Here is a 53620-nt window from a genome sequence, read left to right as displayed (position 1 = left end):
GGGGAGAGGGGGGTGGTCGGGGCCCGGGGCCCCCCTCACTGTGCCCCGGAGAGATGGGGGTGGTGGGGAAGGTTGGTATCTCCCCCTGTCCTGGGATGGGGTGTTTGTGGGGTGTGGGGGCAGCCCAGCACTGTGGTGAAGATCGGGTGAGCTCCACCCTGACCCATCTCGGAGAGTGGTGACGAGGACAGTTCTGTGCTGTGACTGCGGAGCAGGAGGCCACTCAGCCCCACTTCCCTGCCTCTCCCCATAACCCATTAGTTTAACGTCGGTCAGTTCCTACCTTGAATGTGTTCAATCACTTCTGTAGCTTTCTGCTTAAGAGAATGCCAAGATATTCACAAAGAAGAAATCCCTCTTATCTGTGATCTAACGTGTTGAAACCCTCTCTATATGCCAATTTACATCCAGGAATCAACCCTGTGATCCTTCTTGCAATGGTTCCTATACAAATATGTCCTTCGTCAAATATAGAGACCAAGACTGCAGTGCAGTCTCAGTGCTCCCTGTAAAGTTGCATCAAACCTTTCTTCCTTTATACTCCATGGGCCAACATTGCATTAGCCTTCCTATTTCCTTGCTGTTGTGAACATGCTAAACTGTTGTATTTTAGGTACTAGGACCCATAGACCCCTTGAGTTGCAACATTTTGTGGTCTCTGTTTAAATAATTACTTTATCATTGACAAATTTGGCTCCAGAATGCTCAATCTCTTCATCTAATCCTCCAAATGAATTATATAATTAGTTGTGACTCCAGGCCTGATCCTTGTGACACCTCTCTAAGTTACTGATTGCCAATTCAAAATTGACCCATTTGCCCAACTTCATTTTTCTGTTGGTTCTCTGCTTCTCTATCAATACTAATATAATATCCTAACCCTGTGCTAATATCTTGTGCTGTAACTTTTTATGTGACACCTGATCCAATACCTTGTGGAAATCCAAGTATCCTACATCTACTGTTCCTCGCTTTCCACCCCGTTTGTTACATCTTCAAAGAATGCTATCAAACTTCTCAAACATGGTTTCCTTTTTATAAAACTATATTGAGTCTGCTTAATTGTCTAATGCTTTTTCAAAAGTCCTGGCTTTCTTCCTTAATTATGGATCAAGTATTCTCCTGGGACAGATGTTAAGCTAACTGGCTTTAATTTACTGCTTCTACCTTGATTAGCCCTGTTACATTGATGCTTTTTCTATACATCTGGGACCCCTCCAGAAGCCAGGGAATTTTGGTAGATTGCAACCAACATATCCACTATCCTTTGTAGACTTTAAGACCTCCTATTGGTTAGTTTGTTTCTGGTCATGCATGGCACGTGTGGCTATAATGTTGGTCCTAATCCATTGATTTTCCAGGGCAGGTTAAGTTCAAGGATAATATAGGAAAACCTTATGGTGCAGTGTTAATGGTCTTTGGTTAAACGTACTTGGCAGATCATTTTATGAGACATTCTCAATGTAAAAATCTTTTTTTAAAAATAAATTACAAGATAGAATGTATTTCTGTGAGTCTGTACATAAAGTAATTCCTTCAGAAAATCTCCTCAGTCTTATTGTTCTGACTTCATTCAGTGACTATTTATTTTCTCCATGGCAACCAGCCAGTTATCTAATACAAATTTCTTTTTCCCTTTCAAAAGTACTAATCATGATATAATGGCTCAATTCAGGTGTGAGGCTCTTTTGGATGAACCCCTACCTGGAATGGCAGCTACATATGTCTGCACAAACACTTAGTTATTACAAGACTCGGGAATAATGAGCAATTTATATATTTAAAAAAAATCATATTGGGGTGTGGTCAGGACATTTATTGCCTATCCGCTGTTACTCTCGAGAATGCGTTGATTAAACTGCCTTCAACTGTCAGTCTCCATCAATCTGACTGAACTCTTTGAGGAGGTAACAGAACGCATTGTTGACAGCCGTGTGATTGATGTAGTTTTAGAAGGATTTCGGTAAGGCCTTTGACAAGGTCCCACATAGGAAACTGGTCCAGAGGGTTAGACCTTTTGGGATTCAAGTTAAGTTGGTAAAGTTGATTTAAGTGGCTTGGTAATGGGAGGTAGAGGTGATAGTGTACGGTTGTTTCTGTGATTTTTGTCCCTAGCACCTTATTGTTTGTTATAGACATTAAAGGTTTGGATGGTAATGAGGTATGACTGGTGAGTTCACAGATGGCATAGAAACTGGTGGGGTTGTTGATGATGAGGATGGTAGTTCTAGTTTATAGGATGATATTAATTAGTTGGTAAGTGGGGCAAAGCAATGACAGATGGAATTTAATCCTGCTGAGTGTGAAGTGATACACTTTTAGGGGTCACATAGGTAGGATGTACACCATAAATGGTGGGGCTGTAGGGAGTACTGAGGAACAAAGGGAATTTGGTGTACATCCAATGATCCCCGAAGGTGGCAGTACAAGTAGATAAGGTGGTGAAGAAAGCATACAGGGTGCTTACCTACATCATCTGGGGTGTAAAATATAAGAGCTGGGAAGTTATGGGGCAACTTTATGAAACATTGGTTCAGCTGCAGTCAGAGTACTGAGTCACCAATTATGGGAAGGATGTGGTTACACTGGAGTGGGTGCAGAGGAGATTCCCCGGAATGTTGCCTGGGATGGAGTATTTCAGATATGATGAGAGGGTGATAGACTGGGTCTGTTTACTTGGAGTAGAGGAGGCTGAGGGGGAATCTGATGGAGGGATACAAAATTGTGAGGGGTAGTGAGCAACTTTTCCCCATGATGGAGCTGTTTGAAACTAGAGGGCATGGGTTTAGGATAAAGGATAAAAGATTTAGAGGGGATTTGAGGAAGAATTTTTCACACTGTGGTTGAAATCTGGAACACTGGCTGAGCAGATGGTGGGAACATTTAAGTGTCCAGATGTGGGTACAGATGGGGTAGTCTGCAGGAAATGTTCCCTATGTTAGAAGTAGAGAAAACTAGATATAGATTTAGGGTGAGGGGTGAGCAGAATAGCTAACAACATTGAGGTATCTAGCCAAGTGCAAATCACGTTGGCACAGAAGGCTATGGCCCAAGTGCTGGAAGGTGGGATAAATACAGATTGGTGCCCACTGGTTGGCATGGATGTGGTGGGACAAATGGCCTGTTTTCATGCTGTACGCCAGGAGTGTGTTGATCTTGTGTACATCTGTAATGTTTTTGCTTCAATACAGTAATGTAGACTTGTTCATTCAGTTCTACTTTGAATGATTAATAATTTTGTTTAGATGGGAAGGTGGCAGAGGACTCCCCCACCCCACTAATGGCACTTCCCTTGCCACGACAGGTGAATCAACTTGGCCTTTCAACTCTTCCCTTCCCACCATCCAGAGACCCATGCGAAGCAGTGATTCACCTGCACTACTTCCAATCCAGTGTACGGCATTTGGTATTCACAATGTGGTCTCTTCAATGTATAGGATATTACACAGGCAACTCTGAGCTTCCTGCTGCCTGTCACTGATTCCTCATCCCAATCTCACTCTGACCTCCCTTACTGTGCAAGCTTGAAGAACAGTACCTCATTTTCTGTCATGGCATGTTGAGTCCAGAGGGCTACAACTTCAGGTACTGAGTTCTCGGTCTGCATGTTAGCGGATTTTATCTTTCCTTCCTTTGTTTCTCTCTGGCTGTGGAGGACGTGACTGATCTGACTGGATGGGCTTGTCCTCCTCTGCATTTTGCAACTCCCACATTTTGTTTATGTTCTTGCTCTCTAATTGCTCCCATTCACTCACTGACCAGATAAGTGTTTACAGCTCATCTCCATGGTCGCCACCTGTCAGAGACATTTCCCCCCCACCATCCCTGCAGCTTCACCAGTTCTTGTCTCCTTTTCAGCACCTACGAAGGGTCTCAGACCTGGACCCATTGACTCTGTCTCTTCCACAGATGTGGCCTGAGCTGCTGAGTATTTCCAGAAATTTTGTTTTAGATTTTCAGCATCTACAGTTTTGGTTTTAATGAGTAGGCACCATTATTATTACAGCTTTGGGCACTGGTTTTTAAGATGTGCATTCCAAAGACATGCCCATTCTTGCACGTCTAGGGTAACGGGAAGAAATGCATTGTAAATAGGTAGCTTGGAAAAACTAGCATTAGCACAGATAAACAACAAAAGTCTCTGGGTGTTAGGAATTTGAAATAAAAGCAGAAAAACTGAAAATGCTTAGCAGGTCAATAGCATCTTGAGGAAAAAAAACAAAGGTTCAGGTTAATAACATTTCATCACAACGGGATAATTGGAGATACAGAGCTTAAAATGTAAAGAGTTTAGGGGTATGAGCAAAGAACAAAAGGGATTAAGCGACTAATGGGGAAGGTGCTGTGGTAATGGGCTATGTGAAGGAACAGAAGGTCTGTCTGGAGGAGGAGTGAGTGGAAGATGTGGAATTACCCTGAAATAGTAAAAGGGAAATAGGGAATATTGGAAGTGTTGGTTGTCTGAAATGTTTGCAGCCTTATAGACTCAATAGAGCCAATGTACCTATTCCGAAGCTGAGATGCTGTTCCTTGAGCATGAGTTGAGCCTTATTGAGAGAGCAGAGACAGAACTCAGTATAGGAATGGCATAGAGAAATAGAGATGGGCACTGGGAAATGGGGGGTCTATGTTTGCAACTAGGCAGTAGTCTTAAGCATCATTCACTCTCTACAGATGCAACTTGACCTGGATTTCCCAGTATTTTGTCTTTTCTAATAGATTTAAGTGTTCATGATCTGTAGCATCTTGGAAGGAGGTCATGATGAGTTTTCCGAGTTTAGACTGTACCTGTCTCTGTTGGATAGGAGGTTGTTCTGCTGAAGTAGAACCTAATGCTGTAGATAAGATATCTTTATTAGTTGCATGTACATCGAAACAGTGAAATGCATCTTTTGTGTACAGTGTTCTGGGGGCAGCCTGCAAGTGTCGCCACGCTTCCAGGGCCAACATAGCATGCCCACAACTTCCTAACCTGTAAGTCTTTGGAATGCGGGAGGAAACCCACGCAGGCACAGGGAGAATGTACAAACTCCTTACAGACAGTGGCCAGAATTGAACCTGGGTCTCTGGCACTGTAAAGTGTTATGCTAACCACTACACTACTGCTACCTGCCCTAAATAGTACAACAATAATATTCTACAAGGATCAAATATCCATGCAATATTTCGAATTGTCTGTGATGCATAATTCTGATTTTGGTTTACAGATATTAACCTGTGAAGATTGCTGTATCCTTTATCACTGAAGGGACAAATTGGGAGATTCTTAGGCTTGTGGTTCCTGTTTTGCAGTTCTCCTGTGGTGATGGCAGAAGTAAGTTTGTTTACTTAAAGCATTGTTGGTACATTGAAAGGAACAGAAGGACTTGAGTTCAAATATTTCCTTATCTTTGTCAACAGTCCAAAATTCTAACAGCTTACTAAATATCTTCAGGGAAGCAGCCGTGCTTGCACCAGTGCTAGACGATGTGATTGATTCTTAATACCTGGAGCACAACTGAAAATGTAATAATGCTGCCTTTCAAGTGTCATCCTGCAGAGTAGTCTCCTTGGATATGATTAACAATTGATGCTGTTCCTTCTCTGCTTAAAGTGTAACCTGTCACATCTTTGCCTTTTGGCATAGACATGGTGTAATGCTTGGGTTGCCATACTTTTAATATATGGAGGCTGTAGTTGGCACTATGGCATTCTGCTTCTCATAAATTCATGGAGCATCTCACAAGATGGTTTATTTGCAGATGGATGTGGAGTAGCCACCATTGACAGATGCTGAACAAGTTTCCCCTGAACAACAACTGTTTCATTACACTGGGGAAACCTCCATCCCAGCTTTCATTGAATGAAAAGGGAAAAGTCAAACCCACATCTCTTCCTATTCCTATGCAATCATTTTTATGCCCACATTCATTTTCCCTATCCATCCAAATTGCACTTGCATTGATGGAACATTAGAACATAGAAACCCTACAGCACAATTCAGGCCCTTCGGCCCACAAAGCTGTGCCGAACACGTCCCTACCTTAGACATTACTAGGCTTACCCATAGCCCTCTATTTTTCTCAGCTCCATGTACCTATCCAAAAGTCTCTTAAAAGACCCTATCGTATCCTCCGCCACCACTGTTGCCGGCAGCCCATTCACGCACTCACCACTCTCTGAGTAAAAAAACTTACCCCTGACATATCCTCTGTACCTACTCCCCAGCCACCTTAAACCTGTGTCCTCTTGTGGCAACCATTTCAGCCCTGGGAAAAAGCCTCTGACCATCTACCCAATCAATACCTCTCATCATCTTATACGCCTCTATCAGGTCCCCCCTCATCCTCCGTCGCTCCAAGGAGAAAAGGCCGAGTTCCCTCAACCTGCTTTCATAAGGCATGCTCTGCATTCCAGGCCAGCATCCTTGTAAATCTCCTCTGCCACCCTTTCTATGGCTTCCACATCCTTCCTGTAGTGAGGTGACCAGAACTGAGCACAGTACTCCAAGTGGGTGTCTGACCAGGGTCCTATATAGCTGCAACACTACCTCTCGGCTCCTAATTCAATTCCCCAATGATGAAGGACAATACACCGTATGCTTTCTTAACCACAGAGTCAACTCGTGCAGCTGCTATGGACTTTGACTCCAAGATCCCTCTGATCCTCCACACAGCCAAGAGTCCTACCATTAATATTATATTCCGCCAACATATTTGACCTACCAAAATGGACCACTTCCACACTATCTGGGTTGAACAGCATCTGCCACTTCTCAGCCCAACTTTGCATCCTATCTATGTCCCTCTGTAACCTCTGACAGCTCTACAAACTATCCACCAACACCCCCAACTTCGTGTCATCCGCAAACTTACTAACCCACCCGCACTTCCTCATCCAGGTCGTTTATAAAAATCACAAAGAGCAAGGGTCCCAGTACAGATCCCTGAGGTACACCACTGGTCACTGACGTCCATGCAGAATACGACCCTCAACAACCACTCTTTGCCTTCTATGGGCAGTCAGTTCTGGATCCACATTGCAATGTCCCCTTGGATCTCATGCCTCCTTTACTTTCTCAATAAGCCTTGCATGGGGTACCTTATCAATTGCCTTGCTGAAATCCATATACACTACATCTACTGCTCTTCCTTCATTGATGTGTTTAGTCACATCCTCAAAACAAAAATTCAATCAGGCTCGTAAGGCAAGGACCTGCCCTTGATAAAGCCATGCTGACTATTCCCAATCATGTTATACCTCTCCAAATGTTCATTAAATCCTGCCCCTCAGGATCCCCTCCATCAGCTTACCAACCATTGAAGTAAGACTCACTGGTCTATAATTTCCTGGGTTATCTCTACTCCCTTTCTTGAATAAGGAACAACATCTGCAACCCTCCAATCCTCTGGAACCTCTCTCGTCTCCATTGATGATGTAAAGATCATCGTCAAAGGCTCCGCAATCTCCTCCCTTGCCTCCCACAGCAGCCTGGGTACATCTCATCCAGTCCCGGCGACTTATCCAACTTGATACTTTCCAAAAGTTCCAGTGCCACCTCTAATATCTACTTGCTCAAGCTTTTCAGCCTGCTGCAAGTCCCCACTACAATCACCAAGATCTTTTTCCGTAGTGAATACTGACTGTAAAGTATTCATTAAGTACCTCTGCTTTTTCTTCTGGATCCATACACATTTTCCCACTTGCACTTGATAGGTCATATTCTTTCGCATCTTATCCTCTTGCCCTTCACATACTTGTAGAATGCCTTGGGGTTTTCCTTAATTATGCCCACCAAGGCCTTCTCATGTCCCCTTCTGCCTCTAATTTCCTTCTTAAGCTCCTCCTGTTAGCCTTGTACTCAGCCAGATCTCTAACATTACCTAGCTCTCTGAACCTTTTGTAAGCTTTTTTTCCTTTTGACTAGATTTATTATAGCCTTTGTACACCACAGTTCCTGTATCTTATCGTAAGTTCCCTGTCTCATTGGAACATGCCTATGCAGAACTCCAATCAATATCCCCTGAATATTTGCCACATTTCTTCTGTACTTTTCCCAATTTAAGCTTCCAATTTCCTGCCTGAGAGCCTCATAATTCCCTTTTACCCAACTAAAAGCCTTTTCTAGTCTCTGTTCCTATCCCTCTCCAGTGCTATCGTAGAGAGTGATCATAATTCTATCTCCAAAATGCTCTCCCACTGAGAGATCTGACACCTGACCAGGTTCATTTCCCAATACCAAATCAAGCACAGCCTCTCTTCTTGTAGGTTTATCTACATATTATGTCAAGAATCCTTCCTAAACACACTCCACCCCATCTAAACCCCTCACTGTATGGAGATACCAATCAATATTTGGGAAATTAAAATCTCCCATCACAACAACTCTGTTATTATCACAACTTTCTAGGATCTGCTTCCCTATCTGCTCCTCAATATCCCTGTTACTATTGGGCAGCCTATATAAAAAAACACCCAATAAAGTTATTGACCCCTTCCTGTTCCTAACCTCCACCCACAGAGACTCCGTACGACAGCCCCTCCATGACGTCCACCTTTTCTGTAGCCGTGACACTATCCTCTGATCAACAGTGCCACTCCCCCACCTCTTTTGCCTCCCTCCCTATCCTTTCTGAAACATCTAAAACCCGGCACTTGAAGTAACCATCCTGTCCCTGAGCCATCCAAGTCTCTGTAATGGCGACCACATCATAGCTCCAAGTATCGATCCAAGCTCACCCGCCTTGTCACAATACTCCTTGCGTTAAAATAGACACATCTCAAACGGTCTGAGCACATCCCTTCTCACCTGCCTGTCCCCCCTCTCATACCGACTACTAGCTTTCTCTATTTGAGAGCCAAACACCTCTTCTCCAGTTCAGATCCCACCCCCCCAACAATTCTAGCTTAAACTCCCCCAGTAGCCTTAGCAAACCTCCCCGCCAGGATATTGGTCCCCTGGGATTCAAATGCAACCTGTCCTTTTGTACAGGTCATATCTGCCCCAAAAGAGGCCCCAGTGATCCAGAAATCTGAATCCCTGCCCCTTACTCCAATCCCTCAGCCACCCATTTAACCTCCACCTCATTCTATTCCTATACTCACTGTTGCATGGCACAGGCAGTAATCCTGAAGTTACTACCTTTGAGGTCCTGCTTCTCAACTTCCTTCCTAACTCCCTATAGTTTTTTCAGGACCTCATCCCCTTTTCCTACCTATGTCGTTGGTACCAATATGTACCATGACCTCTGGCTGTTTCTCCCTCCCTCTGCAGTATATCTTGGACGCGATCTGAAACATCCCAGACCCTGGCACCTGGGAGGCAAACTACCATCTGAGTTTCCTTCCTGTGTCCACAGAATCGTTTGTCTGACCCCCAACTATAGAGTCCCCTATCACTAGTGCCCTCCTCTCTCCTTCCCTACCCCCTGATATTGCAATATGGATTGTCAACAAGTGTCTGCATGTCCTCCCTCTTATCATTCCAAGGCTTCCCAGAGGAATCCTGTTCTGATCTTGCCTGGAGTCTTACAGCTAGTAATCTGACACTGGAAAATCAAAATCCTTTCTAAAAGGGACACCATGACAAAACTTGTCAGAGAATGGATTAAATCATCACTCTGACAGGAATGAATTTTTGGCTGAGTCAGAAAGACTAAGCAATATTGATTCCAGAATGCCTCAAAGATGCAAATTTCAATATTTTCAGCTTGGGGATTGTCCTTCGTGCAGTAGCATGGTGCAGTTGCATATACTACTCATTTCTATTGACCAGGAAGAGGGACATGGAAGATAGCGAGTTCAGGGAGGGTTATGTGGATAGTCTGCTCAGGTCAGTGTTATGGAGGAGGTATTGGATATCATGGGGCGCATAAGGGTTGATAGATCTCATCCAGCTCTGGGGATTTATCTTGGGTTGCTCTGGAAGCAAGGAGATAGCTGGGTCCTGACAGATTTTTACTTTGTTAGCTGCAGGTGAGGTGCCAGAAGATTTGGACAATAGCAAATGTATTCCTTTATTTATGAAAGATGATAGGATAAGCCAGGGAACCAAAGGCCAGCAAGCCTTGCGTCAGTGGTAGGGAAATTATTACAGAAAATTCTATGGGATAGGATTTGTGTGCATTTAGAAAATCTGTCAGGAATAGTCAAGCTTTGTGCAGGGCAAATGCTGCCTATCTTTTGAGGAGATAACCAAGAAGATTGAACATTGTCAAATGCCTTAAAGTCTATATAGGCAGGGTGCAGCATGGTAGGCTGGTCCGGAAGGTTAAGGCACATAGGATCCAAAGAGCTGGCTAATTGTATCCAAAATTTCTTTGATAGGAAGCAGAGAGTAGTGATGGAAGGATATTTTTCTGTCTGGAAGGCAAGTGGTGTAGCGCAGGTATTGGTGCTGGGACCCTTGCTGTTTGTGATAAATTAATGACTTGGATGTGAATGTAGGAGGAATGCCATAGTAAGTTTATGGATGACGTGAAAATTGATGGTGTGTAGATAGTGAGGAAGGTTGTCTTGGACTACAGTAAGATGTATATCAGATAGCTGGAAGGAGCATTGGTAGATGAAATTTAATCCTGGCATGTGTGAGGTGATGTATTTTGGGAAGTCAAGTAGGGGTAGGACATAAACAGTAAATGGTAGGGTGCTATGTAATGTTGATAAACCAAGGGACCTTTGAGTCCAAGTCCATTGTTCACTGAAAATGGCAACACAAGTAGATGGGGCAGTAAAGAAGGCATACGGCGTGCCTGCCTTCATAGTTTGGGGCATAGAATATAAAAGTTGGGATGTTATGTGGAAACTTTACAAAACATTGATTAGACTGCTCTGAGCATTGTGCAAAGTTCTGGCCAGCACACTGTAGGAAGGTTGTGGTTGTGCTGGAGAGAGTGCACGGGAGATTTGCCAGGATGTTCTCTGGATTGAAGGACTTTAGTTGTGGGGAAAGAATGGATAGGCTGGGTTTGTTTTCCCTGGAGCGGAGGAGGCTCAGTGGTGACCTGAGAGGTTAATATGATTATAAGAAGCATGGATGGGGTAGATAGTTGGAATCTTTTACCCATGTTAGGGGTATCAGTAATGACGGCAAAGCTTAATGTGAAAGGAAAGAGGTTTAAAGGGGATCTGAAGAGAAAGTTCTTTGCACAGAGTGGTTGATATCTGGAACATGCTGCTACAGGAGGTGGTGGAGTTTGATACAGTCACTGCAGTTATAGTGTTGGAGTTGTACAGCATGGAAATGGGCCTTTTGGCCCAACTGGTCCATGCTGATCAAGATGGTCTTCTAATCTAGTCCCATTTGCTCGCATTTGTCCCAAATCCATCAAGCTTTCCTATCCATGCATCTATCCAAATGTCTTAAATCTTGTAATTGTACCCATCCCTACAGCTTCCTCTAGCTGCTCCTGCCATATACAGACCACCCCTGGGTGAAAAAGGTTGCCCCTTGGGTTCCCATTCTCTCCCTTACTTTAAACCTATAAGAGACATTGAGACAGGCACCTGAATAGGCAAGGCATAGAAGGATGTGGACCTGGTGCCAGCAAGTAGGATTGGTGTAGATGGAAGTGGTGAGTTGAAGGGCCTGTTTCCTTGTTGTACAACAGTATGAATGGACCAGCAACCCAGTGCTCTGGAGTGTGACAAATTCAAAGCCCGGCAGCTGGCAAATTAAATTCAGCGAATTAAATAATCGGGAATACAGACTTTATCAATAGTGGCAACCTGAAACTCCTGGATTGCTGTAAAATTCCTCCTTCCCTTCCTCAGGGAAGGCTATCTGCTATCCGTACCTGGTCTGGCTTGTAGGTCATTCTAAGCACTCATTTATGGAGAATAGGGAATGGGCAGTAAGTGCTGGATTTTCATGCTGTTTTGTGCCCCATAACTCAATTAAAAAAAAGTCTTTAGGATCTGAAAGCATAAGCACACCTGCAACCTGCAAGGTGCCACTTTACTGCATTTGGACAAGTCCCAGAACAGGTTTTTTGTTGGAATTAACATCCCAGTGGAGCAGATTTTCGATGTGCTTTGCTCAAATTGCTCTCCCTCAGGGGAAACTTTTCAGCCCATGAACAAGTTTAAATTATTGAACAAGTCATTCGGATGCTACAGCTAATGATCGAGGGGTCCCAAGTTTAAAAATTCATTGAAGGCAGATGGGAGGTTCAAATTCAGTTAAATAATCAATGATTTAAGAAGCTATTATCGATAGTAGTGACTCACGTGGTTCAATAATGTACTTCAGGAAAGGAAACCTGTTCATTCCCATTCTAAGACTCCAAATCTATACAATGTACAGTAAACTCTGATAATCTGGCACCATTGGGACTGTGGTGCTGGGTGAGCAGATCTTCTGGACTACTGGATGTTTTTTTATACATGTTACAAATGGTACAATAAAATTTCCATTGAAACTGGAGTTTAAATGGAGAAGGATTTGTACAAGCACTCCAGACCCTGCTTCAGTGCAAACCTACCTACGTACATGGAGGGTACATGGAGCTTGGAAAATAGAAGGCTATGGGTAAGCCTAGTAATTTCTAAGGTAGGGACATGTTGGGAACAGCTTTGTGGACCAAAGGACCTGAATTGTGTTGTAGGTTTTCTATGTTCTCTAATCCAGGCAGCATCCTGGTAAATCTCCTCCGCACCCTCTAAAGCTTCCTCACGCTTATTATGAGGTGACCAGAACTGAAATCAAGACTGTGTGGTCCTAACCAGAGTTCTATAGAACTGTAACGTTTCCTCATGGCTCTTAAACTCAATCACCTGACTAATGAAGGCCAGCACACTGCACACCCTATCAACTTGTGCAGCAACTTTGAGGATCTAGGGACTTGGACCCCAAGATCCCTCTGTTCTCCCACACTGCTAAGAATCCTGTCATTAACCTTGTACTCCACCTTTGGGTTCATTCTTCCAAAGTGTATCACTTCACACTTTTTCTGGATTAGAACTCCTTCTGCCACTTCTCTGCCCAGCTCTGCATCCTTTCTATATCCTGTTGTAACCTACGACAACCTTCTACACTATTCACAACACCACCAACCTGCCTGTCATCTGCAAACTTAATTCCACTACCTCATCCAAGTCACTTATTTAAAAAAAAATCAGTAGGGGTCCCAGAACAGATCCCTGTGGAACACTACTAGTCACTGACCCTCCAGGCAGAATATACTCCATCTACTACCACCCTCTGCCTTCTGTGGGCAAGCCAATTTGGAATCCATGCTGCCAAGTTTCCATGGATGTCATGCCTCATGACTTTCTGGATAAGTCTACCATAAGGAACCTTATCAAACACCTTACTAAAGTCCATATACACCACATCCACTGCTCTACCTTCAATCTGTTTTGTCACCAGCACAAAAAAAACTCAATTAGGCTTGAGGCATGACCTGCTCCTCACAAAGCCATGCTGATTATCCCTGATAAGACTATGCTTCTCCAAATGCTCATAAATCCTATTCCTAAGAATCCTCTCCAATAGCTTGCCCACCACTGATGTAAGACTCACTGGTGTATGATTCCCAGGATTATCCCCATTACCTTTCTTGAACAAGGGAACAACATCTGCCATCCTCCAATCCTCTGGTACCACTCCTGTGGCCAGGGAGGATGCAAAGATCATCGTCACTGGCCCTGCAATCTCTTCCCTCGCTTCCCATCGTAGCCTGGGGTGTATCCCGTCTGGCCCCAGGGACTTATCCAACTAAATGTCTTTTTTTTTAACATTACCACTTTCTTAACCTTGACGTGCTCCAGCACATTAGCCTGTTCTACGCTGACCTCTCATTCATCAAAGTCCCTCTCCCTAGTGAAAACTAAAGCAAAGTATTCATTAAGGACTCCCCTACCTCCTCTGCCTCCAGGCACACGTTTCCCACTTTATCCCTGAACAGTCCTCCTCTCACCCTAGTCATCCTGTTCTTGGGGGTAGAACGCCTTGGGGTTTTCCTTAATTCTACTCATCAAAGCCTTCTCATGTCCCTTTGAGGTCTACTAAGTCCTTTCTTAAGCTCCTTCCTGGCTACCTTATAACTCTCAAGAACCCTGCATGATTTTTGCTTCCTCCTTTTATCTTGACTAAAAGTTCCACCTCTCTTCTCAACCCTGATTCCTTCACCCACCATCCTTTCCCTGTCTCAGTGGGACAAACCTATCCAGACCCCATGCAAGTGGTCCTTAAACAAGCTCCACATTTCTGCTGCGCATTTCCCCTGAGAAACCTATGTTCCAATTTACACTCCCAAGTTCCTGTCTAATACCATTGTAATTAGCCTCGCCCAATTAAATACTTTCGCATAGCATCTTCTCCTATCCCTGTCCATGGCTCTGCTAAAGGTCAGGGAGTTGTGGTCGCTATCTCCAAAATGCTCACCCACTGAGAGTCTGTCATCTGACAGATTCATTGCCTAGTACTAGATACAGTATGGCATCTCCTCTAAGTGGCCTGTCCACATACTGTCTGGAATCCTTCCTGGGCACACTAACAAATTCTGCCTCCATCTAAACCTTGTGCACTAAGGAGGTGCCAGTTAATATTGGGGAAGTTGAAGTCACTTGTGACAACAACCCTGTTATTTTTGCACCTTTCCAAGATCTGCCTACTTATCTGCTCCTCAGTGTATCGGGGGGGGGGGGGGAGCTATAGAATACTCCCGATAGAGTGATTGCTCCCTTTCTGATTCTGACTCCCACCCACACTGACAGTAGACAGTCCCTCCCCAATGTGCTCTCTTTCTACAGCTGTGATACTATCCCTGATTAGCAATGCCACTCTTTTTTCTCCTCCCCCCCCCCCCCTCCCTCCCCCCCCCCCCCCCCCCCCCCCCCCCCCCCCCCCCCCCCCCCCCCCAAACTCCCAACTTTACCTCCCTCCCTATTCCTTTTGGAAACATCCAACCTGGAACCTCAACCAGCCACTCCTGCCCTTGCAACAGCCAGCTCTATGTAATGGCCACAACATCATAATTCCACGTACTGATCCGTGCTCTGAGTTCATCAGCCTTATTCTAACACTTCTCGCATTAAAGTAAAACACATTTCAACTCATCCAACTGACTGCATTTATGACTTATCCTTCCTCAGTCTCTCTGCATAATGCATCTACGTTTACACCAACTGCTCCATCATCTGACCTAACACCCTGGTTCCCATCCCCCTGCCAGCCTAGTTTAAACCCTCCCCAACAGCTCTAGCAAATCTTCCCACAAGGACATTGGTCCCTCTTGAGTTCAGGTGTAACCCATCCCTTTGTACAGGTCATACCTTCCCCAGAAGAGATCCCAATGATCCACAAATCTGAAACCTGCCCTCTGCACCAATTCTTCAGCCACACATTCATCTACCATATCTTCCTATTCTTACCCTCACTGGCACATGGCACAAGCAGCAATCCAGAAATTACTATCCTTGAGGTCCTGCTTTTTAGCTTCGTTCCTAATTGCCTATATTTCGCTCTTCAGGACCTCATCACTTATCCTAACTTTTTTGTTGATAAGCAATATGTACCATGACTTCTGGCTGCTCTCCCTCCTCCTTAAGACCACTGGACTCTATCCGAGACGTCTCTGACACTGGCACCTGGGAGACAATGTACCATCCACAAGTCTCATTCTTGCTGACAATCTTGTGTCTGTTCCCCTAACCAATAAATCCCCTATCAACTACTGCTCTCCTCTTCTCCTCCCTTCTCTTCTCCTCCCTTCCCTTCTGCACCACACAACCAGGCTTGGGCTCAGTGCAGCTTTCCCCTGTTAGGTCTCTTCCCACGCCCCCCCCCCCCCCCCCCCCACAGTATTCAAAGTGGTATACTTGTTATTGAGGGAAATGGCCACAGGGGTACCCTGCACTAACTGCCTATTCCCTTTCACTCTCATCACCCAGCTACCTGCATCCTGAGGGCATCCTGCAGCCTCAATGTCACTGCCTCCCTGGAAGTCCTGTCTATCAACCCCCAGCTTCCTGAATGATCTGGAGTTCATCGAGCTCCAGTTCCCTAACGCAGTTGCAAGGAGCTGCAGCCAGATACACTTGCCAATGTAGTCGTTAGGGGCACTGGTCAGAGGTCTTTCTGACTTCCCACATCCTGTTAGAGTTGTGGGAAATAGCATTACTTGAATTTGCTTGGGTACCCCAGAAATGACTTGGTAGCTGATATTTTACTGATCATAGATTAACAATGGATTTTACATATTCACCTGAAGACTAACAAATCAAAACACAAATTGTTGGTTTTTCTACATTACAGCAGTGACTACAGTTCAGAATTACTTCTTGGCTACAAAGTGTTTTGGGACATTCTGAAAAGAGTCAGAGTGTACATATTGATTCAGTTGAAGACTTGAGCTAGTCAGGCATCATATGGGAAGCTGACACCGAAGATTTGAGGCCAGGCTTGATGGACCTGCTCCCATTTTGTTGTGTTCTTGTGTGAATCCACTCTTTGGTTCCTTAAAGCTGCTTTGATTAAGTTCTTTGGTCCTCTGCCTTTAACACCCCCTTGTATGGTTCAGTGTCAGATGTGCGTCCTGAAAGGCTGGAAGCTATTTCCAACCTGCAAAATTTCCAACCTACAACAATAAAGCACTGCACTTGGATAATAATTTGAATTTAATTATTCTTAAAGGACATTCTCCATTGTGTTTGTATATTTAAAAAAAAGAATTAGTCACTATAACCCTCATGTACTCAACTGCTTGCTGAGAACAGCATTGTGCACTTTGGCTTTAAATTTCTTTTTTATGGGCTATTTAGAAACTGAATTATATTAATCACTCCAAAAATAAAGTGATATAATGAAATAAATTGCAATTTTACTCATCAACATTCTGTTTCCAGGGTATCAATGGAACTTCATCAATGCCCAGCCTTTGTTCCGCACACAGGAACTGCAACAGTTAGGGTGCTGGAGTTTGGACATCCTGGTTTGCTAAATCCTAATCCGGTTGTTAAAGATGAAACTGGTCTTCTTATTGAAGAATATCTTTCTCCCTCCAAATTGGTGAGATATTACAAGTAAATATTGTGGAAGGAGTTCTTTACAAGGGTTTGCTAAGTCAATAAATTAAATTATAAATATCTTAAAGTATGTGTTGGACCTGTCAAATGTTCTGGAAGTTGCTGTACTAGGTGTGAAAACATGGAGATGTGCAGTGAAAAATACTATTGTAACCCAAGACTAGTAGGCCTTGTCCAGGTAGCTTGATACGATGTACACTTCGTGGTCACGCTTTGGTTCTGCTCTGAACTTCTTGAGTTTGCATGATATTGACACATTTTTGCCTTATTTTTGGGTAAATACTGAGCCAGAACATTCATAAATTGGTGTAGGTGGCCAGTTTGAGTCATCAACAATAGATTGGGGACTAATTATTTTTGTGTGGCTCAAAAGACTGGGCCAGATTGGGTCTCAGATTTAAAGAAATTGCTAAAAGAGTTAGTAATGCAGGAAGAAATTTAAGCAGAGATGTCTTGTAATCTGGAATGTGATGTTTAAAACCGACAGGAATAGATCCAGTAGTAACTTTGCAGAGGAACTGGATAAATAAGCAGGGTTATGAGGAAAGGGTAGAGGACCTACTGGAAAGGAGGAGAAGTAGACCATTCTTTTACCCCAGTGCCAGTTTCCTGCACTATCCCATACTCTATAACTCCCTTGTTATTTAAAAATCTATTGATCTGTCTCAAATATACCCAGAAATTGAGCCTTACCAGCTCTCTTGGGTAGAAAATTCCAAAGGTTCACCACTACTTGGGTGAAGAAATTTATTCTCATCTGTCCGGAATGGCCACCCTTTATTTTGAGACACTAAGCCCTGGTTCTTGACACGTCAGTGAGGGGAAAACAACTCAGGATCTACCCTGTCAAGCCGGTAAGGAATTTGTACACTTCAATGAGATCACCTCTCATTCTTTTGAACTAGTGTTGCAGCTGGTAGTGCAGCTGCCTCACAGCACCAGAGACATGGAACATAAAACTTCAAACAGGCCTTCAGCTTGCCATGTCTGTGCCAAACACTATGCCAAATTAAACTAAATCCCTTCTGCCTGCACATGATCCATATCACTCCATTCCCTGCATATTCATGCATAAAAGCCTCTTAAACACCACTGCCATCCATATCTGCTTCCACCACCACTGCGGGCAGCACATTCCAGGCACCCACCACTGTTTTAAAAGAAACTTTTCCCCGTGCATCTCCTTTAAACATTCCCCCTCTCACCTTGGATGCATGTCCCCCAGTATTTGACCTTTCTACCCTGGGGAAAACTTCTGTCTACCTTATCTATGCTTCTCATAATCTTAAACTTTTCTATTGGATCTCCCATTTTCCTCCACTCCAGAGGAAACATCCCAAGTTTGTCCAACCTCTTCATTAGTCAGGGCGTTGAGTATAGGAGTTGGGATGTCATCTTGTAGTTGTACAAGACATTGGTGAGGTCGCATTTGGAGTACTGTGTTCAGTTTTGGTCACCCTGCTATTGGAAAGCCGTCATTAAGCTGGAGAGAGTGCAGAGGGAGGTTTAATAGGATGTTGCCTGGACTTGGGGGGGCGGGGGGGGGAGGAGGAGGAGGTGAGGAGGGTGGTAGGGGAGAGAGGAGTGCCGAGTTATAGAGAGAAGTTGAGCTGCTTGGGACTTGAGAAGATTTAATAAGAACCTGAGGGGTAACAATTCACCCAGAGAGTAGTCAGTATATGGAATGAGCCTCCAGAGGAAATAGTTGAAGCAGGTACATTAACAACATTTAAAAGATACTTGGACAGGTACATGGATAGGAAAGCTTTAGAGGGATATGGGCCAAACGCAGGCAAATGGGACTGGCTTAGATGGGAATCTTGGTCAGCATGGACCATTTGAGCTGAAGAGCCTGTTTCCGTGCTGTGTGACTCTCCTTATGGCTCATATCCTCTTAATCCAGGCAGCATCCTGGTAAAGCTCTTCTGTATCCTTTCCAAAACCTCCACGTCCTTCCTGTAATGGGCCATTTTCTACATTGTATTTCTTCTCCCAAGTCCCTGCCCATTTATGTAGCTGACCTATACCCCTGGAGACCCTCTGCATCCTTCCCTCAGCCCACTCTGCCACCTAGTTTTAGGTCAGCAAACTAGGGCAAATTACATTTATGCCCCTTATCCAAATCATTGATACAGCTTGGGGCCCCAGCACTAAAACCTGCAGCATCCCATTAGCCTTCACTTCCTGGCCTGAAATTGACCCATCTTATTCCTACTGTTTTCTGTCTATTAACCAGGTCTCAATCCATCCCAATACCATGTACTGTAATTTTACTCTTTAATCTCTTGTGTGGCACCTTTAGAAAGGCCTCAAAGTCTGATTACATCACATCAGCTGTTTGTCCTTGCAGAAATCAGTCAGCACAAGCACGATTCTACCACAAAGAATTATAGGGAAAATAAGTGAAGAATATATATGCTGAAGGAATGAGTTCTCTGATACAGACCATTGAAGGAGGATCCACACATTTATTGATTTGGTGGGAAGTGTATGAAGGATAAGGGGGAGTGAGCAGGATTGTAGTGGGAACAAAGCAGATGTGATGGCTCACGAGTTCTGATCACGTGATATGCTCTACAACAGTAACAACTCTTTGCATTTATGTAGTAAAACATGGGATAGCATTTCAGAAGGATGCTGCTGAACACAATTTGACACTGAGCCAGAAAGATAAGGGCAGCTCACCAAAATCTTGGTCAGAGTTGAGTTTGGAGAGCTGGAGATGCAGAGAGGTTTAAGGCAAACCTAGGGTCTAGATATTTCACCCTATGTTTATAGGGTCTATATCTATCTAAGGGTGTAGGGACGGGAAGATATTTAATTTGGGGAAAGGCAAATTATGAGGTTACGAGGCAAGAACTTGGGAGTGTAAATTGGGATGACATTTTTGAAGGGAAATGTACTATAGAGATGTGGTCGATGTTCAGGGATCTCTTGCAGGATGATAGGGATGAATTTGTCCAGGTGAGGCAGAGAAGGAATGGCAGGGTGAAGGAACCATGGGTGACAAGAGGTGGAACAACTAGTTAGGAAGAAGAAGGCAGCATACATAAAGTGTAAGCAGCAAGGATCAGACAGGGCTCATGAGGAATATAGAGTAGCAAGGAAGGTACTTAAGAAGGGGCTGAGGAGAGCGAGAAGAGGACATGAAAAGGCTTTGGCGAGTAGGGTTAAGGAGAATCCCAAGGCTTTTTACTCATACGTGAAGAGCAGAAGGATGGCCAGACTAAAGGTAGGTCTGATTAAAGACAAAGGTGGGAAGATGTACCTGGAAGCTGTGGAAGTAGGTGAGGTTCTCAATGGATACTTCTCTTCAGTATTCACCAAGGAGAGGGGTCTTGATGATGCTGAGGACAGTGTTGGTAAGAGTAATGTTCTCGAGTATGTAGATATCAAGAGAGGGGATGTGTTGGAGCTGTTAGAAAATATTAGGACAGATAAGTCCCCAGGGCCTAACGGAATATTCCCCAGGCTGCTTCGTGAGGCGAGGGAGATTGCTGAACAATTGGTTAGGATCTTTGAGTCCTCGTCCACGGGGATGGTACCGGAGGATTGGAGGGTGGCGACTGTTGTCCCCTTATTCAAAAAAGGTAGTAGGGATAGTCCAGGGAATTACAGACCAGTGAGCCTTGTCTGTGGTGGGTAAGCTGCTAGGAAGGGTTCTAAGAGATGGGATCTATGATCATTTAAAGAATCATAGACTGATTAGGGACAGCCAGCATGGCTTTGTGAAGGGAAGATCTTGCCTCACTAGCCTGATAGGGTTCTTTGAGGAGGTGACCAGGAAGATTGATGAGGGTAGTGCAGTAGATGTGGTCTACATGGATTTTAGTAGGGTGTTTGACAAGGTTCCACATGGTACACTTCTTCAGAAGGTCAGAGGCCAAGGGATCCAGGGAGGCTTAGCCGTGTGGATTCAGAATTGGCTTGCCTGTAGAAAGCAGAGGGTTGTGGTGGAGGGAGTGCATTTGGATTGGAGGGCTGTGACTTGTGTCCCACAGGGATTGGTTCTGGGACCTCTACTTTTTGTGATATTTATTAACGACTTAGATGAGGGGATGGAAGGGTGGGTTAGCAAGCTTGCAGATGACACAAAGATTGGTGGTGTTGTGGATAGTGTGGAGGGCTGTCGAAGCTTACAGAGGGATATTGATAGGATGCAGAGCTGGGCTGACAAGTGGCAGATGGATTTCAATCCAGAGAAGTGTGAGGTGGTACACTTTGGAAGAACAAATTCCAAGGCGGAGTACAAGGTAAAGGGCAGGATTCTGGGCAGTGTAGAGGAGCAGAGGGATCTGGGGGTTCATATCCACAGATCAAAGTTGCCTTGCAGGTGGATAGGGTAGTTAAGAAAGCTTATGGGATGTTAGCTTTCATAAGTCGTGGGATCAGGTTTAAGAGCCGTGAAGTAATGATGCAGCTTTACAAAACTCTGGTTAGGCCACACTTGGAATACTGTGTCCAGTTCTGGTTGCCTCATTATAGGAAGGATGTGGAGGTGTTGGAAAGGGTGCAGAGGAGAGTTACCAGGATGCTGCCTGGATTAGAGAGTATGGATTATGAGGAAAGACTAAGGGAGCTAGGGCTTTACTCTTTGGAGAGAAGGAGGATGAGAGGAGACATGATAGAGGTATACAAAATATTGAGAGGAATAGATAGCGTGGACAGCCAGCGCCTCTTTCCCAGGGCACCAATGCTCAAAACACGAGGGCATGGCTTTGGTAATGGGTGGGAAATTCAAGGGAGACGTCAGAGGGAGGTTTTTCATCCAGAGAGTGGTTGGTGCATGGAATGCACTGCCTGGGGTGGTGGTGGAGGCTGACACATTGGTCAAGTTCAAGAGATTGCTAGATAAGCATATGGAGGAATTTAAAACAGAGGGATATGTGGGAGGAAGGGGTTAGATAGTCTTAGGAGTGGTTTGAAGGTCAGCACAACATGGTGGGCTGAAGGGCCTGTATTGTGCTGTACTGTTCTATGGTATAACTGAGGTAAAAACACTATTGCCAGTGAAAGAGTTGGGGGCTCGGGATCTAAGTTTGTCATGGGAAGCGAATACAATAGCTCTCGTCTTCCCAGTATTTAGCCTTCATCCAAAAGTAGATGTTGGACTGCAGTGTAACAAACCTGACACGTTGGAGAGGTGAGATGGCTGGTGGTGAGGTAGGGTACACCATGAAATTTTGGAACCCAATGTTATTTAGATAATGATAATTGGATGATATGCCTCTTCTTAAACCCAATAATCATCAGCTGTTTATTCCTACTGTTTCCTGCCTTTTAACCAATGTCTATAGCAATACATTATCCCTGATCACATGATCCCTGTATGCAGTAACCTTTTGTGTGGAATGTTACTGAATGGATCTGGAAGTCCAAATGCGCTGTACACTTATCTATCCTGTTAGCTGCAAGCTCAAAAATGAACTTTTGGCTTTGTTAAACACAAGTTCCCTTTTCATAAGTCCATGTTGACTTTGCCCAATTATCTAATTTTGTAAGTACCCTGTTATTGTGTTACTAATAACTCAACATAAGGCCAGTACAGAAATGTTAGTGGTTCTGGGAAAAGTAATGCAGATTTGGGAGATAACTACTCACTGAAGTTCTTTAAAGAAGATGACATGCAATGTGGGAGAATTCCATTATGATCGCTTTGAAATTTCAAATTTCTGGTGTGAAGTATTGAAAACGGTCCAACTGATGACAGCTAGCTCTTCAAAGTAATTAATGCTTCTATATTGCAAATGCATATATACTGTACAGCATCAAATGTGATGGACACAGCCATCTATGACAGCATAATACCATGACAGATAAAAATAGTAAATTGTTCGCAAAACTGATATCAAGGTGTCATTGTTTTTCTCCTACTCCAACAAATTGCATTGTTTTGCAGTGCAGAATTGGGAAATGTGGGTCAGTTTGTCCTCCACTTCATCTCTGCTCCATTAGCCTCTCCTTCTAATCCTTTCATTCTCACACATGCCAAACTCCCCCTGAACTGGAACCATTCTGTACTCCAGCCTCTCCCTATGGGAGGGTATAACACGTTCTCTCCTCTCTAGCTAAGAATTTTATATTAGATTTTATTGGTGACTGTCCAATGTACATTTGATTTCTCTAGTCTTGAACTCATCAGTCCACCCAATCAAAACTCTGTTATCTCTTTACCTGGAAAAAGTCCCAGGCTATTTGATCTTCTGGAGGTATAACCTCTCAGTCTGGTATCATCCTTGTGGATCAATTTTGCATCTCCAGCATCCTGATGATCTTCTGTTTGTCTTGGAATGATTCTGTAGACAAGTGGTTATTGGTTTATTATTGTCACATGTACTGAGATAGTGAAAAGCCATCCAGACAGATCATTCCATCTGTAACTACATTGGAGTAGTGCAAAAGGGAAATAAAAACAATGGAGAATATGGGGTGCTTCTGTTCTTGCCTTGCAAAGTTCTCCTGTATACTTTAGTCTGTTTCTTTGTGATCAGCACCTGTGCAACCAGTGAAAAATACAACTGATGCAATCTCCCTTGCCTAGCACCCACAACAAAAACATGACTGGTATATCTGCCAAGCAGCTGTTTATCTATGGGTTCAATCATTCCCTAGGATTTAGTCTGGAATGATTGTATAAAGCAGGTTACTGTAAATGTTAAATGATCACGTAGTTTTAAGACAGGAAGAATACTATATTCCTCACCCCAACTTCCACTGCCCCAAAATTATTGTGATTCCTGGGTTTTTGCTTCAGCATTCTATGCCATAGTGCAGTCCAACCTTTGGTCGCTCTCTGAAACTTCTGGTTGACTCTTCCATTTGTCTTTTCTAAATGTGACTGTGGTATGATTCTGTTGTACTCTTAAAGTGGTAGTCCAAATTAACTCTTGTCCTACCAGTTAATGTTTTCTTCTGCTGGGAGATGTCATCACAGACTCCTTTTATTCCAAGCTGAAAACCCAAGTATTTTTTTCTAAGTTCAGGCTCTTGAACATAGAACAATACAGCACAGTACAGGCCCTTCAGCCCAAGATGTTGTGCTGACATTTTACCCTGCTCTAAGATCTATCTGACCCCTCTCTTCCACATAGGCCTCCATTTCGCTATCATTCGTGTGGCTATCTTAGAGTCTCTTAAATATCCCTAATGTATCTGCCTCTACCACCTCTGCTGGCAGTACGTTCCACGCACCTGCCACTTTTTTTTAAAAAAGAAAACAACTTGCCTCTGACATCTCCTACCCACCCACCCCCCCCCCCCCCGTCCCAAATACTTTCCTCCAATCACATTAATTATGTCCCCTCATGTTAGCCGTTGTCACCCTGGGAAAAAGTCTCTAACTGTCCACTTGATCTATGCCTCTTATCATCTTGTACACCTCTATCAAGTCACCTCTCATCCTCCTCCTCTCCAAAGAGAAAAGCCCTAGCTCACTCAACCTACCCTCAGGACGTGCTCTCCAATCCAGGCAGCATCCTGGTAAATCTCCTCTGCACCCTCTCCAAAGGTTCCACATCCTTCCTATAATGAGGTGACCAGAACTGAACACAATACTGCAAATATAGTCTAACCAGAGTTCTATAGAGCAGCAACCTTACCTCATGGTTCTTGAAAATACCCCGAATAATGAAGGCCAGCACACCATCTTAACAACCCTATTGACCTGCGTGACAACCTTGAGGGATCAGTGGACGTGGACCCCAAGATCCCTCTGTTCCTCCACACTGCTAAGAGTCCTGCCATTAACCTTGTATTCTGCCTTCAAATTCAATCTCCTGAAGTATATCACTTCACACTTTTCTGGGTTGAAGTCAATCTACCACCACCCTCTGTCTTCTATGGGTGAACCAATTCGGAATCCACGCAGCCAAGTTTCCCTGGATCCCATGCCAGGGAATGAGCCTTCCATGAGGAACCTTATCAAACACCTTACTAAAATCCATGTACACCACATCTGCTGCTCTGCCTTCATCAATGTGCTTTGTCACATACTCAAATAATTCAATCAGGCTCATAAGGCATGACCTGCCCCTCACAAAACCCTACTGACTGTCCCTAATCAGCCTATGCTTCTCCAAATATCCATAAATCCTGTGTCTAAGAATCTTCTCCAGGAACTTGCCCACTGCTGAAGTAAGACTCACTGGCTTGTAATTCCCAGGGTTATCCCTACTCCCTTTCTTAAACAAAGGAACAACATTTGCCACCCTCCAGTCATCTGGCACTACTCCTTTGATCAGTGAGGATGCAAAGATCATTGCCAAAGATGCAGCAATCTCTTCTCTAGCTTCCTGTAATAACCTTGGATATATCCTGTCCAGCCCCAGTGTCTTATCTATCCTAACATTTTTCAAAAGTTCCAGCACATCCTCTTTCCTTGCATCGATATGTCCTAGCGTATCAGCCTGTGTACGCCATCCAGGCAAACGTCAAGGTCTCTCTCACCGGTGAATACTGAAGCAAAGTATTCATTAAGGACCTCGCCTACCTCTTCCAACTCCAGGCACATGTTTCCTCTTTTATCCCTAATCAGTCCCACCCTCACTCTAGTCATCCTCTAATTCTTCACATGCACGTAGAACACCTTGGGGTTTTCCCTAACTCTACTTGCCAAGGACTTCTCAGGCCACCTTCTACCTCTCCTAAGTTCATTCTTAAGCTCCCTCCTGGCTACCTTGTAACACTCCAGATCTCTGTCTAATCAGTGCTTCCTAAGCCTCGGGTAAGCTTTTTTCTTCCTCTTGACAAGATATTCTACGTCAACCACGGTTCCTTCACTCTACCATCCTTACCTTGCCTCAATGGGACAAACCTATCCAGAAGCCTGTGCAAGTATTCCTTAAACAACCTCCACATTTCCATTGTGCACTTCCCCAAGAACATCTGTTCCCAATTTACGCTCCTAAGTTCCTGCCTAATAGCATCATAATTCCCCCTCCCACAATTAAATACTTTCCCATATTGTCTGCTCCTGTCCCTCTCCAAGGCTGTAGTAAAGGTCAAGAAGTTATGGTCACTGTCTCCAAAATGCTCTCCCGCTGAGAGATCTGAAACCTGATTAGGCTCATTGCCTAGTACCAGGTCCAGAATGGCCTCTCCTCTAGTCGGCCTGGACACACCTAACAAACTCTGCCCCATCTATCCCCTTTACACTAAGGAGGTACCAATCAATATTAGGAAAGTTGAAGTCACCCATGACAACAACCATGTTATTTTTGCACCTTTCCAAAACCTGCCTCCCAATCTGCTTCTCAGCGTTTCTGCTGCTGTTTGGGGGGTGGGGAAATCTATAGAATACTCCCAATAGAGTGATTACTCCCTTCCTGTTTCTGACTTCCACCTACACTGATTCAGTAGACAATCCCTCCAGGATGTCCTCTCTTTCTACAGCTGTGACACTGTCCCTGATCAGCAAAGCCACTCCCCCACCTCTTTTACCTCCGTCCCTGTCCCTTTTGAAACATCTAAACCCTGGAATATCCAGAACCATTCCTGCCCTTGTGACAGCCAAGTCTCTGTAATGATCACAACGTCGTAGTTCCATGTACTTACCCACGCTCATCACCCTTGTTCCTGATACTTCTCGCTTTAAAATAGACACACTTCAGCTCATCCAACTGACTGCAATTTTGCCCTTTCAACTGTCTATCCTTCCTCAGTCTTTACATGCTGCATCTACTTGTACACTAAATGAACCAACCTCTGGGTTCTCATCCCCCAGCTGAACTAGTTTAAACCCTCCCCAACAGCTCTAGCAAACCTGCCTGCAAGAATATTGGTCCCCCTCCAGTTCAGGTGTAACCTGTCCCTTTTGTACAGGTCATACCTTCCCCAGAAGAGATTCCAATGATCAACAAATCTGAAACCCTGCCCCCTGCACCAACTCCTCAGCCACGCATTCATCTGCCAAATCATCCTATTCTTACCCTCACTAGCACGTGGCACAGGCAGTAATCCAGAGATTACTACCCTTGAGGTCCTGCTTTTCAGCTTCCTACCTAGCTCTCTATATTCCCTCTTCAGGACCTCATCTCTTTTCCTACCTATGTCATTGGTACCAATATGTACCATGATCTCTGGCTGTTCACCCTTCTCTTTCAGAATGCTGTGGACCTGATCTGAGACATCCCTGACCCTGGCACCAGGGAGGCAACATACCATCCAGGAGTCTCTTTCACATCCACAGAATCTCCTGTCTGCCCCCCCTTACTATTGGAATCCCCTATCACTACCGCTCTCCTCTTCTCCCCCCTTCCCTTCTGCACCACACAACCAGGCTCAGTGCCAACCTGGTCACTGAAGCTTTTCTCTGGTAGGTCATTCCCTCCCCCTGCCCCCACCCAACAGTATCCAAAGCGGTATGCCTGTTATTGAGGGGAACGGCCACAGGGGTACTCTGCACTACCTGCCATTCTCCTTCCTTCTCCTGACAGCCACCCAGCTACCTGCCTCCTGCAGCTTAGGAGTGACTGTTTCCCTGTAGCTCTTAACTATGAACTCCTTGTTCTCCTGTAGGAGCCGAAGGCCATCCAGCTACATCTCCAGTTCCCTAACATGGTCTGTAAGGAGCTGCAGCTGGATGCACCTCATGCAGATGTAGCAATCAGGCAGACTGGAGGTCTCCCAGAACTCCCACATCTCACAGGATGAAAACACCGCTGAGGCTGGAGCCATTCTAACTACTCTAGCCTGGCACTAAAGGAAACACCAAAGCAAGAAAGAAACTTACCAGAGACTTACCTTAGCCTCTGCCTCCTCTCACCGAAGCCTCAGCCTCCCACTCTAACACTGGTCCACTCACACAATGGCTGCTCCTTGCTATTAGAGATTGGACTGGTAATCATTGCCACACTGCCCCCAGCACCTGAATACCTACCTAGGGCTCTGACAGTACTCATTGCGGGGGGGGGGGGGGGAATGCAGGTTCTGAAAATCTGAAATAAATTGCTTGAAATACTCAGCAGGTAAGGCAGCATCTGCAGAAGAAATAGGGTTAATGTTTTAGTTTGAAGTTTGTCAGAACTGATAGTCTGATCATTTTACTGCACTGCTCTGGACATCTAATTTGGCATTGTTGTGGACTTATTCATTGCTGATCTGGTGGTGATTGGACATTTGATTTTACTAAAGCCCTTCAACTTCATCCATAGTTGTACAGCATAGAAACAGACCCTTCGGCCCATTGTGTCATTGCTGACTCCATGTCTATCTACACTAACCCCACCTGCCCGTATTGATTCCATATCCCACTGTGCCCTGCTTTTTCAAGCACCTGTCCTGATGCCTCTTGTTGTTACTGTTCCTGCCTCCAATACCTCTTCTGGCAGCTCACTCCCAATACCCACTACCCTGTGTACCCCTCAGACCCCCCTTTAAACCTCCTCCCTCTCACCTTTAACCTTTGCTCTCTAGTTTTAGACTCCCCTAATACAGGAAACAGACACTGCCTATCTACGCCTCTCATTTTATATACCTCTATCACATCGCCTCACGGAAGACAGACCCAGCCTACTTAATCTCTCCTTGTAACTCAAGCCTTCCAATCCAGGCAACATTCTTGTGAATCTTTTCTGCACCCTCTAGATTATATCCTTCCTATAGCGTGGTGACCAGAACTGCACACATTACTCCCAAGTGCAGCCTGACTAATGTTTTGTACAACTGTAACGTGATGTCCCTACTCTCATACTCTACCTCAGCCAATGAAGCCAAGCATGCCATAGCCTTCCTCACTACCCTGTCTACCTGTGTTGTCACTTTCAGATATCTGGGTACTTGTACCCCAAATCTCCGTTCAACAACATTTCCCAGGGCCCTTCCATTCACTGTGTATGTCCAGCCCTGGTTTAACTTACCTTCAGCCTCTGCCTATGCCATTACAATAATTGAGGATGAGATCCAAGTCATAGAACACTACAGCACAGTACAGGCCCTTCGGCCCACAATGTTGGGCCAACATCTTATCCTGCTCGAAGATCTATCTAACCCTTCCCTCCCATATAGCTCCCCATTTCTCTATCATTCATGTATCTAATAATCTCTTAAATGCCCCTAATGTATCTGCCCCCACAACCTCTGCAGGCAGTGCGTTCCATGCTAATTTGTTGATGGAACATTTGAGACGATGGGCCTTGCATTCAATGCAAAACAAAGGTCCTGTAGTAACTTGTCCCTGTTGTACATCACTGCTCTCTGACAAAGGTTTATGGTGACACCTTCAAAAATGTGGACCACTTCCCATACCTTGGGAGCCACTTCTCAATGAAGGGAGATATCAATGATGGGGAAAAAACCACCAATGCCATCTCTGCCAAATCCGCTGGCAGGATAAGCAAACCAAAGTCAGTGTCCTCTCCAAGGCCAACATCCCCAGCATTGAGGCCCTAGTTACCCTCAGCAGGGCAAGCCACCTTGTTCATTTGGAGTGGCTCTGAGAACCTTAAGCCAATGCTTTGGGAGCACAGAGAAGCCCATCAAAAATGGTGGAAGGAAATCACCAGCTTGCAAACTACCCAGCTGCCTGCCACATCAGGCATCTCCTGACCAATCTGTGGAAGAATCTAGGGCTACCACGTTGGCCCTATCAGTCATGTCAGAATCCACAAAACTGGAGTTGAAATAAGGTATCCTCAACTTTGAGGGACCTCCTAACAAAGACACTCATTCATGGAATGCACCTGTCATCCATTAAATTCTGGTGAGTTTAAAGAATTCTCAACGTTGATTTAGATTGTTTATGTTTGGAATGGAAAGATGTTTTACCCCATCAAAGACTCTTGTCTTGGAATTATGCCAGTAAAATGTATTTAAATGCAGTATGTTCTTACTGAGGAACCGATAGTTTTTGAGGATATCCCTCCATTGTTCTTTGCTGCAAATTCACTTCTTGCTGAGACAGCAGCTGTTCTTTATGTAAGTTTATATAAGAGGAAAAGAGAGAGCCGTTCTGTCTTTGGAAGTGTACAAGTAACGTAAATGATCCATGGAAACTTCTGTTCTTTGGCAGCACTTCCTACTGAATGCTGAAGAACCAATAGTTTTAATAAGGTACTGAAAAATAGCAGCTGTGGGAAGCAACCAAACCTCATCTTTACCATAGAATCTCCCAGTTCAGGAGGTGGCCACTTGCCCTATTTATGTCCATGAGTCCCTCTGCTTTGCTATTTTCTCCATTATCCATGTTATTCAAGGGTATATATAATTAAATAAAAGCCATTAGTGAATCTGTAGATCATGTTTTGCTTTTTTTTTATATGGAATAAGTACTCTTTGTCATCTTAACCAGTTTATCTACCTGTACCAATTGATGATGGGTAGAGGGCTGATGGCTGAGACTTGCTTTTGGGGTTGTAAGCCTGTGGTGAGTGGTGTACTACAAGGATCGGTGCTGGGACCCTTGCTGTTTGTTATGTGCATTAATGATCTGGATGTTTAATGTGGGAATTACGAGCAGTGTAGTTAACACAACTTGGTGGTGGTGGTGGGCAGTCTTCAGTTACAGAACAGTATTGATGAATTGGTGAGGTGGGCAGAGCAATGGCAGATAGAATTTAACATGGAAAGTGTGAGGTGATGTGTTGTGGGAGGACTAATCAGGCTAGGATGTATAAAATGAATGGAGGGAACCTAGGAACATTAAGCAACAAAATCCAAGGGTCTCTGAAAGCAACACCACAAGTAGTTAAGAAAGCATAAGGGATAGTTGCCTTCATTAGCAGGAGTGTATAATACAAGACCAGAGAGCTTATGGCACAGCTATAGAACTTAAACTACAGATATAAATCATTAGTTAGGCCACAGATGGAGTACTGTGTACAGTTTGGTCACCACACTATGGGAAGTGGTTGCATTGTGGGAGGTGCAGAGGAGATTCGCCTGGGATGGAGCGTTTTGGTTATGAGGAGATACTGGTTTCTTTTCCTTGGAGCAGAGAAGGGTGAAGGGGGACCTGAATGACGTGTACAAATTATGAGGGATAAAGGTAGGTAAATAGCAAAAAACATTTCCCCTTAGCAGAGGTGTCCATGACCAGAGGGTAAGGTAAGCGGGTAGGAGATTCAGAGGATTTGAGGAAGATCTTTTTTTCATTCAGAGAGTGGTTGAAGTCAGGAATGTATTGCCAGAGTGTGTGGTGAAGGTAGGTACACAAACATTTACATGTTAATGCCATGGCATAGAAGGCACAGGCAAAATGGTGGGAAATGGGATCACTGTAGATAGATGCCCAATAATTGGCATGTGCATACTGAGAGCTGCTATTATTTACTTCACTGGCTGGAAGCACACCTCACTCAGAAAGGTGGTTGTGTTTGGAGGCCATTATCCCAGTTCATCCCTGCTGGAGTTCATAGCTTCATTGATGGCCTGCCTTCCATCACTGGGTCAGATGTGGGGGTGTTTGCTGATCGCACAATGCTCAGGTACATCGCAACATGGAGTGGCAAATGTCATCTGTGCCCTCTATAACGAGAGAGTAACCAACTGCTCACTACTCTTGACATTCAATAACATTGCCATCACTGGCCCCTGACTATGAGCATTCAGGAGAGTTGGATCACAAATGAACTGGAGCATACACCCAAAAACTGAGCTTTGTTCAAATTTAATGCTGAGAAACAGCAGCAAAGATGCACCTGCAATGGAGGATGTGTGGCAGGGGGAATGTATCCTGCCAAAATGAAAACCATCAGCTACAAAGCTCAAAATAAAACTGCAAACGAAAAGTCGATGGTCAGTAAAACTACCGGTTACCGAGGAGACAAAGCAATCACATCATTGATGTTTTTTTTAAATGCTTGTGGCTGCCATCTTGAATTGTCACTGGTTAATTAATTAAAACTGGAAAAATCTTGGGCATAAGAATGAAATTTTCAGAGGAAGCACCAAACTTTGATATTATGTTTGAATGCACGTTGCAAATTTTGTTGGAGGTTTGGTTTGGGATTAAATCAATGTTTATTATTGTATATTACTTTCTTACAATAGAGGAGGCCATTTGGCTCATTGACCCTATGCCAGCTCAGCATTCCCATTAACCCTTATCCCCCAGTTATTTCCCTGTAACCTATTCTCTCTCGCATGCCATCAACTCCCTAGTTCTTCTGTCACCCACTTACAATAGGGGCAATTACAGTAGTCAATTAACCTACCAGCATGTTTTTGGAATGTGGGATGAAACTGGAGCACCTGGGGACAACCCATGCAAGCTCGTCAGGATCGAAGCTAGGTCACTGGAGTTGTGTGGAGGCAGTACTATCTGCTGCCCAAACTTTTAAATAATTTGGAATATTCTTTCCAAAGATATTAATCAGCAAAAGGGCCCCCTCCACAATTAAGCACATATCCATCATTCCAGTTTGGTGAAGGTGGTAGCCAACTTTGTGCACAGCAAGATAAATGACAGGGTGATCTGTTTTGGTTGAGGGATATACTGTATACAGGCCTGGACATCAAGAGGTTTCCGCTGCTTTTTGAATGGTTCCCTGGGACTTTGCACCCCTGCCTCAGAGCATGGATGGGTCTTGGATTCACTCCTTACCCAAAAGATGGCAACTCCAACAGTGCAGTACTTAATTAGTATTGCCTTGAAATAATGGCTTAAACATGTGGAAACTTCCAGCATAATTCCTGATGTGTAGTCTGTGTTAAAATGTGAGGAAAGCTGTGTTATAGCTGTGACTGAAGGGAGGCATGGAAGCTATTTTGGTAAAAGCGGCCCTGAAGAGGAAGGAAGTGTTTGAAGATGTGCAGCACTGCTAGCACAATGGAAAAGAGAACACAGGAAAATACAGGAGAAGTTGTAAGAGGGTCACAGAAAGAGGACAGATGTGTTACCCTCCAAGTTCTCAGTCCGAAATAAATCCAGCATGTTGTACAAAGGCAAAGTAGAACTCAGAGACGTGTTTTATAAAAATCCAGATTTCCTTTTTCCTTGATAACATCAAAGTAGTTATTTGTTGCTTGTTCTAGTAGCTGGGCTCAGCCCTTCAATATTGGCTCAAAATTAAAGTTTTCATGAAATCAGTTTTTTTTTAAAAAAATGAAAATGACTTCCTTTTGGAAAGTGAGTTTCATGATTTTGGATGTCACAAAACATTTTAGTCAAGTGCTGAAGTTTAGGTAATTTTGTACTGAAGAATGTGGAATGTATGCTGATTATGAATCCCCTAAACATTTCCTCACTTATGCAGGTTGAAACAGGCCACTTGAAGGCTTTTTACCAACTGGAATTGTCACTTCATGGTTAAACAATTCCAGCGTTGTGAAAAAGCAATTCCTACGACCAGACCAAAAGGGACCTCCACTTTGGAGTAAATCATCAATGAATGTTGTCACTGTTTATATAATTGGAAGTCAAAACAGGGACCTGGAGTGATTCCATGCTTTCAGACCATAATTTCCCACCACAAGCATCTAATCAGGAGAGTCTGGGCAAAATGCCATTGAGAGATGCTGCTGCATTGTTTTGTATTCGGGGTCAGTCCTGAGGGTTTCCCTGGGCTGATGTGGTATAAATGGGCTTTGTATGGACAGAAGAAATCCAGGCAGGAGTAGGTTGTTTGGCCCCTTGTGCCTGTGCTGCCAATCAATAAGATCATGGCTGATCTTTTACCTTAATTAATCCTGGATCCCTTGACTCCCTTCATATCCAAAAAAACAAATCTATCGACCTCTGTCTGAATGTACTTAGCAACTGAGCCACCACGACCGTTAGGTAGAAAATTCACCACCCTCTCGGTGAAGGCATTTCTTCTCATCTCAGTCCTGAATAGCTGACCCCTGACTTTGAGACTGTGATTCCTGGTTCTAGACACCAGCCAGGGGAAAAGTTGCAAGAATTGTCCATATTTCATTGGAATCACTTGAGTTTGAATACATTGTGACCCATACCATTGCACTTTTAATTGATTTCAATGAAAACTGTTTGGTCATATTTTTAGATCAAGAAAATTAATTGAATTTATTGCTTGTTGTTCTAATGGTATTGCTTGATTGGAAAATTAGATTTATAACCCTCCAATGTTTTAACTTGATGTTTATTAACTAAATAAAAGGAGGTATCAAACTTTACTGTGGTGACTGAAAAGCTAACCAGGGTTGATACTGGGGTCATGGTGTGCTGGTGAAGGTCAGCAGGCAGTTGTGGAAGTCCAATTCTCCTTTTGTTCTGTATTTTTTTTCTAAAAGTACTAATTAATTTGTTAACATTTTACTGTCTGATTTGGTCATGAAAAATGTTAGGGCCATAAAATTAGCAAGCATGGGACTGATGTGGAAGGGTTATTTTGGATCTGGGTATTGCTGGCAAGACTAGGATTTATTGCCCATCCTAACTGCTCTTGAAGATGGGAGTGAGCCACCATCTTGACCAGTTGCAGTCCTTCAGCCATGGTCATAGTGCTGGTAAAGGACCAATGATAGGTTGTGCTGTTCCCCTGTGCCTTGGTGGCAGAGGTTGTGGGTTTGTGAGGTGCTGTTTTAGTAACCTGAGTGAGTAATGGCAGTGCTGTTTGAAGCCACTGTGCCAGTAGCAGAGGGAATGAATGTTTAGGGGTGCCAGTCAACTGGGTTGCATTGTTGTGGATGGTGTTGAGCATCTTGAAGGTTGTTGGCAGTGTGGAGCACTGTTTGGGAGGTAATTAACCAATGGGATTTGTCCTGCTTTTTTGAACAGGTAATATCCATCACATGTGACTTGTGCCTTCTGATGGTAGAAAGTTTTGTGACTCGCTTGCTGCAAGACACCCAGCCTCTGACCTGCTCCTGTAGCCAAGATATTTATGTGATTGGTGCAATTGAGTTTCTGGTCAGTGGTGACCAGGCTTGTTGAGGGGTGGTGGGATGGGGTGGAGGGAGAACTTGCTGATAGTTATGCCATTGAATATTGAGGATAGGTGGTTAAATTCTCTCTCGTTGGAGATGTCATTGCCTGGCACTATTGTGGTGCAAATGTTACTTGTCACTTACCAGCTCATGACTGACTGACTGTCTAGATGTTGCTGCATGCAAGCATGGACTGCTTCCTTGCCCAAGGACTTGTGAATGGAATTGAACATTCCTACCTCTGACTTTATGATGGAAGGAAGGTCATTGATCAAGCATCTGAAGATGTTTGGGCCTAGGACGCTGTCCTAAAGTACTCCAGCAGTCAAGTTCTAGGCCTGGGACGATTGATCTCCAATAACCACAACCATCTCCCTATGTATGGGGTATGATTGCAGCCCTTGGTGCTTGGCCTTTGATGCCTATTGGTCAATTTTACGATGATTTATTGATGACGCATTTGATCAACTCACCTTTGGAATTCAGCCCCTCGGTAACGTTTGGACCAAGGTTCTGTTGAGGTCTGGGGCAAAGTGTATTGTAGCATAACCCGAACTGGGCAGAGGTGAGTAGGTATGTACCACTTGACGGCTCTGTTGATGACAGCTTCTTGCTGATGAACAAGGGTAGATTTTTTGGGCAGTTATTAACCCGATGGGATTTGTCCTGCTCTTTAGAACAGTTAATATCTAGGCAATTTCTCACATTGTCAAGTAGATGCCAATGTTATAATGTACTGGAACAGCTGGGCTAGAGGCACAGCTAGTTCTGGAATGCAGATGTTCGATATGAGAGCTGGGCTGTTGTCTGGTCCAGTGGCCTTTGCTGTATCCATTGACGTCAGCCATTCCGTGATATCATGTGGAGTACATGGAATTGGCAGGGTACTGGTGCATGTGATGGTGGGGATCTGAGGAAAGCCAAGATGGATCATGTGATCATCACTTCTGATGGGATATGGTTACGAATGTTTCAGCCTTTCCTTTGGTACTCATGTGCTAGGTCCTGCTGTTACTAAGAATGGGGCAGTTCTTGGAGCTGCCTTCCCCCCGCTAGCTGTTTAATTGTCCACCACCACTCACCAGTACATGTGGTCGGACTGCAGAGTGTTTCTGTTGTTTAGCACACAGTCCTGTGTCGCAATTTCCCTGGGCCATGCCCAACTTTTAGGTAAACCTGCTGCTGCTCCCAGCATACCCTTCTGCACTCATTGAAACAGAGTTCATCATGGCTTGTCAGTAACACAGTGAGGCATGTCCCAAACCGTGAGGTTACAGATTGTGGTGGTGTACAGTCTCCCGGCTTGTCAGTAACAGTGAGGCGTGTCCCAAACCATGGGCTTACAGATTGGGTTGGTGTACACTCTGCTACTGCTGATGGTCCAGAGTATCTCATTGATGCCCAGTTTCGTGAACTGGATCTATTCTGAATCTATCCCATCCAGTGCCTCACAATGTGAGGGAGGCCGCACTCCATGTGAAGGGCAGAATCAACGTGGAATTATGAATAGGAAATCATGTATGTCAACTGTGTTTGAAAGTTTTTTGAAGTTGTGTCTGGCAGAATAGATGATAGTAAACTGGTTGATGTTGTGTATTTTGATTTTCAGAAGACCTTCAATAAAGTACCACAGAAGAGATTATTAAACAAAATTAGAGTGCATGGTACCGGGAGTGATATACTGGTATGGATTGAGTATTGATTAGTGGACGTAAGCAGCATTTTTGGGTGGAGGGCTATGTCGATGCAGCAGGGATCAGTGCTGGGACCCCAGCTGTTAATTACCTGTGTCTGCTGATAACATGAAGTTAGGTGGCAATGTGTGCTGTAGAAGGAGAACACATGGGGGGCTTCGTGAATGGATATAGATTGGCTCTGTATAGGCAAGGACATGGCATGTGGAAAGATGTGAGTTTATCTACTGTGGTAGTAAAACTAAAATGGTGAAGCAGGGATGAGAGGTTGAATGGCTTTTTCCTGTTTTCTTACACAAAGGAAGATGGTGCCTGTAAAATCCTTTCCAAACAAACCTGCTTTAGTTTAACATGTCATCCAAAGATGGCCCCTCCAGCAGTTTGTGAGGCGGGTCATGGGCTCAAATCTGTGGAGCAGGAACTGAACCCACATTGTGAACCTGAAGAATTTGCAGATTTGAGTCTGCTTGTGAATCAAGTCACTGACCATACATGTTTCCAAAGTACAGATGTGTACATTGTTCCTTGCACAAATCAAGAATGGACGTTAACCAATTAAATAACCTGCTTCAATGTACATCTTACCATGATTAGTTAATTTTCGTGATATACTTTTGACTGAAATGTATAGGATGTGGATTAAAATGAATGCTACTCTATTGATTTGAACTTTGTACTACCTGTATACTGAGAGAGTTTCCTGCCTCACTGTTCCTTTTACTCCCTCATCTTTAATATACCACAGTTACCTACTGGTTGTACATCTGTTCTTATTTACCTTACAGCGAGCCCTGACTGCAACCGAGGACTTGCAACAGGTGAAGGTTCTGGAGATGTGCGTAGACACACAGGATAACAGTCTGGGAAACTTTGGTGAGGAACCTGTCTATAGTGAGGTAGTATTTACTTGCAGCACTTTATTCAAAGGGTCTTCTGGATTAACATCTTGTCTTCACTGTATTTTGACATGTGAGTTGCCAGAGATTATTTTAAGATGTTAAAAATAAGTTATAAAGGACTTTACTAGTACTTGTGAATGTTTCAATACACACAATTTTTACGTGAAATTGATTTTATTATTTAATCCTAATAGGGACCACAGGAACATTACAAACTGAGTATAACTGAGCTGAAGAATATCTGACATCCGAGTGACATTGGACTGGTGTTCATTTAAATTCTGCCGTCTGTATCCCAACCCTTATCCCATCCCATTCATCTGTTCTTGTTAGCCTAAGTTGGCTCCCAGGTTTAGAGTGATTCAGGTTTCAAACATTTTATCCAAGTTTTCAAATCCCTCCATGGTGATACACCTCCCTGTCTCTGTAATCTGCTCCAGCTCGCCAACCTTTGAGATCCCTCTAGTTCTTGTCTCTTGTTTAACCCCACTTTTCTTCAACCTCTCATTGGTGGCCACATCTCATCCAGAGTTCTGGCGTTCTCTCCCCAAACCCTTTTGCTTCTCCACCTTTCTGTCCCTTTTTGACCACCTGAAAGAGAGAGATTTTCGACAAGTTTTGACTGCTGGTCCTGATATCTCCTTTTTCAGCTCCCAGTCAGTGATATCAAGCAGCTGTTAGGTTCCCCAATGTGGGAAGGATGATACAAAAGTGAACCACATCGTCATAGACAAATTGACCTCTTCAGGATGCTTAGGACATGAGGGAAGGTGCGTCAGTTGGATTTGTAAGGCTTTGTTTCACCTTCCCTTAGTGCTGACCCATCCTCGTGTTTAGGAAGAATGAAACAAGTAGCCTTTGCTGTTCTTCACCAGTATGTGGGCCATTATGGTCCTGGGCTGCTTAGAATTGTACAGCATGGAAACAGGCCCTTCGGCCCAACGTGTTCATGCAACCAAAATGCCCATCTAAACTAGTCCCATTTGCCCACATTTGGCCCACATCCCTCTAAACCTTTCCTGTCCATGTACATGTACCTGTCTGAATATCTTTCAAATCTTGTTGTGGTACCTATCTCAACCACTTCCTCTGGCAGCACCTTCCATATATGCACCACCCTCTGTGTGAAGAAGTTGCCCTTCAGATCTCTTTTAAATCTTCCCCTCTCAACTTAAACCTATGTCCTATAGGTTTTCATTCCCTTTCCCTGGGAAAAAGACTTTGTGTATTCACCCTACCTTTGCCCCTCATGAGTTTGTACACCTTTGGGACTATCTGCTCTTAAAACTGTCTCTGGCCTGAGTGTTTTTCTGGACATGTATGTTGGGTGTACTGTCTATCAGACATGGGTAAGGGGGTGAGTTGGGACTACCTTGTCGAAGCTGTACTGGCAGGCTAATGAATATCCTTAGCTTTGGGCTACTTCCCCTTTCCACCATGCTTCTTGAATCTGCCCCACCTCCCCCCCACTATGTCAGTTTTCTCGTATTTGTATTCCCTGCCTCAGTGATCCTCCCCCTCTCAACTTGTTTATTTTTTCTTCTTTATTTCTGTTTTCCTTTTGTCTTCTCTCTCTCTTGCTTTTGCCTTCTAAATATTTTCTGTCCCCTTCCAGGGCACTTGACTGGTTGGTCTATTTCCTGTTCTGGCTGGCTGCTTGTATATACTTTCTCCCGTTCCTTTTCCTGCTCTTTCCAAATGCCATTCATCTGAATAATTTCCACTCCGGCATTAATTATCTTGCCCCTGACCTGCTTTACAGTTTTTATTTCAGTTTTTTACCTTTTTGTTCTAAACTTTTTTAAAGCAAAACTACCAAATAGAAGATTACATTCCCAGCAAAGTGATTTGTTGTGACCTTGAGTTTCATTCCATGCCTTGATACTTGGTACTCCAGACTTGGGAACCTGAGAGCTACTCCATTCTTCCAGTGGAGAGACAAGCTCCCAAGGCCAGGTAGTCAGTGCTGTAGCATATTGGCAGATGTATTTGAGTGGCAGTCCTTTTGAACAAAGCCTGCCTGTGGTGCTGGACCCTAGCTTTTAATCATTAACAAAATTGAGGCTCAAAACAGCTACTTGAAGCACTCTAGGTTTCCTATTTCAGAATAAATGCCAAATATATTTTCTTTTCAAAATTCAAGAAATGACAGGATTTGTTCAGATTATAGAAGTTATTTGCTATATGTATTTTTATTTGGATTCTGTTTAAGTTCTTGAAGTTTTCTTTAAACAGTTGTTGCTTCAGTGTATTGGATCTCATGTCTGGCATGTTTCAGTGTTTTAGAATGCCTGTAATTCACCGCAGCGACGTTAACAACCTGAAATGTGCTGCCAGTGAAGGCAAGAGCTTGGTGATCTTATTTTTGCAGTTTTGAGATGATAAATTGAAATATTAATCACGTTGACTGGGATTTATTTCAGCGCAGCATGGCACTGACAGAGCCAGCCTTTCATCCTGGGACAGAGAGAAGAAACTGGCCCAACTTGTGGCATTGTAGTAAACAAACACAAGAAATGTGGCTCTGCTATCAAACAGATGCAAAATTAATTCTCTGTTCCCACCCCATCACACGCTTTTTCTTTCTTTCTTCTTTGTATTGACCATGTACAGGATTGTTTAGTGTTCAGGAAACAGTAGCAATAGATGAGATTGTAAAGGAAATGAGGTTTGTGCACGCCTGTGTTGCTGCAATGATCATCACCATTGAATGCATTTACCATTTTGATGCAGAATAATTACACACAATAAGCGATTGGGCAAGTTGAATGAGTGGAGAAAAAATCAATTTCATTTTTTTAAGACAAATTTCTTTTGTTCCTAGATTTGATTGAGGTCTAGTTTTATCCAGCAGCTGTATTACTTACAGTAGTATGATTTTTTTTTTCCATTTTTTATCTGCTTTTCCTTGTGGTCACTGTGAAGCTTTATTTCTGGGGCCTTCAAGACCTTTGCGTGAAATAAGTACTTTCTGTCCCTTTGTTTGAACGATGGAGTTCACTGCGTAAGACAATGACAACAGCATATGAAAAGTTGCCAGCAGCTGCATACTTTAAAGTACTGAGTTATGAGATCAGCCTTCATAAGGAAATTGATCCCAATCCCTTTCTGAATGCATTGTTTGTATTACGATTGTATGTGGGCTGCATGTCCGTAACTGTGACTGATTTAATGTTCAGTTCAGCGGAAGACCTTAGAAGCAGCTGCTGTGGGCCCTAGCCACTTTAAATTGCAATTTTATATCTTTTTTAATTGGGCACATTTTACTCACCCTAAATTAATATAAAAATTGTTTACTTGCAGGTGAATATTTGCCTAACTTGGTTCAACTAAAGCTGAACAGCAGTTTTATTGCATCAGTACGGTAGGTGAACAGCTTAAAAATAGTGTCACGGGGTTATAGAATCGCACAGCATGGAAACTGGTCATTTGGCTCTGCTTGTCCACATTGACCAGCAGGCACCTTTCTGTATAAATCCCATCTCCCAGCACTTGGTCCATAGCCTTCTATATCTTAGTGATTCAAGTGCTCATTTAGATACTTCAATGCTGTCAGCTATACAGCTTCAACCACCCTCTCCAGCAGTGTATTCCGAATATTTATCACTTTCAGGGTGGGAAAGGTCCCCCTCGGATCTCCTTTTAATCTCTTACCGCTTACCCTAAACCTATGCCCTTTAGTTTTTATCTACCTCTGATATGGGGAAAATTTCCTGCAGTCTACCCTGTCTATACCCAATATAATTTTATATACCTCAATCATGTCCCCTCTTAACCTCCTCTGCTGTAGGGAGAACAGATCCAGTCTCTCCTGTCTCTCCTCATAACTGAACTGCTCCATCCCAGGCAACCCTGGTGAATCTCCTTTGTACCCACTCCAGCACTGTCACATCCTAGTGTGGTGACCAGAACTGCATGAAGTACTCCAGCTGTCTGACCAAGATTCTATAAAGTTGGAGCATAACCTCCTAATTTCTGCACTTAATGCCCTAGGGCATGCTGATATCAAAAAGGTGGTGGTGTTGGGTCTCTTGAAGAATTAAGGTTTGATTCGTCCCCAGGTCATAATAGGATCTATCCCAGGTTATTCGAGAGGCCAGAGAGGAGATTGCTTGGGACAAGAAGAGATCTTTGTATTCCCTCTAGCTAAAGTTGTGGTGCCAGGGGACTAGACAGCAGGCAATTCACATTTGGAAAAGTATGGACAATGGGGATAGTCAGCATGACTTTGTGAGGGGGAGGTCCTGCATCTCAGATTTGGTTGAGTTCTTTTGAAGAGATGACGAAGATGATTGCTGAGGGTAGGGCAGTGGATGTTGTCTACGTGGACTTTAGTAAAGCATTTGACAAGGTCCCTCATGGTACGCTGATCCAGAAGAGTAAGTCACATGGGATCCATGGTGAGTTGGTAAGTCGGATACAAAATTGGCTTGGTCATAGAAGGCACAGGGTAGTGGTGGAGGGGTGTTTTTCTGACCGGAGGTCTGTGACCAGTGTTATTCCACAAGGATCAGTGCTGGGACCTCTGTTGTTTGTAATATAAGTAAATAATTTGGATGGAAATTTAGGTGATCTGATTAGTAAGTTTGCAGACAACAAAAGTTGGTGGAGTTGTGGGCAGTGAGGAAGGTTGTCAAAGGATTCAGCAGGATACAGATCAACTGGACATTTGGGTGAAGAAATGGCCAATGGAGTTTAATCCGGACAAATGTGAGGTGATACTTGGGAGGTCAAATGTAAGGGGAAAGTATACAGAAATGGCAAGACCCTTGAGGGCATTGATGGATCTTGGGTGCAGGTCCATAGATCCCTGAAAGTAGCAACACAAGTGGATAGGGTGGTTAAAAAAAAAGGCATACTTGCCTTCATCGGTTGAGATGTTGAGTATAAAAGTCAGGAAGTCATGTTGCAGCTGCATAAAACTTTGGTTAGGCCACACTTGGAGTACTGTGTGCAGTTCTGATCACCCCATTACAGGAAGGATGTGGAGGCTTTAGGGAGGGTACAGAGGAGGTTCACCAGGGTGTTGCTGGACAAATTATGATTATTTTCTCTGCAGCATTGGAGGCATAGGGGAGACCTGATAGGACTTTAAATTATGGAAGGCGCAGATAGGGTAGACAGTCTTTTTCCCAGGGTTGAAGTGTCAAATAATAGAGGTCGTGGGTTTAAGGGGGGAGGAGAAAAGTTTAAAAGAGATTTACAAGTCAAGTTTTTGGGTGCCTGGAATACGGTGCCAGGGAAGGTGATGGCAGCAGATGCGATAACAATATTTATTAGACAGACGTGTGAACAGGCAGGGAATGGAGGGATATGGACCATGTGCAGACAGAGGATTAGTTAGTTTGGCATCATGGTTGGGGCAGACATAGTGGGCTGTAGGGCCTGTTCCTGTGCTGTAATGTTCTCTGTTCTATATGCTTTACTAGTTAAACTCCTTGCATTAAAATAGATGCAATTTAGCTTTGAACTCCCTTGGTGTGCACTTACTCACTTGTTTTGCCTACTGGACTTTATAACTCTTTCTGCTCCTGGTGACTTTACATCTCTAACTGAACAACTACTCTGAGCCCCCTTCCCCTGCCAACTCACTTTAAACCTTCCCAAACAGTGCCAGCAAACCTCTCAGCAAGGATTTTGTTTAAGGTGCAACATGTCCCTCTTGTACAGGTCCCACCTTCGCTGGAAACCATACCAATGATCCAGGAACCTAACGCCCATCCTCCTGCATCGTCTCTTCACCCACGCCTTCATCTGACCTGTCCTTTGATTCCTTTAGTCACTAGCTTGTGGCACCAGAAGCAACCCTGAGGTCGCAACTTTTGAGGTCCTGCTCTTTTAATGGCTACCTAACTCCCCTGCAGCATTTCATCCCTTCTGCTACCTATGTTATTGGTACCTACATGTATCATGACCATTGGCTGTTCACCATCCCCTTTCAGAATATCCTGCAACTGCTCTGAGACATCCTTGACCCTAGCATCAGGGGAGCAACATATCACACTGGAGTCACTTCTGCAGCCAGAGAAACATCTATCTGACCCCTTACAACAGGATCCCCTACCACTATCGCTCTCCTAGTTCTGTTCCTCCCCTCCTGTACAGCAAAGCCCTCCTTGGTGCCACAAATTGAGCTGTTGCTGCTGTTTTCTCCTGGGAGGCCATCCTCCGCAACAGTACCCAATATGGAGACACAAGAGACTGTAGATGCTGGAATCTGGAGCAAAAAACAAACTGCTGCAGGAACTCAGTGGGTCAGACAGCGTCCATAGAGGGAAATGGACAGTCGACATTTCAGGTCGAGACCCTTCATCCAGTCAAATGTCAGTATTCTATGGACTCCAGACTTTCTGCAACCTAACTCTTTCATTGTTGTTTTACAGGAAGGCCAATGGGTATTAAGTAGAAGAGATGGTTGGATGTCAGCATTTAATTCTTGGCCTAAAAACTTGAACAGCTGGAACTGATTGCCAGGGAAGGTAGTTGAGGCAGGGATGCAGAATTTATTCAAGAAACATCTAACAGCAGGAACGGGAAGGCATTAAGACTCAGAATGTGGCAGTGTGTGGTCTCCTGGCTAACTGGTGAGAAGGTGATAGGGGGAGGCTGGATCATTAGGTTATGAATTGATATGGAATACAGTTCTGCTGGTGCTGATGACTCTTGGTGCTCAATGGATGCCCAGTTTTGGTCTACTGGATTACTACTGAATCTTAAAAACAAAACTACTGTGGATCTGTGAGTCCTGAAATAAAAGTAGAAAAGAGATGGAAACATTCAACAGCTCAGGCAGCATCACTGGGGAGAGAGAAGCTGCATTCATTAAGCTGAAATGTTAACTGTTTCTCTTTTCCTAGTTGTGACTTAGATGAGATGCTAAACCATTGACCCACTGGGTAGATATACAAGAATCCATGCTGTTATTTTGAAGAAGAGCAGAGATGGGTGCTTTGGACCAATATTTATTCATCAGATTGCTAAACCACATTATAATATTGCTGTATGTTGGTGCTAATGCATTTCCTTGTTTCAGAAGTGCTACATTAGCTGTAAAGTGCATTAAGATGTCCTGAGGTTGTGTGAAGAGATTGTGCAGATTGTTCTCTTTCACCTTTTATTAGTCTCAATATATATCATATAGGTTTATAAGATTACAAAACAGGTGAGATAAAAAGCAAGTCTTTGGCCTTTTATTATCACTCTCTTCCACAGTCTGTCTGCCTATCTTCCATTCTAGTTGTCCAGCTGTTTTTTGAATGAATCCAGAATCCAGTGTCCCTGCCTCAACTCTTTTCCCTAGCAACCAGTTCCAGCTGTTCAACCGTTTTTGGTGTAAAGAAATACTTGCTGGCATCTATCTGTCTCCTGTATTTGATACTAGCTGGCTCTCAGCCATTTCAAGACTTGGATTGTTCAGGTCCTAGATACTCTGCATCCCTTGGCTACCTCTCACTGCCTCTGCCACCTTGAAAGCTGAATCCATAACCTTGAAATTATCAAATATAGTTAGGTGAATGATTATTAGCTCTGATTCTGTAACTGTTCTGTGTTGTTCTTTCCGGATTTATTGCTCTTGAATACTACATTTACCCATTGCAAATGTGTTTAAGCTTGATCATTGTTTGAGGGCTCCTGGAGGATGGCCATCAGAGCTTCAACTGCCTCAAATATTCTAAAGTATAATCCGCTGGGCTGTCAAACTGTCCCCTATTTAGAAGTCACCTGTGAAATTCTCCTTTTGAATAGTGTCCACATGACAATATTTGTCTACTCCGATAGTGTGCAACCTTGGAACACAAAGCATGCTAACCATCTGCTCTTTCTCATATTCTCAATGCCAAGTGATTCCCATGAGCGTGATTCTCCTCCTTCACTTCCTTTGTTGTGTAATAGTATTGAAATGTTTTAAATATATATTTTGATAATACATACCTTGACTGTGTTCATTTTGAGATTTTTCTTGGTCGTTACCATTTCTTTCATTATTTGTCTATGGAATGCAGATATCCTTCCTTTAGCAGTTAATTGTCAAGTAGATTGGGTCTGAATTCACCCCCATGGTCCAGATCGATAGGGATGGCAGATTTCTTTCCCTGAAGGACATCAGCGAACCAGATGGGTTTTTGACACTCCAGTAGTTTCATGGTTACCATTAGTGATAACAGCTTTTTAAAAAAGATTCCAAATAGATTTACTTACTTGAATTTAAATTCCCATTGGTGGGATCTGATCTCAGGTCGTTGGATACCAGACTAATACGTAATCGCTTTGCCACTGCCACTCCTAAACCTAGGTTTAACTCCCAGTGAGCTTCAGCCAGGTAGGGTCCAGAAAAACACAGATCTAAAGTGTAGCTCCTGGAGGTCAAACCATTTAGCCTGCTCCTGTTGGATAGTGTCCACTCTCACTTCTCTCAGTGCAGTAGAGCTGAAGAGCTTTTTGTGAAGACGTCACTTGTGGAATTGCTTAGCTGTCTCTGGTTTGACTACTTTTGCCTTTTAGCTGTGGATAGCGAAGCAGAGTTATGTGATCTAATATGTTAGCTATTTCTCCCTGTCCTTGACTGTGCTTTTAGAATGCTGGTAGTGTCATATTAGACAATGCAAGATGTTACTCCTGGAGAAATGACATTTTGTTCATATGATTAATTTTTTTTATATCTGTGTGGCTATAATAGGTAGGTTATTGAGTAGTTAGTCAGCTTGCTTGTATACCGCCTGATCAGCAGCCATGTCTAAAAAGGATTCAACCAGTTTGGTAAGTGGTAGTACAACTGAAGTTTCACATTTGTGGACAGTGGTGCCCCCATTCAGAATTTACCATGGCCTTGCTCTTGGCAAAAGGACAACCCTTTTGGGAGATCCATTTCAGGATTCCCTTAAGGTTAACTTTCAGGTTGAGTTGGTAGTAAGAAAGGAAAATGTTAGCATTCATTTTGAGGGGATTAGAATATAAATGCAAGGACGTACTCCTGAGGCTTTATAAGGTGTTGGTTAGACCACATTGGGAATATTGTGAGCAATTTTGGGCCCCATATCTGAGGAAAGATGTGCTGGCCCTGGAGAGGGTCCAGAGGAGGTTCACAAGAACGATCCCAGGAATGAAAGGATTAACACATGAGGAGCGTTTGATGGCTCTGGGCCTGTACTCGATGAAGGATGAGGGGGGATCTCGTTGAAACCTACCAGATACTGAAAGGCCTGGATAGAGTGGATGTGGAGAGGATGTTTCCATCAGTGGGAAAGTCTAGGATCTGAGGGCACAGCCTCAGAATAAAGGGACGTCGCTTTAGAACTGAGATGAAGAGGAATTTCTTAAGCCAGAGGGCGGTGAATCTGTGGAATTCGTTGCCTCAGGATGGCTGTGGAGGTCAAGTCATTGGGTGTGTTTAAGGCAGAGATTAAATAGGTTCTTGATTGGTAAGGGGGTTAAGGGTTACGGGGAGAGGGCAGGAAAATGGGGCTGGAAAAAAAAGTCAGCCATGATTGAATGGTGGAGCAGACTCTATGGGCCGAATGGCCTAATTCTTCTGCTCTATCGTGGTCTTATGGTCCTTTGCTTAAACTCCTGAATATTTTAAGAGTGCCTTGAATCGCATTTCTCTTTCTCTTATCCTTTCCTCAATATTCAGTTCTTCAAATTCTTACCGTGTTGCAAAGTATTTGCAACACAACAAAAGGCAATTCCTCCTAACCAATACATACTGGCATTTAAACCACACTTAGGTTTCCTTATACTCTTCCCTTTCTAACTCTATCTGCACAACCCTCTGTATTTTTCGTCCTTGTGGTTTCTAGCTTCCCTTTAAATGCATTCATTGTATTTGTCCCATATACTCCTTGTGTCTGTTGATGTCACCATTTGTTGAGTAAAGAAATTTCTTCATGATTCCCAAGTTGATTTTTTAGTGACCGTGATGGTGTATTGTTTTGCCCTTCCCATATGTGGAGATATCCTTCAAATGACCCATCTTTCCAGTCTTTCCTTGGACAGGGTGTGCGCCAGCCCATTTCTTGGATAGTTGCATGAGTAATGAGGGAAGGACCCACTAGACTCTCTTGCCATTTCTTCTCGCCACACCCACAATGAAACAACTTCACTGAAGTAGATCAAACACCTTGCATGCGTGCATGCACACGCACGCAAGCTGCAATTTGGGAACTGTGCTTACTGTTGTTTAATAAAACTGATAGCAGTGGTAGAATGAGCTTTCCCAGAGAACGAAAAGAAAAAAATGACATTAATTGAGGCAATCAGTTCTTTCAATGTAGTCTGGATCGTCTTAAGCTTTGCTTCGAATCTTTGTTAGTCTGATCTGTGCAATGTCTCAAACACTTTGCTTCATGTGGTCTAGACTGTTGCCTCTCGGAGGCCTAGTTGCCTGAACAGTAGAACTTTACTGTCTGGAAACTCCATCTGACGAATTCATAATTCCTCAACTATTCAAAAAAAAACAAATGGGTTATTTAAGTTTGAAAGTTTGTGTCTTGCTCCAACTTCATTAAGTCTGTATTTTATTGACAACCTGTATGCAAATGCAGTAGTGCATGGGCCTTTAAAGTGAATTATTAAAATAGTGGTTATAGTGTGTGATGGAGGCTGCGGATGAGTGATTTCCTTTCTTGCGAATGACTCAAGTGCTGTTTTTGTGCAGCTGTAAGGGTGGGATAATTTGGATTGTGAGGATTTGCAGGGCCCCCTGTGGATAATGCACCATGCTGTCAGTTCATGGTTCACTTCAAGCAGGAAGCTAGGTCACGTCTATCAGTTCTTAGTTTTTTGGCTCAAGTTCCTTCCCCCACCCCTAAAATTGGAAGTGGACTGCTTTTAATATTGCATGCTTGATTACTTCAAGTTGTAGTGCAGATTGACAACTTGGAAAACCGGATTAACTGAGGTAGAAAGATGTTTTGAGTGAGATATGGTTTCAGGACTTGAAGTTGCAACATTCTGCCTGTTTGAGTAATGGGCCTTCCTGTTTTTTTTGCATTGGGTTGAAGTATTACCTTCTGCTTTTTAAGACAGTGGGGTTTTTGCATTCTGCGGGCACGTGCCAGATTGTAGCTGATTGAGTCCAGAATTTACCATCTTTTTAGCATTTGTCTGTTACAGGAAAACTCTAAATTTTGGCTCCTTGTGCAGTAATGTCATTCATAATTGATGACAACAGGCAGCCTCCTGGGGATGTACTACCCTTTTATGTGGTTCTGTGATGGGGCCTTTGCACAAGTCAATGTTGTGTAGTTTTGATGCAATCCTTTTCTGTTTAAAACTTTCCCTTTCAAGACTCTCTTGGTGAACTCCCATAGTTGTTGACAAAATCTGTTTGATGCCTCAATCTTGCAGACACTGAGCACACAAACGTGTCAAACCTCCTCCTGGATGCTGCCACATTCCATGTACCTGATTGGTTCGATTTAACAAGATGATGTCTGGTACAGGTGTTGATCACATTATATTACTTCCTCTGTTTCGAGGTATGGCAAGTAGCAAGCAGAAACTCGTTCTGATTCAGTGTTGCTGCCGACTCATAGAAATTACAGCTTAGGGAGAGGTTGTTTGTCCATGCTGGTTTACTTTGAACTGTATTTGGACAGTTTCATTACCATGGAATCATGTAACTTATTAAAATTTAGCCATGGAAGACAGGGTGACATTTACCCCTGGTTCTGCACAGCTCCTAGCTAGTGAATTTGAAACCAACCCAACTGTCCCAATATAGAGTCATAGAGCAAAACAGCATGGATACAGGCCCTTCAGCCCAATCAGTCCATGCCGACCACAGTGCCCACCTAGCTTGTCCCAATTTCCTGCATTCGGCCCATATCCCTCCAAGACCTGCCCCTCCATGTACCTATCCAAGTGCTTCTTAAATGACACTATTGTACCTGCCTCACCCACTTCCTCTGGCAGCTTGTACCATATACTCACCACTCTCTGTGTGAAAAAGTTACCCCTCAGGTCCCCTTTAAATCTTTCCCCTCTCACCCTAAACCTGTGCCCCCTAGTTTTGGACTCCCCTGCCCTAGGGAAAAGACTGTTACCGTCCACCTTATCTATACTTGTTGTAATTTTAAACATTTCTATAAGGTCGCCCCCTCATTCTCCTGCATTCTAAGGAATAAAGACCTAATATCTCCACTGTCCTATGTTTTTCATTACCCAAATATTTCCAAATATTCTATTTTCCTTCAAAAGAGGCATTGATCTACCACACCTTCCATTACAGTGTTAACCATGGCCCATGCAATTCTGCAATTCCTCCAAACGTCTTTCCCCAGTGTTAGCAATTGTTCCCCATTTGAAGGAAATATTGAAAAGCAACTTAATTTTCTCACCTTCTTCTCAGCTGCAGTGCAATTTGTTCCAGTAAGTGCTGATATTTTTCTTATAAATGAAGTTTTCCCACCTAAATGTGCCAAATGCTCTGTATTTTTGTTGTGCTCTTGAGTCTGTATCATCAAATTAATCCAAGGATATAGGTGCCCACTCCTGGCATTGACCCCCACGTGCCCTGGTTCATTTGTCATCACAAATTCTTCCTATAGCATGATAACCAGAGCTGCATGCAGTACTCCAGATGAGGTCATAGAGTAATACAGCACGGAAACAGACCCTTGGCCCAACTCGTCCATGCCGACTAAGATGACTACCTAAGCTAGTCCCATTTGGCCCATTTCATGATACAACATTAGTCTGATTAAAGTTAGAGCATAACCTCCCTGGCCTTGTATTCATTCCTCAATTACACCTTCAGAATCAGCTTTATTATTATCACAGATGTATATGTCATGAAATGTGTTGTTCTGCGGCAGCAGTACAGTACAAAGACATAAAATTACTATAAATTACAAAATAAATGAATAGTGCAAAAAAAAACGAGGTAGTGTTCATGGACCGTTCAGAAATCTGATGGCGGAGGGGAAGAAGCTGTTTCTAAATCATTGAGTGTGGGTCTTCAGGCTCCTGTACCTCCTCCCCAATGGTAGTAATGAGAAGAGGATCCTTAGTGATGGATGCCGCCTCCTTGAGGCGCCGCCTCTTGAAGGTGTCCTCAGTGGTGGGGAGGGTTGTGCTGTGATGGAGCTGGCTGAGTCTACAACCCTCTGCAGCCTGTTGTGATCCTGCACATTGGAGCCTCCATACCAGGCGGTGATGAAACCAGTCAGAACGCTCTGCACCGTACATCTGTAGAAATTTGCAAGTGTCTTTGATGATGTACCAAATCTCCTCAAACTCCTAATGAAGCAGAGCCACTGGCGTGCCTTCTTCATGATTGCATCAATGTGTTGGGCCCAGGATAGATCCTCCAAGATGTTGACGCCCAGGAACTTGAAACTATTCACCCTTTCCATTGCTGACCCATCAATGAGGACTGGTGTGTGTTCTCCCAACCTCCCCTTCCTGAAGTCCACAATCAATTCTTTGGTCTTGCTGACGTTGAGTGCAAGGTTGTTGTGAAACCAGTCAACCAGCCAATCTATCTCACTCCTGCATGCCCTCTCGATTCTACTAACATCGGTGAATTTATAGATGGTGTTCGAGCTGTGCCTAGCCACGCAGTCATGAGTGTAGAGAGAGTAGAGCAGTGGGCTAAGCATGCATCCTTGAGGTGCACCTGTGTTGATTGTCAGCGAGGAGGAGATGTTACTGATCAGTACTGACTGGTTTCCTGATAAGGAAGTCGAGGATCCAGTTGCAGAGGGAGGTACAGAAGCCCAGGTTTTGAAGCTTGTTGATTAATACTGGGGGGCTGATGGTGTTGAACACCGAGCTGTAATCAATAAACTTCAAGGATCTTTGGACTTGCATGCCAAGGTCCCTCTGTTCCTCAATACCCCTTAAGACCATACCGTTCATGGTGCATGTCCTAGGCTCACTACTACTCCTCCCAAAATGCATCACCTCGCATTTATCAGGTTTAAAGTCTGTCTGCCATTTCTCAGCCCATTTCACCAGAACATCAGTATCACCCTGTGGCATAAGACCACCCTTCACTCTGTCAGCAACTTTGCCAGTCTGGCATCATCATTTTACAGCATCTTAGGTTTTCTTCTGCTTTTTGACTCTCAAAGGGCATTTGATAAAGTGCCACATAATGGGTTTGTCCTCAGGACCAGGGACATGGAATAAAAGGGGCTGTAGTAGCATTGATAGAAAGCCAGCTAAGTATCAGGAAACAGCGGCAGTGAATGATTGTTTAGGGGCCTGGATGGAAGCAAACAGTAGAGTTCCCCAGGGGTTGATACTAAGACCATTGTTTTTCTTAATATGTCAGTAATTTAGACATAACTTTTAGATTTGCTGGTGACATAAAATTTGGAAGTCTTGCAAATCTTGAGGAGGTAGCACAGATTTCATGGACAGAGAGGCTGTTGAGGTGCTGGACAGGTGACATGCTAACTATTGTGAAGTTTTACATTTTGGTAGGAAGAATGAGAAGAGTCTGTATAAATTAGTGATCACAATTCTTAAAGGAGTATGGGGATAGAGAAAATTGGGGATACATGTATGTTATTTATTGAAAGTGGCAGGCCAGCTTGTGAAACTGCTTAAAGATGCAGAAGGAATCCAGTCCTTTCTCAATGGAGTCCTAGTGGAAAGAAATGATGAAACTTTATTAAACACTGATTGAACATCTAAAAACTGCAAATAAAAAAAAATGCTAGAAATACTCAACAGGTCAGGCTGCATCTACGGGAAGAGGAACAGAGCTAACGTCTGTTTGAAGACCCTTTCTCTTCCCACAGATGCTGCCTGAGCTGTTGAGTACTTCCAGTGTTTTCCGTTTTTACTTCATATTTCCATCATCTGTCCATTTTGATTATCAAAAAACTACGGATGCTGGAAATCTGAGGTAAAAACAAGGTGCTGGAAACACTCAGCAGGTCAGGCAGCATCTGTGGGGAGAGAAGCAGGGTCAATGTTTCAGGTCAGTGGCATTTCATGTGAACTGGAAAAGTGAGAAAACAAGTGTGTTTTAATTTGCAGAGAGGGTGGGGTTGGCTGAGAGTAGGTTTGGGGGCTGGAGCAACAAATGCCTGTAGTTGTGCAGATGACACGTACTTTTGGAACTGTCTTGTTAATAGGTGAATGAGGGCCGTTAGAACAAGAAAAAAACATTTCCACTCGGTTCTCTGTACTCTGCCCCAAAAGTGCTATGTCAGCTGGACAATTTTAAACCCCACTTGTCTTCTCACTGTTCTAGTCCTCTTGACCTGAAATGTTGACTCTCTTTCTCTCAGTTGATGCTGCTCGATCTGATGAATGTTTCCAGGATTTCCTGCTTTTATTTCATTATTATGCAAGGAGAATGGGATTGATGGGAATACTCTGAGAGCTGACATTGATTCGATGTGCCAAATGTACTCCCTCGGTGTTATGTCTGAAATTAAATGCTGGGCTCGGCCACAGCTGGAGGATTGTGTCCAGTTCCGGACATCACACCTTTGGGGTGGATGTGAAGGCTTTGGAGGGGGTGCAGAGAAGATTTACAAACATGATTGTAGGGATGCTTTATGGAGCTCTATAGAACTCTGGTCAGACCACACTTGGAGTATTGTGTTCAGTTCTGATCGCCTCATTATAGGAAGGATGTGGAAGCTTTAGAGAGGGTGCAGAGGAGATTTACCAGGATGCTGCCTGGATTGGAGAGCATGTCTTGTGAGGATAGGTTGAGTGAGTTAGGGCTTTTCTCTTTGGAGAGAAGGAGGATGAAAGGTGACTTGATCGAGGTGTACAAGAGAAGAGGCATAGATTGAGTGGACAGTCAGAGACTTTTTCCCAGGATGACAGTGGTTAACACGAGGGGACATAATTTTAAGGTGATTGGAGGAAGGTATAAGGGGGATGTCGGATAGGTTTTTTACACAGAGTGGTGGGTGCATGGAATGCACTGCTGGCAGAGGTTGTGAGGGCAGATACATTAGGGACATTTAAGAGACTCTTAGAAAGCCACATGAATGATAGAGAAATGGAGGGCTATGTGGGAGGGAAGGGTTAGATAGATCTTAGAGCAGGATAAAATGTTGCCACGACATTGTGGGCCAAAGGGCCTGTACTGTGCTGTCATGTTCTATGTAGGCCAGTTTGGGTACAGACAGCAGTCACCCAACCAAGTGACTTCTGGTGAACCAGCTGGGTCTTAACAACAGTCTGGTGGCTTCACCATACCCATTACTGACACCAGTTTTAGGT

The 53620-nt window shown here is 43.8% G+C and overlaps 1 long non-coding RNA gene across 1 annotated transcript; it reads left to right on the top strand.

The window, feature by feature from the left end:
• The first annotated feature begins 5206 nt into the window (after positions 1 to 5206).
• On the top strand, positions 5207 to 37388 carry LOC127577937 (uncharacterized). Its single transcript, XR_007957464.1, has 3 exons — positions 5207 to 5314; positions 16828 to 16990; positions 37310 to 37388. It is a non-coding gene; the product is annotated as an uncharacterized LOC127577937 (long non-coding RNA).
• The last annotated feature ends 16232 nt before the right edge of the window (positions 37389 to 53620 follow it).

Source organism: Pristis pectinata, chromosome 14, assembly GCF_009764475.1.
Source record: "Pristis pectinata isolate sPriPec2 chromosome 14, sPriPec2.1.pri, whole genome shotgun sequence".
NCBI lineage: Eukaryota > Metazoa > Chordata > Chondrichthyes > Rhinopristiformes > Pristidae > Pristis > Pristis pectinata.
Note: the sequence above shows the minus strand (reverse complement) of the source record. Positions and strands in the feature narration are given on the sequence as shown.